At 58.9% G+C, this 69,072-nt stretch overlaps 2 protein-coding genes across 2 annotated transcripts; one reads left to right on the top strand and one right to left on the bottom strand.

Annotated features, from left to right (window-relative positions):
* The first annotated feature begins 25,835 nt into the window (after positions 1-25,835).
* Positions 25,836-27,162, top strand: LOC132348653 (tryptase-like). The gene is made up of 5 exons (XM_059896397.1): positions 25,836-25,880; positions 26,048-26,235; positions 26,346-26,611; positions 26,761-26,924; positions 26,998-27,162. The coding sequence occupies exons 1-5, from the start codon at positions 25,836-25,838 to the stop codon at positions 27,160-27,162; spliced, it is 828 nt and encodes a 275-aa protein (XP_059752380.1).
* A 1,967-nt stretch (positions 27,163-29,129) lies between these two features.
* CACNA1H (calcium voltage-gated channel subunit alpha1 H) lies at positions 29,130-55,662 on the bottom strand. Its single transcript, XM_059898858.1, has 31 exons — positions 55,528-55,662; positions 54,940-55,037; positions 52,594-52,753; positions 51,949-52,267; positions 51,730-51,822; positions 49,794-50,571; positions 48,143-48,585; positions 46,097-46,248; positions 45,147-45,332; positions 44,283-44,400; positions 43,831-43,986; positions 43,555-43,645; positions 43,189-43,397; positions 41,169-41,579; positions 40,559-40,659; positions 40,273-40,396; positions 40,126-40,194; positions 39,807-39,991; positions 39,403-39,529; positions 39,079-39,204; positions 38,725-38,814; positions 38,300-38,492; positions 36,310-36,461; positions 35,373-35,482; positions 35,099-35,232; positions 34,811-34,881; positions 33,243-33,321; positions 32,316-32,437; positions 31,792-32,224; positions 31,520-31,677; positions 29,130-30,914 (listed from the first exon to the last, which is right to left on the bottom strand). The coding sequence occupies exons 1-31, from the start codon at positions 55,620-55,622 to the stop codon at positions 29,919-29,921; spliced, it is 6,579 nt and encodes a 2,192-aa protein (XP_059754841.1). The 5' UTR covers positions 55,623-55,662; the 3' UTR covers positions 29,130-29,918.
* Positions 55,663-69,072: the final 13,410 nt, after the last annotated feature.

Here is a 69,072-nt window from a genome sequence, read left to right as displayed (position 1 = left end):
TTACTTTTAGAAAATCGCATTAAAGTCAATGAAAAAAATCCAGTTGGGATTTACACTGGAATCACACTGAATCTGCAGGTCACTTGGAGAAAGATTAGCATCTCCATGATATGTTGTCCTCTCCAAGACCAAGATCTATCTCTCCATCAATTTAGGTCTCTTCAGAAACGCATCCGAATAGTACATCCATGTTCATAGCAGCACTATTCACAATAGTTCAAAGATGGAAGCGACCCAAGTGTCCATTGACGGATGAATGGATAAGCAAAACGTGGTCCATACGTACAGTGGAACATTATTCAGGCTAAAAAGGAAGGAAATTGGGACACAGGCTACAACATGGGTGAACCTTGAGGACATTATGCTGAGTGAAATAAGCCAGTCATAAAAGGACAAACACTCTATGATCCTACTTCTATGAGATCCCTAGAGGAGTCAAATCCACAGAGACAAAAAGTAGAATAGTGGTCGCCAGCGTCTGGGGGAGGGGGATGGGGAGATAGTGTTTAATGGGAACAGAGTTCAGTTTTACAAAATGAATAGAGTTCTGGAGAGGATGGTGGGGATGGTTGTACAACAATACGAATGTATTTAATACCACTGAACTGTATGCTTAAAGTGTTTAAGATGATAAATGTTATGTGTATTTTACCACAATAAAAACTTGGAAAAATCTTAATAATGTATTACAGTTTCTCTTTTTAGAGTTCTTGCACCCCTTTTAACAGATTTACTCCTAGAGACTCTGAAAATGGTGTTTTCTCATTAGACTTTCTAGTTTTTTGCTGATGGTATATAAAAAGGCGACACTTTTTTTCCCTCTTTTCATTACACTTGTTAGGACTTCCAGTACCATGGTAAATAAAAGTGGGGGTAGTATTCCTTGGCTTATTTTTTTGTTTGTTTTATAGAAGAAACTTCTAATCATTATCCACTTAGGGTAATGTTTCCTCTAGGTTTTTATTTTTATAAATGTGCTTTACTAGGTAAAGGCAATTCCTTGTAATACTTGTGACTAAGAGATTTATTCTTCTACCTAATGAATTGAATGATATTTTTGGGTGTTTATTGAGATGATCATATGATTTCTCTGTTTCAGTCTGTCCACGTGGTGGATTACATTCATGGACTATTATTAATAAGCCAGACTTGAATTCCTGCACACACCCAGCCTGGTCATGTTATCTTGTGTTCCCAGGTGGGTACGACTTATTAATTTTTAGAACCCTGTTGATGTTTACATTTTCCTTTCTTATTATGATTTTAATCTGGTGTCGACATCAGTCTTATGGTGATATTTTAGAATAGGATGTGTAAGGCTCCCTCTTTCCCTCTCTTTGGGGAAGACTTTGTATAAAATTGGGCTGATCAATTGCTTGAAATTTTGGTAGAGCTCATTTTTAAAATATCCATGCCTGGAGCTTTTATTTTTCCCTTAAGATTTTTTGTATGGTCCCAGTTTCATGATTATTTTCACAAGTTGTTGTTTCCATGATCTCTCTGTAGGGTCTGGTTTATTGAGGTGTAAGGGACATCCAGTAAAATTTGTCAGCTTTAGGGTACAGATCTGTGAGCTCTGACAGATGCACCACTGCACTGAAGGTGTAGAACAATGACCTCACTCCAAAAAATCCCCGTGTACCCCTTTGCGGCCACCACGCTCCCAGCCCCAGCCTCTGGCCTCTGGGCTGCAACCATTGTGCAACCCTCTTCCCTGCATGGACACACTGCTGTTTGCTTACCTCTCATTTATTTTTACTTGAAGTTTCTTGCTTTCTTTTTTTTTTCACCTGAATTTACCGGTTTAGGACATTGGTATTGTTTCAGGTTTTTGGTGATTATGCATAAGGCCAACCTGAACCTTTTATATAGGTTTTCATGGGAATGTGCTTCCATTTCCCTTGTTCACAGAAAGCCTGTGTTTTGCTTCATCCTCACTAGCCCTTGGCTTTGTCAATGGCATTAAAATGCCATTTTAAGGGGTTTGCTTTTATTTTAATTTGCATTTTCCTAATGACTAAGGCCATTGAGCATTTTCATGTGCTTATTTGCCATCCTCATAGCTTCTCTTGCAAACTGTTTACATCTTTTGAGCAATTTCTCTAATTGAGTTTTTGTTTTCTCACGATGGTATTTGGGGAATTCTTTATATGTTCTGGTTACAAGTATTTTATGCTTTGCAATTATTTTCTCCCTGTGACTCCTCCTCCCATTTTCTTAGGAGTGATTTTTGAGGAACATAGGTTCTAAATTGTGGTGAAGTCAATTTATCCCAAATTTTCTTTTTATGAATCATGCTATCCTTTGGCTAGTATTTGCTTGTAATATCTTTTTCCATCCTTTTACTTTCCACATTTGCTTCTCTCTTGTAAACCGTGTACATCCGCATGTGTTTCTGATACCCACCTTCAACAGTGGTGTTTTAACTGTTGACTTCACTGTTGTTGCATTTATATAATCACCTATATGGTCAGACTGGTTTCTCCCACCTTAATTTACTCATTTATACTGTTCCAATATTTGTGTCTTTTCCTCCTTCTCCCCTTTCTTCTAGAACAGACGTCTGTACGTAACCTCAATAAGAGAAGACATTTATCAGCTGCTCACATCTCCTGGGCTCACATCCCCTCGAATCTGGCATCTTGATATCATCTAGACTGTTAATTCTGGGTTACTGTGGTTCTCTCTTCTCTTTCTCTCTGACATGATCTATTTTAGCAAGATAACAGTAGGCTTGATGATGAGGTTTGATTTCCTTTGCCAAATATCTCTCTTGGGACACTTGCCTTTTATGAGAGCTTTATTGAAACTGGTTCAAAGGTTTGGGATGTGGTGTTTCTGAGAATATGCTTATGTTGCCCTCATCCTCAAATGGCCCTTCGATTGCTTCTAAATGTTTTCTTCACCACTTGCTGTCAAATGATCTGGCACAACATCTGGTTTGTGTTCTTTTAAATGATCTATGACTTCTCAGAATGTTAGACATAGTCGGGACCCCCCACCTGCCTGACTCACCGGGCCCAGCCCTGCCCCTGGAGGATGCTGCCTGCTGTCTTTTTTTTCAGTTCTGCCCTGAGACGAAGATTCAGAGGAGGCACCACGTGGAAAGGAAGGGAACTGTGGCGGGGAGGAGACAACGGCTGGTGACACATGTGTGGAGAGTGTTCCCACTATGGGTAACCGAGGCTCTTCGGGAGCCAGGGGAACATATGGCTCCGAGTTATTCCTTCCGAGGGACCAGGTAGCCAGCCCATCAGTGGGTGGAACTGCCCGATATCCCGTCTTGCTGTGCAGGTTCTGGAAGGTGAGCCGGCTGCACCGACAGCAGGGCCAGGGTGTGAGAGTCTCTGCTGGGATGAGTCTTCACCTGTAGACTGCGTGGCTGACATGGGGCTCCGTCCTTGAGGATGGAGAAGAAGGTGGGTCACGTGCCCCTGGTCTCACCAGGCACATTTGATGAGAGCCGAGTTTTGAGCTGGTTCCTGTCGTCTGGACGGGATTTATGGGGGAGAACAGGGATCTGAGGTCCTTTTAGGCTGAGGGCAGGGTGAGGACAGGTAGTGATGGGGGTTCCAAGCCCAGGCCACGTGGTGCCACGTGCTGCCATGAACAGGCCACGAGTCTCAGCCCCAGAGACGGACCACAAACACCGAGGGGGTTTCGCAGAATAAGGGACAGAATGTGAGCATTAGAAAACTGGTCCCCCAGCCCCATCCCCAGGAAGTGCTCTTTAAAGCATCCAGAAGGGACCATTTTGCAGCCCAGATGGGTAAAGATTGAGAAGATGGTACCCAGAGGTGGGAGAACGAGGGATACAGACATTCTCAGGCCAATGACAGGTCCCACCACTCTGCAGGGCGGGTGCTGGAGGGCGTGAGGCTCCAGAGCCAGGCCGCCAGCCCTCGGGGGTGTGAGGTGGGAAATTGGCCCTGTCAGCACTTGATTCAAACGGAAACACCCTGTGCATGTTCGTGGTAGCAGAATCTGGACACAACCTGAGGTTTGAGATGAATGACTGAGTTGAGGGTGGCCCTGTTACCGTCCAGGCTACTGCAGGCAGACGCGGAAAGAGGCGATGCTGGTGTCACTGCAGACGCAGACGTGCGTGAACGGGGACAGGGTTGGGCACGCGGATGCCGAGGCATCACCCACTGAAAACACCAAGCGAGTGAAGCCGTGTGCCCTACAGTGAGAGCGCCGCCCGGCTCCTCTGCAGCATATTCAAGGCAGAGATGCCCTGTCAGATGGCCATCACCACAAAGTCTACAAACGACAAACACAGGAGAGGGTGTGGAGAAAAGGGAACCCTGCCACCCTGTTGGTGGGAATGTAAACTGGTGCAGCCACTGTGGAGAACAGTATGGAGTTTCCCTAAAAACCTTAAAATAGAGTTGCCATATGATCCAGCAATCCCACTCCTGGGCATGCATACAGAAAAAACTATAATTGGAAAAGATACATGCACCCCAATGTTCATAGAAGCACTATTTAAAATTGCCAAGACATGGAATTGTACCTAAATGTCCATCGACAGATGATGGATAAAGAAGATGTGGTATATATACAATAGAATACTACTCAGCCATAAAAAAGAATGAAATAACGTCATTTGCAGCAACATGATTATCATACTAAGATTATCATACTAAGTGAAGTAAGTGGGAGAAAGACAAATTTCATATGATATCACTTATATGTGAAATCTAAAATATGATACAAATGAACTTATTTACAAAACAGAAACAGACTCACAGACTTAGAAAACAAACTTATGGTGACCAAAGGGGAAAGGGGAGGAGAAGGGATAAGTTAGGAGTCTGGGATTAACAGATACACACTACTATACATAAAATAGACAAGCAACAAGGATCCACTGTAGAGCACAGGGAACTAGATTCAATATCTTTTAATAACCTATAATGGGAAAGAATATGAAAAAGAATATATACATATATGTAACTGAATCACTCTGCTGTACACCTGAAACGAACACAACATTGTAAATCAACTCTACTTCAATTAAAAAAATTTAAAAAACCCAAAACAACAAAGTAAAGAGCCATCACAGCAAGACAAGATTTCCTCAGCTCCTGGTGGACACTGTGGTATCCAGTGTATTGTTCCCTCCCTGTGGAATTCTTCACAGAAAGCACCCAATACTTGTGAGTGTGTGTGTTCTAAGGACAAATAAGATTAAAATAAAAGGCTTAATTCCCCTGTTGAAAATAAGGGGAGGACTTCCCTGGTGGCACAGTGGTTAGGAATCTGCCTACCAATGCAGGGGACATGGGTTCGAGTCCTGGTCCGGGAAGATCCCACATGCCGTGGAGCAACTAAGCCTGTGCGCCATAGCTACTGAGCCTGCACTCTAGAGCCCATGCTCCACAACAAGAGAAGCCACTGCAATGAGAAGCCCACGCACCACAATGAAGAGTAGCCCCTGCTCGCCGCAACTATAGAAAGCCCACGCGCAGCAACAAAGACCCAAGGCAGCCAAAAATAAATAAATTAATTAATTAAATTAAAAAGAAAATAAGGGGAGAGGGTTTCCCTGGTGGCGCAATGGTTAAGAATCTGCCTGCCAATGCAGGGGACACGAGTTCGATCCCTGGTCCGGGAAGATCTCACATGCCGCAGAGCGACTAAACCCGCGAGCCACAACTACTGAGCCCGAATGCCACAACTACTGAAGCCTGTGCACCTAGAGCCCATGCTCTGCAATAAGAGAAGACACCACAATGAGAAGCCTGCACACCACAGCCAAGAGTAGCCCCCGCTCGGCACAACTAGAGAAAGCCCGTACGCAGCAACAAAGATCCAACACAGCCAAAAATAAATAAATAAAATAAATAAATTTTTAAAAAAAGAAAATAAGGGGAGAGATCCCCCCTCCCTTTCCTCGGATCATTTACTTAGAAGATGGGTAAACACCCTCCTCTCTTTGAAATGCCTACTAACCCTTCTGAAGACTAGACAGGCCTCTTGTCACGTCTGTGACCCCGGAGAGTCTTTCTCAAGGACCTGGGAGTCTCTCTTTAAGATGTGAACATCCAGGGAGGTGGCGTCCGTCCCCCAGCTTCTGGAAACCCCGAGTTACAGCACTGTTGTAATGGCACGGGACCCTCTGGGGCCTTCCCAGCACAGGCCACTCCCCCTCCCCATGTCTTCCGCCTGCCTCTCGTCTGTAGGAAAACTTTAGCCAAAGAATAAATTTAATCAGAGAAATGAGAAAAATGCAAAAACAAAGGAAAACAGTCAAACAAGACAAAAAAATAATAGTTTAACTATTGAACAAAGTCAAGGACCTTTAGTGTCTTCGCAAGGGCCACAGATAATATTCTGAGCCATATTCTTTGAGCTGCTTTGTAGATACTGAAATTCCCACCAAATAAAAAAAAAGCTACCTGCAGGAATTCCCTGGTGGTCCAGTGGTTAGGACTCTGTGCTTCCACTGCAGGGGCCCAGGTTCGATCCCTGGTCGAGGAGCTGCAAGCTCCTAACAGGTCCTGCAAGCTGTGTGGCAAGGCTGGAAAAAAAAAAAAACTTTAACTACATGATAACCAGACTGTAGCCATGACATAGCTGCTCCATTTTACATAATTCCAAGAACCGACTCAAACAGGAAACATCCAGTGGGGTGGTCTCCCCCAGTTGCCGGGTCTCCTCCCCAAATGCCTCCATGATGGGTAGGACCCTGTTTGCATTTCCAGGCTTTGTCCAGCTGTACCTGTGACAGGTCCCACCAGGCACCTGCGGGCACTGGGCTCATGGCCTGTTCCGGTGCCTCCTGCCTTGTTCTGGGGGCCTGTGAAGGGCATCCGGCTGTGGGGCCAGCCTGCTGGGCACAAGGGGTGCAGAGCCAGGGCCTGAGGATGACCGAGATTGGGGAGCTCCCTAAAACCACAGTGCCCAAACCTGACCCTACTTGTTGAAAACGTGTGTGAGCAGAAAAGAACCAGGCAGGCGAGGGGCCCCCCTTGTCCCCTCATATGTGATTGAACTCAAATTTTATGCTAACCTAAAACAGCCTGTTTGTGCCCATCAAACATACGTTATACATCTGCTTTAATTATTAAAGAAAAATGCCCATTGACCAGAAGTAAAGAATGTCCATGATAAAAATAAAGATTAAATACCTCTCTTCGTGGGACACCAGTGCTGGTCCTCCTTCCATGGTAAGTCTCCCTTCCCAGGTGCCAAGGCCCTGCTGACTCGCTGCATACCTGCTGGTCTGTTGTTTTTTTTTTTTTGAAACTTGAAGGAATGTATCCCTGATTTGTTTGATGTTCTTTGTTCTGTCAAGACAAAACTGTGCTGAAAACCCTGCTTCTCCGGAGCAGTTCCTAAGAGCTACTGACAGCGGTCTCCTGGGTTATAGTTCTCAGTTTGACTCAAATAAAACTCTCCTCTATTCCTATTATAGATCATTTATTGATTATTTCTGTCGACATACAGAAACCTTGAGATTCAAAGTGCTAGACTAGCTCTGTTCAGTACTCATTTCCCGCCAGCATCTTCTGTTTTGCATCTGATTTTAAGATGAAAAAGACCAAGTTGCCTTCTGGACAGAGAGGTCTTGGTCATGAGCAAAGAGAACAAAATTCTTTACCAAGTTTAGACATGCCCGGTTGCTTGTAAGTCTTGTCAAATGTCACTGAATTGAGAGTAAGGGGAGTCTGTGAGAAGTAAATTCTAACTACAGAGGTTGTAATATTCCATCTCAAGGTTTTGTGAATCCCCAAAGAGTCACACACTGTGTGGCCTTTTGTGTCTGGCTTCCTTCACTGAGCATGACGCTTGCAATGAACATTTACCTTTTAAAGTTCCTTGCCGCTGAAACCCTTTTGGGTGGGCTGGTCTCCACTTCCTGAGTGGTCTGTGGTTCTGAGGGGCCCTCTTTGGAAGTGTTTGTCAGGCCTGAGTGTCATGTGACTGTCCCCTGTTCCCGAAGGGGGGCCCCTGCAGGAAAAGAGGCACCTGGTCCAGATGGGTGTGGTCACCTGGGGCATCAATGGCTCCATGATTGAGATGTCTCTGTCTTCAACAATGTCCAGAGCCCTGTGGCCTGGATCTGGCAGCAAGTCCATAGGCACTGGGGAGCCCCAGGCCTGGGCCGGGCTGCCGGTCAGCGCAGGATCCAGGTTTTCTGCCACATCATGTCCCCGATGCCAAGCTCCTCATCCCACACCTCCTCCCTCCCTTCCCCGTGCTCAGCCCTTCCCTCTCCTGCCCTGTGGGGCCCCATGCTTCCCTAATGGTGGGGAGAGGCAGGGTGCAGGTCCTGGGGGGTTGGGGTGCTGAGAGGCTGCGTTTGTCTCATTAAACAGTCTGGGTAAACAGTTTGGTCTTTGAGGTGGGTGTGGCTCCCATCTGGAATCCTGGAGTGCTGGGGACTTGGGCTCGGCCAGGGGGAGTATGGGTGGATGAGGTGGTTGGAGGCCCTTCCTCAACCCTGGGCCACCATCCCTTAACTTCTTCTGTGTGCAGTGCATGCCGTCACCAAGTGAGGGTGTTGGTGGTTGCACAGACAGCTCATAGTCATCTCCAGGATCTCATTCATACATATATTCATTCATTCCACCAATGTCAGTGGGTGCCATGTCCTGGCTACAGGGGAATAAATTTTGCCTTCCTTGATCTCAGGGGAGGGGAGGTGGACGTGCACCAAGGATTTGGAATGCAGTATGGAAGGCCGTGTTGTAGAGGGATGTACAAAGTCCCCAAAGGAACCCTGTGGGCGGGTGCCTGATGGGAGAGGTACCCTGAGTGAGAAGTTGAAAAAGTCCTTAGAATTTGCTGTATTACTAGACTTTTATGATAAACTTGTATTGTGCACCGAGAATGGAGAAAAAGGTATTTTCACTGTAAGGAAAGAATATTAATAACATTGGACTCTTTCTGTCGGCGAGGAGGGGCTTGTCTGAATCTTCAAGGTTGAAGCTCCGTCCGCAGTGCCCCTGGGGGATTCAGGTAGGCTGGGCTGGGTGAGGAGAGGCTCACACACTTGGAAAAATCCTCCCTACCCCCCATGACTGTGACCCATGCCCTCCTCTCAGCTTGTCCCACGGGAGGCACAGCTGAGGACGCTGGCAGTGACCCGGAGCAGGCTTCCTTGGGCCGCCATCCCCTCTCCTGCAGCCAAACTTCCTAAGCAGCCTCCCTGTCCCCACTGTGAAATGTAGACCAGCACTGACCACATGAAACCAAACAACATTCACTGCTCCATTTTCTTTCTGGTTCTTCCAACTAAAGACAGAACCCCTTGGTAGAGTTTTAGGAATTTAGAGGTAGCCGGGGGCCCTCCTGCATCCTGGGGTCCCCTCGGCCGCCGTCCAGGCAGGGAGTGTAGCAGCCTATCCTCCCTCCCGGGGCCTGCTGGCTACGCCCCGGGACTGGGCCTGTTAGGTAACAGACAGGCGGCGTGTACGCGCTGCTGGCAGCCTCTGGTCTCTTCTCCCCTGCCACCTGTAGCAGGTGGCGGAGAAGCCGGCTGCGACCAGCGATCACACAGCATCTCTGGGCACCACTATGGCCACAGGGAGATCATCCAGGGCGATGCACTCTGTGCTGGGAGTGAGGCTGGGACTCCTGCTGCACGAGTCCCATCCGGTCCCCGCCCAGCCTGCCTTCCTGCCTCAGGGTGACCCCGAGGTCTCTGGTCTGCAGGGTGAGAGGTTCCTGGCACTTGGTGGGGTGCTCAGCTGGGGCTCTGGCTATGCCCTGCGTGACATTCTGGAGGCCACGCTTGCATCGGACCTAGTGCCCTGGATCAGGCTGCAAATCCAGAGGTGTCCCTGACCCAGCCCTGCTGGGTCAGCCTGGAGGAGCTGGCATCTTCCTCCTCCCAGAGCCCACTGTTTTGGCCCCACTCTTTTTTTTAAATTTTATTTATTTAATTTAATTTATTTTATTTTTGGCTGCTTTGGGTCTTCGTTGCTGCACGCGGGCTTTCTCTAGTTGTGGTGAGCGGGGGCTACTCTTTGTTGTGGTGTGCGTGCTCCTCATTGTGGTGGCTTCTCGTATTGTGGATCACGGGCTCTAGGCATATGGGCTTCAGTAGTTGTGGCACGTGGGGTCAGTAGCTGTGGCACATGGGCTCAGTAGTTGTGGCTCACGGGCTCTAGAGCGCAGGCTCAGTAGTTGTGGCGCACGGGCTTAGTCACTCCGTGGCATGTGGGATCTTCCCAGACCAGGGATCGAACCGGTGTCCCCTGCATTGGCAGGCGGATTCTTAACCACTACGTTACCAGGGAAGTCCTTGCCCCCACTCTTGACCTTCTCTTCTGGCCTTTCAGTGTCCAGGGCTCCCCTGACCCCTGGAGGATGCAGTGGGGAAGATGCTGGGGGCGGGCAGGGGAGAGGGGCCCCAGGCCTCCACCTGATTAAAGGCCACGAGGAGTGACCAGAGTACAGCCAGAGTCTTTGTGGGGTGGGACTGACTTGGCTTTCCGGGGGAAGGGTGTCCCCAAGCCCTGATGTGCAGAGGGCTGAGCTGGGACCAATGTCCTTCCAGCCTTAGAAGGGAACAGTAAGGATCTCTCTGTCAGCTCCACTTTGGGGCCACAGCCCCCAGCTCTGTCCTCCTGCCCCGGAGTTCACCACGTGATACTGTGGGTGGTTCCAAAGGGAATTTATCCAAGTCAGAGGATTAAATCCACCCACCCAGACACCCACCCATCCACCTATCTACCCATCCATCCATCCATCCGTCCACTCACTTCTCTTGTGATGCAAGGTCTGTTCTCTGGATTAACCAGTTGTCATGTGACTGTAACCCTGATGTGATGTGAATGTCTCTTCTCCTCTGGGCAGATGTTTGCTCCCCTGGATACCATTCAGGTAAGAGACACTGACTCTCCCAGGGTGCTTCTCTGGGTGGGAATGAGTTCTAGATGTTTGGGCAGCTGTCTGTGGGGCTGGAGGTGAGCAAAGAATCAGGGAGTTGTCTCAGTAGAGGTGACGCTTGGACCCTGGGAGTGGGAGTGGGGGTGGGGTGGGAATAGGATCCAAGGAGTGGGAAGAAGAGGCCAAAGGTGGGTGTGTTTTCTTGGGATGTCCCAGAGCAGGCCCCACGGCTGCCCTGGAGGAGCCGCCAGTACTAGCAGACGTGGTCCTCAGCCTTCACCTCTTCTCACCCCCTTGGCAGGGGTGGGGGCAGCCGGCCCGAGGCACAGGTCACTCCCCTTCCCAGCCTTGCCCACTGTCCAAAGTAATGCTGGCCTGGGCCTCGTGAGGGCTCTGTTTTTGGCCTATGTTTCTGTAATTGTCCAGGAATCCAGCAGACCTAGAAAGATTTTTACATAAGTGAATGAATGAGTGAATTAATGAATGAGTGAGTTTCTAGGTAGGAGTGGGAATGGCCGAGTCCTCCCTCATGGGTGAGCAGGCCCTGTAGAAACACACCGGCAAAAACAAAAGTCCCTGGCACATGTCCGCTGCATTTAAAGGGCAGCTTGGCAAGGCCCAGCCAGACGGCCCAGCAAGGCCCGTGCTCCTGGCACAGCCTAAGCCTGGACGGAGTGATGCCCGCCCGGCTGCTCTGGGAAGGAGCAGCACCTCACAGCGTAGGCAGCAGGTGATCCTCCTCCCGCTCAGCCTGGGGCTGAGGCCTCTGCTCTAAGCACCTCTGACCACTCCTCCACCAGCGAGGCTGAAGGGCCACAAGGACAGGTGCAGGCAGGGGAGTGACTGGCTGAGGGGCCCAGAGATAAGGGAGGCTGCAGTGTCGTGGGCACTTGCCAGAGTCAACAGGGACACAGCTCCTGGGCCAGGCACTCCCGGAACTCCCGTCCCTCCTCCGGTTTGCTCAGCACCTGGACCGGGCAGACACTTAAGGTCACCTAAGGCCTGGGATTCTCCCCTGAATTCCCACCTGGTTCCCTGAAGCCTGATCCCCAGGTAAGGTCCCTCCCTCAGGCAGCTGTGTCCCTGAGCCTAGAGCCGGGGTCGGGGTGGCCAGCGATGGACCAGGCCCTCTTTCCCGGGGAGGGCAGGACGAGGGGACACAACCGGGCTGGGAGCCTCTCCAGCCGTAGCCCAGGCCTCAGGAAGTGCTACTCCGGAGGGGTTTGGATGTGAGGGGCAGGGGTGAGCACAGGGCCATCACCCTGGGGCTCCCGGCCACAGACTGGAGGCCAGAGTTTCCAGAGGAGGAAGCCCAGAGGGCCCAGGCAGTGACTCATGCTCAGGGGACCCTGTGGTCACTCCTGGCAGAGGGGACAGGGCTCAGGCCTGATGGGAGGTAAGCCCAGACCAGGAGAGATTTACCCCCCTGCTGGGTGGGGCCGGTGGGGTCCACCAGACAGTGCTCTCAGCCTGCGCAGGGCCCACGGGGTAGGGGTGTGGGAGGCGATGCCGGGCTGGGCAGGGAAGGAGTGAAGGGTGCCCTGGGCTCGTCCGGGATCAGCTGATCACCCTGGCTGCAGGCTGCTGGCACGTGGAGAACCAGACCCCCGAGCCCCAAACCCTGTGTCAGATGGCACCAGGGCACAAGGAGAACCTGCAGTCCCCGCTGGGCCCTCGGCAGACATCCCTCCAGGTGAGGGGGTCCCTGGAGGGCAGGAGGGCAGGCCTTCTCTTGTGGTCCTTTCTGGGACTGGGGTGCTGTGGTCCCCACGGGCAGGTCCCCGGGCCAAAGCCGTCTCTGAGCCAGGTTCTCCAGCAACCCTGGTCTTTCCAGCGGGGGGATGTGAGCAAAGGTGCCCCAGCCCTGGAAGCAGCACTTCCCAGCCGTGGCCATGGCCATGGGGAAAGCTCTGGAGGCCGCTCTTGCCGCACCCCCACCCCCCGCCCCGCCGTGCTGGAGGTCAGCATCCTCCACCTTCCTCCACCTGCAGATGTGGCTGCCTCTGGCGCTCCTCGTGTTTCCCTTCCTGGGAGAAAGGGGTGAGTCCCGAGGCAGGGCGTCCGGCTGCCCTAGAACCCAGGCCCCGGCCCCCTGGACAGTCTGTGGTCCCTCTGTGTTGGGTATTCTCTGGCCGGGAGGCAGGGGCCAGTCACTTGTGTCCCCCTCGCTCTGAGGTCCATCCTGGGCCCTCAAATTGTCCTGGCGTTTTCTGCCCAGCTCTGTCCCCCAAGAGACAGGGGTAGGATTGCATCCAAACCAACCAGGTCTTGAAGCACTGTGACCTGCTCCCTGCGCGCTGTGGGTCTGTGTGAGAATCCTCACAGTCCTGTGCCTTTTATAACTTTCAAAGTCCTTCCCCAAGGCAGCTCATCTGTGCACAGCTCAGGAGCAAACTGAGACCCAGAACGGGGACCAAGACTTTCTAACCCCCCACGTGCTCGAGCTTTCCCGGGCCTTCTCTCACCTAAACCTAAGAACAACAGCCAGGGGATCCTGCCTCTCGTCCCAGCAGGGGGACTGAGGCCTCCCCAGTCTCCAACCTGAGAGCCATCCACCACCCACGGGGACCATTTGCATCTAAATTAATTAACATTAAATTAAAAATTTAGTCACACAAGCACATTTCAGGTACCGAGCACGTCCATCACCATGGAAAGTTCCACGGGGCAGCTGTTTGGGGTTCACAATCTAGACAGAATATAGAAGTGAAGGTGGGAGGGGAGCCAACCCTTGGGCCCCACCCCTGGGCCCTGTTCTCACAGGGGGTCCACCTGGGGGGCTTGCTGGGCTAACCCGTGACCCTCGGGCCATTTCCACCCATCTTTCCACCAGTGATCGGCTTTGTCCCGGAGGTCCACATCATTGGGGGCATGGTGGCGTCCCCCTGGCAGTGGCCCTGGCAGGTCAGCCTGAGAGAGTAGGGACAGCATGTCTGCGGAGGCAGCCTCGTCAGCCACCGGTGGGTGCTGACCGCCGCCCACTGCTTCTCCAGGTGAGTCCTGCTTCCCACTCGCTGGGAGGCCCCAGGCAGCTAGAGGGGAAGACAGTGCCGGCCCCCGACCACCCCCAGGACTCACTGCCCTTCGCAGCCCCCCGCAGGTGACTCAGATGCCCACAGGCTGGGGTCACTCCAGCATCCGGCTCTCCTTCAGCAATTTGCCTCAGACACTGGCATTTTCTTCAAACTGTGAAAGAAAACATACTTTAATTATTTGACAATACTTGGAAGTAGGCACTTTTTTCCTATTTTTAAAATTGTGGTTCAATACATATAACATAAAATTTACCACCTCAGCCATTTCTAAGTGTCCGGTTCAGTGGTAATAAATACATTCATGTTATTGGACAACCATCCCCACCATCCTCTCCAGCACTCTTTTCATCTTGTAAAACTGCAACTCTGTCCCATTAAATACTAACTGCCCATCCCCCTCCCCCAGCCCCTGGTGACCACCCTTCCACTTTCTTTTTTTAATTAATTAATTAGTTTATTTTTGAAGGCTTTTTTCTTGAATCCTCTCCCTGAGAGCCTGGTTCAGCTCCTGGAGGAAACTCTCATCAAAGTGTAAGCACGCCCAGGACTGGTGCCCCAGGAGGTTTTAACGCCCAAGCTCCCAGGCTCAGTGTCCAGCAGCCACTTTGCACGTGTTCTCAGGCTCTGCAGCTTCTGCTCAGTGGGAGCGTCTCTGTAATCATCTGCCTGTCCAGTTTGGGGACAGAGGTTTGCCCTGTGACCTGGATTCTCCCATGGGACTTCACTTGGCCTTCAGTTTGTTCTTCACTTTCTTGTTGTGAGGATGGAAATCATGACTTCCAAGCTCTTTATGTGTCAGAGCAGAAACCGAAAGTCTATAGATGCATATTTTTCTGAGATAACACTAATATACAACAGAATTCACAGACTGTGAGACTCCAGTTCAATGAAGTGTGACGATTGTAACACCTGTGTGACCACCACCCAAAACAAGACATATCACCTGGAAGGTTTCCTCACATCTCCTTCTAGTCAAGACCCTCCTCCACCCTCAGAGGCAGCCGCCGTCATGATTTTTGTCACTGTAGGTTAGTTTTGCTGGTTCTAACGCTGCACATGGAAGGGTCACACGTGCCGTGTGGATGTCCTCTGCTCAGTGGAATGATGCTGAGTTCCACCCAGGTGGTTGTGTGCATATGGAACTGACTCCCTTCTGTGGGTGAGAAGAACTCCATGGTACTGAAGATACTCTCCTGTTTTGTATAGAAGCTTCATTGTGTCAACACCCATGTTTCACATAAACCCATCGTGAATTAAGTTTTGTGTCTGATGTAAATGGGGCCCCAGTTTCACTTCTCCCCACACGCTTATCTTATCAGCCCAGCACAATTGATCGAAAAGGCCACCCATTCCCCATTCAATATCAGTGACATAGTGGTCGTGAATCAAGTGGTCCTGCAGTTCTGGGATCTATATCTACTCTGTTCTGTTCCTTTTATCTTTGTGTGCATCCTTCCCTAATGCATGGTCTTGGTTACTACAGCTCTAGAGTATGTCTTGATGTTGGAGAGGATGAGTGAGCCATCTTTGTCTTTTTCCTCTGAATTTTCTTGGCTATCCCAGGTCCTTTCCATTTTCATATTAACTTTAGAATCAGACTGTCAGTCTCTGCAAGATGTAAGGCTGCTGGCATATTGATTTGGATTGCATGAGGCTATAAATCAAAATGGATAGAATTGATATCTTAACAATCCAGAAACATGACACATCTCTCTTTAGGGCTCTTAAAATGTCTCTCAGCGATGTTTTGTACTTTTTGTTGTAGAGGCTTTGCACACCTTTCTTTAAATGTATCGTTAGTGGGTTTCTTTTTTTTTAATTCTATAGGAAATAGTTTTGCATTTTTTATTTTCCAATTACTGGTGGATGATATTTAGAAATACAGTATTTTCTGCATATTGATTTTGTGCCTCACAGCCTCGCTGAATTCACTTATTCTGGTGTTTGCAGAAGATTTTTGTTTTTCTATGTATGTGATCGTGTCACCCACAAGCAAAGTGGGTTTATTTCTGCTGCGAGCTCAGCTCCGTCCGGAGTCCTGCAGTTCCCCGCGTGTCCACCAGAGGGAGCGCCTGGCTTGAAAAGCAGAGGCACTGTAGCACCTGCCGGGCGGGGCTGGACAGATGCTGGGACGGGAGGTACTCGCCGTCCGGCCACCCCTTACCTGCCCACCGGGTCGCGGTCGCAGAGTGGAGGCCTGACTGCAGCTGCAGCCCTGGCCTGGGACCTCCGAGGAGCAGGCAGCCCTGCGCGTGGGCGTGGGGGGTGGACAGCTGGACCTGGAGCTCTGGTGTCTGCAGACTCTCCTACGTGTGACTTTGGCCTCAGTTCCCACGCGGAGAGGATGCTGAGCTGCGCCGGACCCAGGGCTGCTGCAGTGGTTCTTCCTCCAGGCCCAGCCTGTGGTCTTCGCCCTCCCTGCTGGGGAGGGTCATGGGTCAAGAGTCAGAGGGCGGGGGCTTCCCTGGTGGCGCAGTGGTTGAGAATCTGCCTGCCAATGCAGGGGACACGGGTTCGAGCCCTGGTCTGGGAAGATCCCACATGCCACGGAGCAACTAGGCCCGTGAGCCACAATTACTGAGCCTGCGCGTCTGGAGCCTGTGCTCCGCAACAAGAGAGGCCGCGATGGTGAGAGGCCCGCGCACTGCGATGAAGAGTGGTCCCCACTTGCCGCAACTAGAGAAAGCCCTCGCACAGAAACGAAGACTCAACACAATCATAAATAAATAAATAAATAAATAAATAAATGAAAGAACGTGAATTTCTTTAAAAAAAAAAAAAAAAAAAGCAAACTGGGCTATTCATTTCAGTAACAGTCAAGTGGTCTTAGTTTGCATTCAATTTCCAATCAGTTTCTCAATCTATTTCATCTGAAGTCTTCACATTACCCACTATAAAAAATACCTATAAAAAAAAAAAAAAGAGTCAGAGGGCGAGAGGGCAGGAGAGCCTGGGATGTGGGTCAGTTAGGGTGGCCAAAGCCCTCACTCAGCTCACCACGCCACCTGCAGTCAGGTACTGGCTGACCAGAGGTGCTTCAGGTTGTCCTGGGGGCAGGGTGGGGTTAGGACCAGGATGCCAAGGAGTCAGGGAGTCCCCATCCTCTGCCTCATACGCCTGGGCTCGCCTGGCAGGCCTCCCCAGGCCGTGGGGACACAGCATGTCTGGCCAATTGGGGCTGCCCCCTGGGCCTGGTAGTCCTGGCTGGTGGTCTCTGCAGGACAGCGGGGGAGGCTCTTGGGGAGGGGACAGGCTGTAGGGAAAGGGGGGCAGCAGCCCTGTGCTGTGGAGTCACCCGGATACGAGTCCACACAGGGGACCCCAGGCACTGACTCACAGTGTGGATCGCACGCTGAGCTCTTGGTGACTTACAATAAAGCTGCAGTAACCATGAGAGTGTGGTATTAATGGAGGGTAATGTACAGATGGATAGAACAGTAGCCCAGAAAAAGACCCACACGTACATGGTCACTTGTTTTCAAGAGAGAGTAAGGGTGGCCTTCTTAACAAATGTTTCTGGAACAACTGTGTCATCTGTGTGGGAAAAGACAAGAGTCTTGATGCTCGACTTGTAATTCATTCAAAATGGATCTTACACTTAAATGTAGACGTTAAAACTGTAAAACACCCAGAAGAAACCATAGCAGAAAATCCTCATGACCTGGAGGAAGGCAGAGGGGACTCAAAAACGACTAAAAGAAACAAAAAATTGGTAAATGGGACTTTGCCAAAATTTAAAACTTAAACTTAGAGTGACACTGTTAAGAAAAGAAAGTACAATCCCCTAACTGGAGAAAAATATCTGTAATGCATGTATCTGATAAAGGACTTGTATCCAGATTTAGAAAGAAAGGAGGGAGAGGAGAGAACTCCTACAACCCCCTGAGACAACGCCCAACGTGATTTAAATGGGCAACAGCTTGTGTAGACACTTCCTTAAAGATGAACCACGACCAAGAAACACCTGCTCACTCATCGAGAAAGTGCAGATGGAAGGAGACGCTGCCACACACCCTCTGAAATGCTGGAACGTCACGGGCTCTGCCCACAGTCTGCCCCACCTTCCTCTGAGCCGTGCAGTCCAAAGCCTGGGCCGGGCAGGTCCAGGTGGGAGTGCGCTCGCCCGAGAGGGGGTCACGCTGCAGAGAAGAGGCGAGGGTGCTGCTGAGCGAAAGGGCTTGTGCTCGGGAGAGGGTAACAGATGGGAGATGGTGACACGTGGGCACTACCCAAACAAATTGAGGGATTAGGGACTGGAACCGGGTTTCACCCGCCAGAGAGGGGATTGCAGTAAACCCCGCAGTGTGGAACTGGGACTGGGAAGAGCTGGTGGTTTCAATATAGATATTGAACTGTAGATGTGAGGTGTGGGAGCCCGTGTGTGCTCACGTGTCAGCCCGTGTGTGCATTCCCTAGCTATATCCCGGGAAACCCCAAGAGCCTCAGCGTCACCCATCACAAGGTTCGGTTTCTAAACACTATTTGCCCCCGAGGGGCTGGGCTCCCTGGAGAAGTGACGGGAGGGGCCTGGAGTCCTCTTGTACAGGGAAACATTCAAAGAAAGCTGAGACCTCCACAAAAAGACTTGAACAGCGCCGTTCACAGCAGCTCCCTGTTCATGCCCCCAACAGGAAACAGCCAGAAGTCCCCCCGCAGGTGCGAGATGAACATCCTGAGGTGCAGTCCTGTGACCCAAGTGCAAACAAGGCAGGACAACCCACTGTTCACGAGTGTTTGGAACCACCTCCCTGGGCACCAGGTGCCGCCTGGGTCACCCTGGGACTGAGTGGGACCGTGAGACTAAGGGCTAAGGGGCCGCACACGGCATGCACTCTGTTGATGAAGTCAGTTCCCATGGGGTGTAGGGAGTAGTCTCCACACTGCCGTCCAGGCTGGACGTGAGCAGCTGAGGGACGGGATGGGGACCCGAGGGAGCCGACTTCTCACCTGGGTGGGAGGTTCCAAGTCAGCAGGGGTGGAGCCTGGAGTGACCCCTGCACTGATGCATCCGAGGTGGAGACGTGAGTCTGAAGCCGAGTGTAGCTTCACGTAGATGCAGGTGGATGCGTATAAAGATACCACGGCTACAAGGATACACACCAGTCAGTACACACACAGCCTGGCTCTGTCAGCCGTGGGGGCCGGAGGGCAATGACACCCCAAGAGTAACGAGCACACTCTGTGCCTGGATCTGGGTCTCTAAGTCCTCCTGCAGTAAAGGGAACTGGTCTCCTCGGAGAAATGATGCTGGGACCGATTCTGGGACTGAGGCAGGAAATACACCAAATGAGCCTGGAGACTCTGTCCCAGCCCAGAGGGGACCAGGGAGACGAGACAATTAAATGTCACGTGGGGCCCGGTTGGGGGCCTGGGACAGACAGAGGACACTAGGGGAAAAGTAAGTAAATGTGAATAAACTATGGACTTTAGTTAATATAATGCATCATATTGGTTCATAATTATAACAAGTGACTCATACCAAAGGAAGATGTTAACAAGAGAGGAAGGGACTTCCCTGGTGGTCGAGAGGTTAAGACTCCGCGTTCCCAGGGGGCCTGGGTTCGATCCTTTGTCAGGCAACTAGATCCCACATGCATGCCACAACTAAGAGTTCGCATGCCACAACTAAGGAGCCCTTGAGCTTCAACTAAAGAGCCTGCCTGCTGCAACTAAGAACCAGCACAACCAAATAAAACAAAACGAAACAAGAGAGGAGCTTGGATGAGGAGTATATGGGTGCATCTACACTGACTTTGAAATTTTTCTACACATCTAAACTTATTCTAAAAAATTACATTAAAAAAAAAAGAAATACAGAATACAGTTTGAGGCCCAGACTGAGCCCAGTGGAGACAGCTCAGGCCCTGTGACTGCAGTCTCTGTGCCAGCTCGCCCCCCTGCCCGGTGTCCCTGTCCCCCCACCTGTCTCCAGGTCCCGTGGTCTCCGTCACAGATCAGTCAGGCACAGCACCAGCTGCCTAGCTGCCCTTCCTAACCGTCCTCTGTCCGGCCAGGGCCTGATGACAGAGCTGATTAGGACCTCTGGGAGGGGCTGGGACTTTCCTGCCCCTCCCTCCTTCCTGCCCCAGCTCCCAGCCTGGCTCCTAAGCACACGCTTGTGGGTCCCTCTGAGACACTCTAGGTCAGCCTCCCCCTCTCAGGTGGGGGGAAACTGAATCACGGGGGCGGGTGGGGAGCTGCCTGATGATCCACAGGGCTGGGGAGCGGGGCACGGACTTGTCTCCTTCCCACCAGCACCAGGCCCGGAGCCGCGGCTCAAAAGTGCATGCTCCACGTTTGACCCGGTGACAAATACACATAAGGATGACAGTGACAACACTTCTGTGTACGGGGCCTGCGCTGAGCCCGTGAGGACTGCACACCTGGGAGGGTGGCCCTGGGGGAGGGGACCTGTCCCTATCAGCCAAGCATAGGGTGGGGGAGGGAGGAATCGGAGCCCAGGCTGCCCCTCCTAGGGCCCAGGAGGCCTGGGGTCACCCTGTATGGAGGGCGGGGGCAGGTCTGGAAAAACCCAGGTCCTCTGACTCTGGGACCCCCAGTGCCATCCCTGGGTCCCACTTCAGGGCCCTCACCTGTCCCGGCTCAATTCACTCCAGCACTGGGGACCCCGCTCCCCACCTGCACCCCATTACATATGTGGGGGGCAAAAGGATGGCCCCTCCAAGATGTCCTCATCCTAATGCCCAGAACCTGTGATCCTGCCAGTTTACAGGGCTTCGCAGATGTGCTTCTGGTGACGAGATGGGAGGTTACCCTGGGTTACCCGATGGGCCCAATGTCATCATGTGAATCCTTAAAAATCACAGACTCTTCCCCAGCTGTGGTCAGAGGAGCCGGGAAGAAGGCCGCAGGGTCAGAGAGCTGCACCATGTGGCTCTGAAGATGGCAGAGGAGCCAGGAGCCCAGGAACACAGTGCCTCCAGAGGCTGCAAAAGTGAGGAAACAGGGGCTTCCCTGGTGGCGCAGTGGTTGAGAATCTGCCTGCCAATGCAGGGGACACGGGTTCGAGCCCTGGTCTGGGAGGATCCCACATGCCGCGGAGCAACTGGGCCCGTGAGCCGCAATTACTGAGCCTGCGCGTCTGGAGCCTGTGCTCCGCAACAAGAAGCCGCGATAGTGAGAGGCCCGCGCACCGCGATGAAGAGTGGCCCCCGCTTGCCGCAACTAGAGAAAGCCCTCGCACAGAAACGAAGACCCAACACAGTCAAAACTTAATTAATTAATTAATTAATTTAAAAAAAAAAAGAAAAAAAAAAAAGTGAGGAAACACATTCTCCCCTGGAGCCGCCAGGAAGAAAACAGCCTGCCGACACTTGACTTTAGCCCAGGAGACCCATGTCAGACACGTGACCTCCAGAACCATAGGGTAATAAACGTGTCGGTACATGACAAAGTTTGGTAACTCCTTCCAGAGGCCATGGGAAAGGAACACACCACACTCCCCACAGGGCTTCCTACCTGCAGGGGCTCAGGCCTGCTGCCTGGAAGAAACACCACAGGCACCCATGATCCGCTGTGTAATCTGGGTGGGGGCGGGTGGCAGCACAAACTGAAAATGCAGGGCCCCTTGTTAAAAAATTACTACAGATCCCAAAACGGTGACAGCACAGCAGTGAGTGGGCACGAGGCCTTCTGAGTGTGGGGCTCCAGGTGGTGGCACAGCCCACGGGCCACTGAGGCCATCCTGGCACTGTTGTGTGGTCCCCTGGACGTGGTCTCTGTGACATGGTGCTATTTCTGTCCCCATTTGAAGGCACGCAGGCGGAGGCACAGGGAGGGGCATCCTGGCCCAGGCGATGCCCTCCTGGCCTGGGGGGTCTCCTGCAGCCCATAAGCCCGGGGGCCCGGAGTGCAGGACCCTGAGCACCCAGGTGCCATCCCCTAGGGAGGATGCTGGTTCAGCCTGGCCTCTCCCTGGGGTAGAAGCCCCCCCAAGCCCTGCCGCCCCTTTCCAAGGCCCAGGGCGCCCCTGACGTAGAGAACCCACAAAGCGGGGGCGTTGCTTGCCTCAGATCTTGCTCCAGTTAGGAGCTTCCTCCGGGAGGCCACCATCTGCCCATACTCGGGGGGAGCAGCTGGACGCCGGGACGCCGGGAGGGGGGCTGCGGCTGGGGCTGTGCCACGACCCTCCCCTTCTCCCTCCCCCAGGCTGCATCCTGCTGTGACTCGGTCTCTACTAAGTGACCCTGGGATCCGCCAGGGCAACAGCAGTAGCCTCTTCCAGCCATAGAACAGCTGCAAGGGCTCACTCAGGATGGGGAACCCCGGGGGCCCTCAGCACCCACCTTGCCTAATGGACCCTGGCCCTCCCCGCTCTTTGTCCTGACATTCCGGGAGCCCATCTGCAGAGACCTTTGTCTCCAGCCCTCAGCACCACAGGCTCTTTCTCCTGCCCCCCCCACTGCCAGGGACTGATCCCCCTCCATCTGGCTGGGCGGGGTCCTAGTGGTCAGATCCATTGAGGGCCATCTGCACAGAGGCAGATCCTGAGACAGCAGAGCCCTGGGGCCCAAGTTTGGCTGGGGTCTGTGAGGGCACAGGTTCAAGCAGGAGGGCAGGAGGGGGCTGGAGAGGGCCAGGCACCCCTCCCCCTGCCCTGTGGTCACCCTCGAAGGCCTGCCAGCAGCGGGAGCATCAGTGTGCTCACCTGGTCACTCCGAGGCCCTCACGTTCTCCCACCAAACTGTGCGGCCATGGCCGTCAGTGGGCGCGTTCCGACCTAGACGAGTGGACGCTGCAGGAGACACAGCCCGTGTGGAGGGGGGGCAGGGGGTGGATTTAGAGCCTAGGCCTGGGCTCCTGGTGTGGCAGGAGCTCGCCTTCAAGACTAGACAGGGGGGACTTCCCTGGTGGCGCAGTGGTTAAGAATCTGCCTGCCAATGCAGGGAACACGGGTTCGAGCCCTGGTCCGGGAAGATTCCACATGCCGCAGAACAACTAAGCCCGTGCGCCACAAATACTGAGCCTGCGCTCTAGAGGCTGTGAGCCACAACTACTGAGCCCGTGAGCCACAACTGCTGAGCCCATGTGCCACAACTACTGAAGCCCGCACACCTAGAGCCTGTGCTCCGCAACAAGAGAAGCCACTGCAATGAGAAGCCTGCACACCGCAACGAAGAGTAGCCCCCGCTCGTCGCAACTAGAGAAAGCCCACGCGCAGCAATGAAGACCCAACGCAGCCAACAATAAATAAATTTATTAAAAAAAAAAGACTAGACGGGGGCTGAGCACGCAGAGAATGAATTCATGTGCTGGCTTCTGCCTGGGGACCTCAGATACTCAAAAGAGCATCACTCTCACCATTAAAAGAAAACAAAAAGTCAGACAAACTGCAAGCTCACAGCTTTTCTTGAAGCCTCAGGAACTGGGGCTGCAGGGCAGGCAACCAACCTGAAATCCAAGGCAAGAGAGAGACAGCACGGGGCTCGCTCTCTGGGAAGTGACAGAGAAGAACCCACGAGCCCAAGAGCTGGCTCTTTGAAAAGAAGCAAAGTGGATTAAACGTCATCCAGACTATACTAGAGAAACAGAGAGAAGACACAAACCTCAACGCCCAGAAGCCAAGAGGGGCGTCATTGCAGACCTGCGACATGTCCAACCGATAATAAACATTGTCAGTAATCCGTACCCAGAAATTTGAATTGAACTAAGTCCTTGAGAGATACAAACTACCACAAAAACACTTAAGAAGAAATAGATACACTCAGTAGTCCTATGTCTATTTTTTTAAATTGAATTTCTAGCCCCACCCCCAATTTCCCAAACAAAACTTCAAACCCAGATGATTTCACTGGTAAATCTACCACACATTTAAGGCAGAAATAACATCAAACCTACATAATTTATTCCAGAAAATAGAAGAGGAAGAAACACTTCCCAAATGATTTGATAAGGTCAGGACTACTCTGTCTACCAAAATTAGACAAAGATGTTAGAGAAAGGAAACTACAGACCAATATCCCTTATCAACATAGATGCAAGAATTAAACAAAATATTAGCAAATTGAATGCAGAGATATACAAGGAAGATAATACGTCATGACCAAGAGGAGTTTTGATAAGAAAACCAAACAGAGACATTATAAGAAAAGAAAACCACAGACCAGCATCTGTCCTATAAAGAGACACCAAAGGCTTCCCTGGTGGCGCAGTGGTTGAGAATCTGCCTGCCAATGCAGGGGACACGGGTTCGAGCCCTGGTCTGGGAAGATCCCACATGCCGCGGAGCAACTAGGCCCGTGAGCCACAACTACTGAGCCTGCGCATCTGGAGCCTGTGCTCCACAACAAGAGAGGCCGCGATAGTGAGAGGCCCCGCGCACCACGATGAAGAGTGGCCCCCACTTGCCACAACTAGAGAAAGCCCTCGCACAGAAACAAAGACCCAACACAGCCATAAATAAATAAATAAATAAATAAATAAATAAATAAATAAATAAATAAAATTTAAAAAAAAAAAAAAAAAGAGACACCAAAATACTTAATACAATTTTAGCAAATTGAGTTCTTAAGAATATAAAAAAAATGGCAGATCATGGCCAAGTACAATTCATTGCAGGAATATAAGGTTAGTTTAACATGTGAAAATCAATCAAGGTAACTCACCATATTAACAAACTAAAACAGCAAAAGTATTATCACTTCCTTAGATGCAGAGAAAGAATTTTACAAAATTCAACACCCATTTGTGGCGAACAGAAATGCTCAGCAAACTAATCTCAACAGTGCGCTCTAGTTAAAATGCGCGGAACTGGAGAAAGCCTGAAATAGACGTACACAAGGCCAGGTGATTTGTGAGAAAGATGACAAGGTAATTCAGTGGGTAAAGGATGGTTTTTTCAAAAATGTGTTAAAACAGCTAGATACCTCGATGGGAAAATCAGAGCCTGGGTCTGACCTAATATCATACACAACTCAGAGACTCAGAGATGTCCACAGCCAGACAGAGCATTGCTCACACCCGAGACAAACTGCAAATCAACACATTTTCTTGATCCCATTAGAGACCCGAGGTCACAGGGCAAACAGCTGACCCAAAATCTGGAGGGGGCAGGGCTGAACACTTGGTCACTTGGGACGGATTCTGCTATAGCCAGGGACAGGCGGGCCCCAGAGCCAGGTTGGTGTCTGGGCAGGGTGGGGACAGAGCAAGGCTCCCTTAGGGCACAGGAGGAACCACTTGGGTGGCGGTGTCGGGGGAAGCAGGGGTCCAGGAGGCTGTCAGGTGGGGAGGTGGGCTGGAGGCCCCGGGTGACGAGCAGGCCCAGGGGAGAGTAAGGAAGTGGGGTCGATGGATGGACAGGGACAGTGGTGCTGGGTCTGGTGGGGGAGTGTCCAGGGAAGGCTGGTGCTGGCCTCTCCTGTCATCTTCCCTTCACTTCCCTCTGCCTGTCCCTCTGCTGATGGCGCTCAGATCACCAGATAACAAGGTTCCACTGATGGCAGAGTTAACTGCTCAGATAACACCCAGAGATGAACGTTGTCCGACTTCACAGAGGAATCGGGTCTGCCATCTGGGGCGGGGGCTGCAGGGCCCCTTCCTGGCCAGAGGGACTCAGGTACTGGGTCTGAGTCATCCACTTCCTCCCCTCTGGATTGGATGACCAGCACCCTTCCCCTGACCCTGTCCTGCTCTGTGAGGATAAAGGGGCAGGGAGAGCGGGCTGGGCAAAAGCAGCTCGACCGGCCAAGGTGAGAACCCCCAGCAGGACCCCAACATCTGGGTGTCACCGTGGAACAGGGTGGCCAAGACTCAGATCCGGAGCACTGAGGCCCCAGAACCCTGGCCTGGACTGACCCCCCGATCACCGGGGGCCCCGACTCCACCTGCACCCCATACCCTGCAGAACCCGCACCCCCAGACCCCCCACCCCGCAGAACCCACACCCCACAGACCCCCAGCCAAGCTCCTGCTGCCCTTCCATGCTCCTTCCAGATGCTCCATCTGCTGGTGCTGGCGCTGCCCCTCCTGGTGAGCCTGGTCCATGCGGCCACTGGTGAGTCCTGACCCTGGGCCCGTGCTGTTTCTGTCCCCTCACCCCACCCCCCACAAGCCCAGGGATGGGTGGGTGGGTTCAGAGAAGCCCAGGGTGGTGCTGGCACAGGGAAGGGCTGAGCCCTGCGGCCGGGCCGTGTCGTGTCCTGAAGGCACTTCCTGCCCCAGTCCCAGACCAGGCCCTGCAGCGAGCAGGCATCGTAGGGGGACGGGAGGCCTCTGGGAGCAAGTGGCCCTGGCAGGTGAGCCTGAGATTCAGCACCCAGTACTGGAAACACATCTGCAGGGGCTCCCTGATCCACCCCTGGTGGGTGCTGACTGCGGCCCACTGCGTCGGACCGTGAGTCTCCACAGGGCCTGGCGGGTAAGGGTGGGCCTGGGGCTCCACTCACGCTCCTGGGTGTCCCGGAGGTGGCTCAGCCCCTGAGTAGGTGCCCCCTCTCTCCCCAGGAAAGTCCAAGACCCCACAGTCCTCAGGGTGCAGCTGCGGGAGCAGCACCTCTATTACCAGGACGAGCTGTTGCCCATCAGCAGGGTCATCCCCCACCCCAACTACTACATAGCTAAGAACGGGGCGGACATCGCCCTGCTGGAGCTTGGGGACCCCGTGAACATCTCCAGCCGCGTCCATCCGGTCACCCTGCCCCCTGCCTCGGAGACCTTTCGCCCGGGGACTCGGTGCTGGGTGACAGGCTGGGGCAACTTGAACAGTGGAGGTGAGTGTCAGGGATCGCTGGAGGGGGACTTGGGCACATCATGGCTCCACCACCTGGGGTTTCCTCTGGGGAACAGGGTCCCAACCGGCCAGCACAGGGCGGTGACCCCACACTCTCCTGATGCAGCATCCTTCCTCTCTCACCCCCAGAACCCCTGCCACCGCCATTTCCCCTGAGGCAGGTGAAGGTCCCCATTGTAGAAAACAGCATCTGTGACATGAAATACCACACTGGCCTGTACACAGGGGACAACATCCCGATCGTCCGGGACGACATGCTGTGTGCCGGGAATAGCAAGAGGGACTCCTGCCAGGTGGGTCTCACATCCCCCTGCAGCCCCTAGACGCTCAGGCCTCACAGCCACCGCTGACCCCTCCCCTCCCCAGGGCGACTCCGGAGGGCCCCTGGTCTGCAAGGTGAATGGCACCTGGCTGCAGGCAGGTGTAGTCAGCTGGGGCGACGGCTGTGCTCAGTCCAACTGGCCAGGCATCTATACCCGCATCACCCACTACTTGGACTGGATCCACCAGTACGTCCCCGAGGAGCCCTGAGCCTGGTCCCCAGGGTTGCCACCTGGGTCAGCAGAGAAGCCAGCCCCCTCCTGTCCCCACACCGCTGCTTCCTGGTGAGGCGGCGTCCTTCCCCACCTTCCCTGGCCCCCTGCCCTGAGCACCCCCTGCTGACGCCCCTGCCCCAAGCCCAGGGAGCGGGCAGTGGGCACTAATGCTCATTAAAGATCATGGAAAGCAGACGTGGTCGTCGCTGTGTTTCTGGCTGTGGGTGTCGCTGAGGGAGAGGGAAGGGTCCAGGGCCCAGCCAGGCGCAGCCACCCTCTCTGTGGGCCCCCGGCTCCTGAGCAAATGCCTTGTTGTGGGGATGGCCCTCACCCTGCCCCTTGTACCCGGGGCTGACTTCTCTGCACACTGGCTTGTATCTCTTTTTGGTGAGTGGCATCATGCTTTCGGGACAGATAAAGAAACACGGGCCATTTAGATGATTCTCGGAGCACCAGGTACCCAGCAATGGGTTCAAGAGCCGGAGCATCGTCCCCCTCAGCCAGGTCCCTCCATTTCGCTTTTGCAGCCTGTCCCCTCCCCCAGCGCCACCCCACCCATCCCAAGACCAACAACCAGGACTACCCAGCCCAGGGGATGGCCCCCGGGGAGGGCTGCCAGGCAAGCCCAGGCATGCGAGACTGAGGATGGAGACTCCCCGACTCCCTGGCGTCCTGGTCGTCACCCACTCTGCCTCCGGGATGACCTGGAGGGCCTCTATTTGGCCAGGGGCCAGGACTTGACTGCAGGTGGTGTGGTGAACTGGATGAGGGCTGTGCTCCACGTCCTTGTTTCTGCACAGAAACTCGTCAACTGTCCCATCCTCCTGCCCTCTAACCCTTGACCTATGACCCCTCTCTAGCAGGGAGATTGCAGGCCAGAGGCTGGGTCTGGGGGAAGAACCACTGCAGCAGCCCTGGGTCCGGGCCAGGTCAGCATATTCTCCCTGTGGGAACTGAGGCCAAGGTCACACGCAGGAGAGTCTGCAGACCCCATCACTCCAGGTCCAGCTGTGCCCTGCCCCCAAGCCCACACCAGGGCCGCCCACTCTGGGAAGCCCTGCAGTCCACAGAGTCTCCACCAGAGGGAGCCCTGGCACCTCCTGGGAGGGGCTGGGCAGGTGGGGAGTGGGGTGGGGGCTGGGCAGGTGGGCAGTGGGGGAGGGGCTGGCTGCAGCCCTGGGCCCTATGCTGGGAACTCGCTGCCCACCCGGGTCAGAGCAAACAGGCCCCAGCCTCAGCCAGGTAGAGCCCTGGATGGCACCTCCCACCACCTAGACCAGCCCAGAGGCAGCTAAGTGGGTCAGGAGGCCCGCCGTCCCAGTGTTGCTGGGCTCCTGCTTTGCTGCGTGGAGAGAAGGGCTTGGACCCTATCCTGAAGCCAGCTCTGCATTGGACACAGCCTGCCATTGTGTTCACAGCCACGGTGGAGGATCACAAGTCCTATCCTGACCCAGCCCCCTTCTGTACCTGCTCTCACGGGGAAGGGGTGAGGAGGGGTCTGTGCACCGGGGCTGCGGGCGAGAGGCCAGCAAGGCGTGGGGCAGGTCTAGGGTCAGAGCCTTCAGGTAGGGAGACAGCAGAGAGGGGGGTGGCCCCTGCAACCCCAGGTGACTGCCCAGCTGGGAAGCGCTCCCACGGGGTCCGCCCCCTGCTCCCACAGCACCCGTTCCTGCTGTGAGCCCTGGCAGAAACTTGTTCCTAGTTGGATCAGACCCTGTTTCTCCAGTGTGTGAATGATATCACATGGTTCTGGCTGCTAAGATGAGCTCTACTTTTCCAGGGAAGGAGGGCTTTCTATCTGCGATCTGCCCAAGGGGTGGGGGGGGAGCCTGCAGGAGGCCTTTGTGGAGCCCCATGCCGCTGCTGGTGGTGGAGGCATCACCCAGGTTGGCCCTCACCAAGGCCACGGGCTTGCCACCTACCCACATGAGGGACCGATTCTGACTGTGGAAATCCAACGCATTTCTTAAATAAGTTAATATTTATTCTGCTCTGCTTTGCCCCCCTCCCCTCCCCTTGGCTTGAGAAGCCGAGTTTTCTGCATCGGATTATTGCAAATGTTTAACCTGAATTTATAAAAGAAACAAAATGAAACAAGGGGGCATCAGCTGAAACTCGGCCCAAGCCCCACGGGCAGTGAGGGTCTTATTGCATGGTCCCCACTCCCTGGTGACCAGCTGTTTCCCAGAGACCGGAGTCAAGGGCATTCTCCAGAATCCTGAGGGGGACAGAACGGTGGGCAGTGGGTATGGAGGGGGGATGAGACAGCAATGAGTGGTGGAGACAAATGGATGAGAACTCAGACTGTGAGCAACATGAAGCGTGACCACGGTGGCCTTGGGGATGAAGCTGGAGGGCACAAACGGCCCTAAGCATGTATAAAAATAAGCGGATGTGAGAATGGGGCTCTGCTAGGTGGCCTCTGCTTTTCTCCTTTTGGTGTTTTCTGGTCCTTGTCCCTTGGACATAGCTCTTGTTACAGGACTGCTGACCAGGCCGCTGGCACGGCCTGGGACCATGGCAGCAAACTCGGAAATCCCAAACTTGAATTGAGGCTTCGGGCTGTGGGCTCCCCCTGCTCCACTTTGCCCAGAATAGCATCTGCCTCCTTCTCCCTGGGCTGACATCCTTCTGGCACCTTTGCCCTCAGTGGGGCCGGACCCAGGGTCCACGTGTAGCCCTGCCTGGGCCACCACCCTGCCGGGTGCACCCCAACCCCAGTGCCAAAGCCTGTGGGCACTGCACCCCGAGCTACACGGGCTTGTCCACACTGTCACCCAGGACTGGGGTGGACCCTTTCTTCGGTGGGCTCTCAGGGACTGTGAGGTGCAGCCCCCGCCCCTCCTCTGGGGGTTCTCCCGAGGCCACTGGAAGCTCCGTCTGCTGGGGTTCGGGAGGTGCCGTGATGCCTGAGGAGGAAGGTCTGGGCTCTGGGGCGACACCATGGCCACCATCCAAGAACAGGTCCCCCCTGGGGCCCCCCACGTCCAGCGGCTCAAAGGCAAAGTTCGGGATGGTCAGGTGTTCCGTGCGGCAGGGGACTTGGACCCGCCGTTCCCCCTTGGCAGCAGTGTCCAACCCTGCACTGTCTGTGGGCTCCAGGGGGTCCCTGTGGGGCACAGCCTCGCAGGACGGGGTTCTCCGCCGCAGGGTGGTGCTACCGCCCTCCGCCGCAGGGGCCCGGGCCGCACCCTCGTCCTCCGCGGGCGGCTCTATGGAGATGCAGGGGGGGCTCATCTTCTTCTTCCTGCGTGCTCCCAGGGCCAGCTCGGCCTCCAGGGCCCGGGTCTTCGCCTCCCCGGCCTCTGGGCGGCTGTCCCCACAGCCCTGCTCCACAGAGGGCCGCCTCTGCTCATCCGCCCGGCCCGGCTGGTCCAGGAAGCCCTGGGAATTGACACTGTAGAGCCTGTGCAGGTCTGGCTCACCGCCCACCACCCCGCGGGCAGCAGGTGAGGCCGAGGGGCTGTGGGCAGAGCTGGTGATGTGGCTGACCTCCTCATCAGCCGGGTCTGGGGCCTCAGCCTCCTCTGCGCCCAGGGCCGGTGGCCGGCTGGAGATGTAGTTCTGTCCAAAAGTGTGCTTGCGGATGCGGATGCTGGTGGGCCGCGGAGAACGGGGCGGGGACCTCAAGGAGGGCCCCAGGGGCGCCTGCCTCACAGGGGTCTTCCCACCAGGCTCTCCCCAGCCCGGGCTGCTGTCCCTGGGACCATCGACCTGCCCTTCTAGGGACTCTGTGCAGACTACCTCCTGCAAAGACATGGAGTCATATGAGACCAGCCAGAGACCAGGCAACAGGGACCCCTCCCCCCACCCCAGGCCAGGATGACCTCGTGACCCCCAAGGCTATGGGCCGGGGTGAGATAGGGCTGCGAGACACTGGTGTGGAAGCACTGTCCCCCAGCCCTAGTGTAGGAGGACCCCACCAACGCTGGTCATGCTGGGGAGGGGCTGTGAGGAGCAGAGGGCTGGAGCCCAAGCTTCCATGGGCAGAATCTGCCATGGGCCCCTGGAGACCTGATGGGGCACAGAGCCAGGCTGCAACCACTGCCTGACTCCGGCACCACCAGCCCAGCTGACACCTCAAGGAGGGAGGAAGGGAAAGGGGCCGAAGTCTCAGGTGAGAGTGGTCTGTGGGTACATCCAGGCCCACAGGAAAGGTTGCTGGGGGGGCCTGGGGGAGGGCGAGGCTGCCGCCTGAGGGGACACGGGTCCCCATGGCCAGGTGCCATCATCACAGGTTCCAGGGACACAGCACCTACTTCCCCAATGTCCCTGTCGCTCATCCTTCAAATGGGGAGGGAACCCCCACGGATCCCCCAGGCCTCAGCTGAGGACCGGAAGTCTCCTCCTACCTGTGTGCAGAGCAGCCGGCTGAGACTAGGGGAGCAGGCTGCACCCAGAGGGGTCAGGGCACGTTGGGTGTCGCCGCCCCTGGCCGGGGAGGACATGGCCGACGGGACCTGGAGGGATGGGCAGGACTCCACGGGCGGCAAGTGGGCGGTGACCGGGCCTGGGGCAAGAAGGTGCCTGAAATGTGCATCCGCTGCTGGCCCCACCCCTGCCCCTGCCGGCCCTGGCCGGCCCCGCCCGCCCAGGTCCTGGCTGTCTCCGCGTGGGGCTGTACCCGAGGTGCCCGAGGCGCCCGCGTAGGTCTCCATCTCCACCTCCTGCAGAGGGTGGGGATGAGCGGCCGCAGCGGGCGCCACGGGCCGGAACATGTAGCTGTCGTTGGGCAGCGAGAGCATCCTGGACACAGACACCTTGCGCACGACCAGCAGGTTGGGGGCGTCCGGCGAGGCACCCGGGCTTGGCGAGGCCGTGGGCCTGGGGCGGGCGGGGGGCCCCTGCGCCATCTCCAGCTCGACCTCCGCGTCCAGCTCGGCATCCTCGCGGGCCTCCTTGTTGCTCTCCTCCAGGTGCTTCATGAGCACGGCCACCACCACATTGACCAGCACGAACTGGGCCACCAGCACGAAGGTGACGAAGTAGATGGGCGAGATGGCCGGCAGGTAGCTGAGGCAGTGCTTGTCCTCACGGGCGCACTCCCGCAGCGTGTCCTGCAGGCGGAGGGCGGCGGGCAGGCTCCCACCTCTGTCTGCGGGGCCTTTCGTGGGCTCCCACCGCCCCGCCCACTGCGTGGGCCGGTACCTTCATGATCCCGTTCCAGTTGTCCCCCGTGGACACGCGGAACAGTGTGAGGAAGGCCATGCCAAAGTTGGAGAAGGTGGCGTGTCTGCTCAGGCCCTCGCAGGGGTTGTCCTCACTGCACTCTGCTGGGAGGGATCTGGTCAGCCCGCCTGTCGGGGCCAGTCCGCACACAGGCCCTGCCCTCTCCCAGGGAGAAAGTCACGCTCCTCTGGGATGCAGGGTGGTGGCACAGCTCAGGGGCCCTGGCAGGTGGGTGCCTTCAACACAGGCCCAGCTCTGCATCAGCACGCCCCCCTTCTGTTCTGAGGAGTAACAGGGCTGCCCTGGGCACGAGGCGGCCCAGATCCAGGTTGTGGGGCACTAGCTGCTGGGTCTGAGGAGTCCCCTCTGGGCAGACCCTGAACGGTGACAGCCGCCTCACTCACCTCACAGGCAGGCCCACTGGTGGCTCCTGGAACCCACTGAGCCTTCAGTGACACCCAAAGGGGAGGGGGCTCCCACAGGGTCTGGGCTGCCACGAAAGGTTCCCACGGGTCCCTGCCCGGACTAGCCAGAGCCTCACGCCTGGGGATCTGAGGAAATCCTTGGTGACAATTAAGGACTTGCTGCAACATGTCCCCTGGGGACCAGGTAGGGTTCAGGTCACACCTGCATGTGGGCACGTGCACCCACACTCATGTGCAGCTCTGTCCTCCTGGCCTGGGTATGAACACATGTGCGTATCTGTGTGCACGTCATGGGTCTGCCACAGCACTTCTCCATGTGCCAAGTACATGGTCACCTCACGGTGAAGGGCTGACGGGAGCAGGGACCAGGGCCTCAGCCTGGCCAGCACCCGGAGCCGTCCGCGGACTGTGTGCTCATGCGTGATGCTGCGCCTTCGGGACCCCGTGTCTAGAGTGTGGGCCACGGCGCGGCTGCACTCACCGAGCCTCCCAAACAGCTCCACTCCCAGGGCAGCATAGATAAAAAACAGGAGCATGAAAAGCAGGCCGAGGTTCCCTACCTACATAGGAGAGAAGCAGAATGAGGTCAGTGGGGCCTCAGTCCCACCCCACCCCCTTTACCCAAGACCCGCCCAGCAGGGGATCAAGTTCCTGGGGACTGCCTCGAGCCCTGTTCTTAATCCATCCCTCTTGGCCTTGGAGCGCCTGTGGCCCCCAGGGCTCCCTGTCCTGCCTGGTGCCCAAGGCCCCTCTGCTGGCCTCTGCCCCTGCTTGGCTCCTCATGCCCACCCTGCACCCAGGGTGCTGCCTCCAGCTCCTCTGCTCCTCAGAACCTGGGAGGCGTCCCGAGGGCTCTGGTGGACTCTGTGCAGGGCCTGCCTTCAGCCTCAGGGTCCGCACCGCAAGGTGAAGGCTGAAGCTCTGCAGACAGTGAGGTCTGGCCTGACCCCTGCCCGAGGCTCTTCTGTGAACTTGCTGCCCACCCTCCCAGCGCCTGCTCACGCTCACTCTGGGCTATGGGGGGTGGGGGGGCTGCGCAGGGGCACCCTCACACGCCTCCCTGACCCTGATGTGGCTGCTCCCCCTCTTCTCCAGCATCTGCTCCAGCCCCCAGAGGCATGGCACTGGGGCGTGGCCAGGCCCGGGTTTCCCATCCTCCACCCCCACCCCTTCCCGTCACTCCCACAGACACTGGGCAGGCTCCAAGGAGCGCTGAGGAATCCTGCTGAGGGGCCAGTGGGGGCCGGCTGAAGGCGGAGGGCGTGGAGGGCTGGGGGGGTTAGTGGGCAGCTGGGGAGGCAGCTGGGTGGATAGAAACATGCTGGGCTGGTGGACAGACAGCTGGCCAGGAGGGCTGGATGCTGGACAGCTGGACACCTGGTAGATGAGTGGACAGACAGCTGTCTGAATGGATAGACAGATGTGTGGGTGGCTGGGTAGCTGGAAAGCTAGTTGAGAGGGCTAGATCCACGGCCAGATGGACATTTGGATGGATGGCTGGTCAGGCGGACTGGCAGAGGGACTGAATACTGCACAGATGGGGCGATAAGACTTTCAGCTCAAGAGACCACAAAGGATCAGTGTGGTGGCTGTCGGGCACAGGACGCGAGGACGCGGGGCCTGAACTGGCTCCAGAGGAGAGAGGCCTTTGGCCAACACCTGAGCCCTGGGTGTGGTCCTCCAAACTCGCCAAGCACACCTTTGCCACAGGCTCTGCCCTCTGCCCAAATCCCACTGCGTCCAGAATTACACTGGGGGATATAGGCACTGGTCATTGGTCTTCCCCAGAGAGACTAGACTGAGGCCCGGAAGGCAGGCAGCATGCCCCTCTCACAGCACAGTCCAGCAGCTCAGTTACTCCCTGTACCCGGCAGGGAGGGGGGTTGGTAACTGCAGTTGCCGCGAGATGGGACGACCACGTGAACGAGTGCTGATTGACAGTGAGTGAGGCCCCCCCCTTGCAGCTTTGTCCTCTTGGGGGCGTCTGTGATGCCCACCCTGGGAGCAGGGAAGCTAGACCCAGGCCCAGCCCCCGAGCTGCCGACCTACCTGGGGCAGCGCCTGAACCACTGTGTCCAGCAGGGCCCGCATACCCGTGGCCATCTTGAGCAGCTTCAGCACTAGGGCCGGGAGCCAAGCGTTAGCGGGGAGGGGGTGGGGCCGGTCTGACCCTCTCCTGGCTGGCCAGACCCGGACCACCCGTCCCCCCACTTCCCGTCACCAGCATAGTCCACCAGGGTGGGGTGAGGAACGACATGGGGTGGGTGGACACCTGAGCCCTGTCTACCGGCCCTCCTGACAGCCCGGAGACCCTGGTGGGACAGGTGGGTGGCCTACCGCGGGCGATGCGGAGCACACGCATGATGCGGATGATGGTGGGGTTGATGGGCAGCGCCGCGTTCATCTCTATCTCCTCCAGTGTGATGCCCATGATGGACAGCAGGACGATGGCCAGGTCCAGCTGGTTCCACCTGGGCCGGGCGGGCAGGTATGACTCAGTGCTGGCCACTGCCTCTTCCCCAGCCACCCCAGCCCTTCAGAGCACCAGGAGTCCCCTCCCTGTCCCCTGGGAATGTCCTGGTGTCACCACAGGGCATCCTGCTCCACACACCTGTCCTTGAAAAACCTCCGGAACCCAAACGCCACCAGCTTCAGCACGGCCTCAAAGACGAAGACGATGGTGAACACATAATTGCAGTACTTGAGGGCCTCGTCTAGAGACTGGGGACGGAGTGTCAGGCTCCTGAGTGTCAGACTCCCTGCCTGGCTGCCCCTTCCCCCCCGTCCTCCTGGCCCCTTGCAGCACTGGACGCCGCCCCCCCCCCACCCCCCACCCCCCACCGCACCCATGCCCTGCCCACCCTGCTCCATCTCTCTCCGCTGCTGACCTGGGTACCTCCTCAGATACGGGACAGGTCTCAGCTATTACTGGACGCAGGTCTGTGCTGGGCTGGGGAGGGCTGCCTGAATTTACCCTCGCAGCCTTCTGGGGACAACTCTCAGGTGGGGGAACCTGCCCCTCGGAGCCCAGACTGCTGGCCCTGCCTGGACCAGAGCCACCCGCAGCCCAGGGCAGGGGCCAGCCCACCGGATGGGCTCAGCTTCAGCCAAAGAGTCAGAGGCTCTCTGCTGTTCTAGGAGGAGGGGGCGTCCCTGTCTTTAATGAAGTGGTGGCGATGCGATCGGAGGACATCTCCCTCTCTCAGTCTGGCCTTTCCTGGACTGTGAAATCCACAGTCTGGGAAGCTGGACTCGGGGACACTCCCTTAGCCAGCATTTTGGATGGAACTTCTCATGGGGTTGGGGAGGCCCTTGGGGCAGGTATGCCCCGGGAGTTGCCACTGGTTTTAAAGGAAGGAGGACCCTTTGTTCCAGCCACACATCCATGTACCCCATAAACCCCGGTGAGGACTCAGGCACTGCTGCAGACCTGGGGCCCCCAGTTCTTAGGGTAGCCCCACCTCGCTGAGCAATGGACCCCACCCGCGGCCCTCCCCGCTGCAGGCCTGGAGGCAGGGTGGGTGGGGTGTCCAGGCAGCAAACCCCACCTTGGGCTGGTTGTAGTGCTCCATGGACATGGTGATGACGTTGACGCCGATGATGAAGGTGATGAAGAGGTCCAGATAGTGACTGGTGCACAGAGAGTGGATGGAGCGACGCGTGGGTGAGTAGTCCGCATAGTAGGGCCGGCGCTGGGCCTCTGTGGGGAGAGGGCCGTGGTGAGGGGGTGGGTGGGGTGGGGTGGGAGGGCTGCCTCCCAGGGGCTGGAGGGTAGAGGTGCTGGGGGAGGGCCCAGGCTCAGACGTGGGCCTCAGGGGCAGGTCACCCACCGACCTACTCCACCAAGAGGGTCCCAGCCCCAGGGCAGACCCCAGGAGTGGGCCTGGAAGCTGAGACCCCACCTGGGCCCTGCCTTGGGGCCCTGCCGAAACCCCGCCCTGCCGGGAGCTCCCAAGCCAGGGCCTGTGTGATCTCTCTCCTGAGCTGGCATCAGGGTTCAGAGACACCTCAGTGATGAAGGGTGGGCAGATGGGAGCTTTCTTGGGGGGCAGGGCAGGGTGGCCTACCACACCCCCATCTTCCAGGCTGGGCATGTGCTGCCTTCTGGCCCCCAGGCCCGGAGTCCCTCCACTCCCTGTGCTCCAGGAGGCCAGTGGGCATCTGCCTGCTGTCTGGAGTCTGCCTGCTCTCCGGTCCATCTGAGGTTGATGGGCATGACCTGGGTGGTGGGGGGAGGTTGTGTATCTCCCAGCAGGTCTGTCTGCACTAAATGCTCCACCTGCTGTAACTCTTTAGGGCAGATCAGTGCCCACTGAGCTCCCACTGGGTGAGGGCATAGCTGCCACCACTGCATAGGGGACCCACCTCGGCCACAGAACCCCGTGGGCAGGGACCAGGGAGAGCGGGGGCCGACGGGAACCGACCCCTCCCTGGGGCCCGCATGCTCCTTGGTCTGGCATGCGGTCACTAGAAATCTTGGCTCAGCTCTTGCAGCCAAAGGGGCCAGTGACCAGTTGGGCCAGGCCAGCACTGAGGGCATGGAGTAGCCACCAGCCGGCAGGCGTCCCAGAGTGCAGCAGAGAAGCAGTCAGGCATGTAGGTCGGGCGGAGGAACACACACGAGCTTGAAGGCAGCAGCGTGGACACCAGGCAGGCGAGCCAGCAACCCTTCCTCCCACTGGCGCCCAAGCCAGCAACCCTTCCTCCCACTGGCGCCCGGCGCCCACCCCAGCCGTCCCGTGCCCACCCTGCGGTGGACCCCAGTGGGCTTGGCACCCGCCTGCGATGTCCACCCTTCCCTGTGGCAGTGGCAGAGGGATGGAGGTCAGGCCAGTCCGCAGCCCTGTGCAGTGGCCGGCAGAAGTGGGGGTTAAGGCATGCAGGGCGGGGGCAGGTACCTGGGTTGGGGAAAGTGCCTGGAAAGACAAGGAGATGGTCTGAGCTGGCCGCGGTGGGCGGGGCCAGGAGACACCACGCGGTGGGCGGACAGCTCAGCAGCCCCTCCTGGAAGAGGCCCTCTTTGCTCCCCAGCTGGGTGGGGTTTTCTAAGACCCTCTCTCTGTCTTGGATGGCTCTGCTTGCTCCCCCCACCGTGGCGTGAAAACTCATGGGGTGAACCTGCCCCTGAGGTGGTGGGGGGTGGGGACTGGGGTCTCATCCATCCCCTGTGCCTTTTGGGAAGGGACCCCACCTCCTGCTGCAGCCATCCTTCTCTGAGGGCAAGAAGGGCAAGCGTGCAGAGCCACTCGGTGAGGCCGGAGTTGCGGGTGGGGCAAGGGGACTGGGGCCAGGTAGGGGGCTCCGGGGCCAGGCTGCTGAGCTGCTGCCTGGGTGCTGCCTGCACAGCCCTGCGCCGAGCACAAGGGAGACCCGGGCTTAGGCCAGCAGCAGCCAGGTCTCAGAGCCGCCCCTTGGCTGGTACCCCGGTCCCCCGGTCCCCAGCCACCCTCCCACAGGCGAAAGGGGGTGCTCAGGCAGGTGGAAAGGCTGGGGTGACGCGCAGGTACCGACCCGCCACCGCCACCGGGAGCGCCTTACTCCTGCGTTTCCTCTCCAGGCGCCGCTGCCTCTTCTCCTCCCGCCGCCGCGCCTCCTCTGCCTCCTGGTGCTGCCGGCACTTGTGGAAGTTCTCCACCACGACGCCCACGAACATGTTGAGCACAAAGAAGCTGACGATGAGCAGGAAGGAGATGAAGTAGAGCAGCATCCAGGGGTTGTGGTTGGGCACGGGCTGCGGCACAGGAGTGGCACGTGGGTGCCTGCCCACGAGGGTGCCTGCCCACGAGGGTGCCCCTCCCGGGCACGGCCCCTGCCTGCAGGGTAGCTCTGGCCCCCGACGTGGAACTCTCCAGAAGTTCTCAGAGGCCAAAGGCGGCCTCTCGGGGAACATTCCCTGAGATGACCAGAGGACACGGGAAGAAAGGTCTGCTTGGAGGAGCAGGGCTGCCCACCGCCCACCGCACCTGCTGGTCTATGCCCACGGCGTCCAGCCCGTCGTACATGATGTTCACCCAGCCGTCCTTGGACGAGAGCACGAACAGGGACATCAGCGCCTGCGAGGCCAGAGCAAGGTGGTTACTTCTGGACGTGGCCTCCTGCCGGGGAGACACCCCAAAGGACCACACCCCCTACCACAGCCCCACGCACAGCAGACCCACCCACGACTCGCAAACCCGCCATGCTGCTCCCACCTTACAGATAAGGACGAGGTTAGGTGAGGTCACCCCCGCCAGGCTTGCCCCCCATCCCGACCCCCACCCCACACCCCAGCCTTGCCCACCATCCCGACCCCCACCCCACCCCCCAGCCTTGCCCACCTGGCCCAGGTTGTCGAAGTTGTACTTGCGTCGCACCCAGCGGTAGTGCGCAGCCCAGCACTCGGCCTTAGTGGAGATGTTCCTGGTGTCGGCGCCCTCGCAGTAGTAAAACTTCCCCTTGAAGAGCTGACCAGGGCGGGGCAGTCACCCAGAGGGCCAGGCCTTGCACCCCCACGCTCCAGACCCACCCCCACGGGGCCTCCCAGAGCAGCCGGATAGAGAGCAACGTCTCTCTCCCTGCCTCCTTGGGCCTTGGCCCTCCCAGGGCTGCTATGCTGCTGCTGACCACAGACCACCGTCCCACAGACAAGCAGGGCTATGCACCTGCACCCCTAGGATGCCGAAGATGATGAAGAAGGCACAGCAGATGAGGACAATGTTTCCGATGGGCCTGAGTGACGATATCAGAGTCTCCACCACCAGCTTGAGGCCTGGGGCACGGCTGATGACCCTGGACGAGGAGCAGAAAAAACGCGCTGTTGAGCCCACCCAAGGGAGCTGCCACCAGACAGAAGGCCCAGCGCTGCAAAGACCCCACCCCCTGCTGGCCCCAGGCCCTCTCCCTCCCCAGCTCTGCCCCACCCTCTGGCTCCACCCCACCCTCTGGCCCTGCCCTATCCAGCCACAGCCCCGCCCATTCGTACCCTTCCCTTCCCCAAACTCCACCCCATCCTTCCATAGCCCTGCCCCGATCCCCGATTCAGGCCCTGCCCCACGGCCCAGTCTACCTCAGGGGCCGTAGTGTCCGCAGCAGGCGCAGCACACGCAGGATGCCCAGGATCTTGGCACCGCCGGCCGACGCCATGGCCACGATGATGTCAACCAGGGACACCAGGACCAGCAGCCCATCCAGTATGTTCCAGCTGCTCTGCAGGTAGGCATGTTCACCAGAGACCAGGCCCAGGGCCGCCACCTGGTGGGTGCAGAGGAGGGGCTGGTGGACATTATGTGCTGCACATGGGGCCAGGGCGGGGCCAGGGTGGGGCCACTGGGCAGGGCTGCGAGGCCAGACGGACAGACGCCTGTGCTCCCCTGGACACCCTGTACCTTCACCATCATCTCGGCCACGAAGATCGCCGTGAAGATGTAGTTGGAGATGCTGAGGAAGACGCGTTCCTGCAGGGGAGAGGACGATGGGAGGGGCCGGCCACAACGGCGGGACCCCACCCCTCCCAGGCAAGGAGGGCGCCTCACGGTGCTGCCAGGGTCAATGTCGGGCCTCTCCAGGGCGATTGTGATGCAGTTGAGGAAGATGAAGACCAGGACGACGTGATCGAACATCTTGTGAGCGATGATCTTCTGGCAGGAGATGCGGAACCTGGGGGCCGGGGGTGGGGGTTCAGGGACAGCCCCGGCCAAGCCCTTGCTTCCCGTCCCCAAGGTCCCAGAGGAGGAGCACAGCGCTCACCACGTGGTAGGGACGCAGGGGCCCAGAGGGAGGGGTCAGCTTTCCCAAGTTTCTCCCAGGTGTGCCCCATACCTGTTCTGTGGGGAGAAGAGGTACAGGGCCCAGGGCTCGCGGCTCCGACAGCACTCGGGCTTGTAGGGTTCCAGCACTTTCTGCAGCCGGGAGCAGCAGCTCTGGGGAGGGGGGGGGTCCTCAGGGCCCCTCCCAGCCTGGCCAGCCCCCAGCCTCTCCTGCCTTCAGGCTCAGCCCTGTCCACCCACCCGGGCACTGGGTGAGGGATCTACGCTGAGAGTCCAGGGGGGTGCCGGTTAAGTGGCCATCCTCAGATCCCTGCGCAGGTGGGCCTCCCAGCAGAACTGTCCAAGGCAGCAGAAGTGCCTAGCTGAGAAGGTGGTTCTGCTCTCTTCCCCTCTCCTCCCATGGGGCTCTTATTGGCTGACCGACTCCAGCTCAGAACAAGCCCTCAGCTGGAGGTGAGGCTGACCCTGGGGCGAATCCCACTCCAGAGCTCCCTGTGGATCAGCTGAGGCCACACCAGCCAGATCAGCTCCTGCCCAGCTTGTCCTGCTTCCCTCCCCCATCCCAAGGGCCTCCCATGAACGCTGCTCCCGAGTCCCCACCTGGGGAACCAGCCCACGACAGGGGGAGGCAAGGGGCTGACGTGAGGCCCACCCCCACTCACATCCTCCACATCATCGTCAAACTCGGCCGTGTCCTCCTTGTGGCTGTCGATGCGCAGGAAGAACTCGCTGGGCAGGGCCAGCCCGTTGCAGTCGTGGAGCTTGGTGGGCAGCAGGGCGGCCGGCCGCGGGGGCCGCAGGTCGAGCGTGCTGCGGTGGTCCAGGGACTCGGCGCGCCGCAGCGGTGTGGCACGTGTGCCTGGCGAGGCTCCCGCACCAGGCCTGCTGTCCTCGGCCTCCTCGTCCGTGCTGCCGCTGCCCTTGCCCTCGCCGGACAGCAGCGACTCACGCTCCCCACACTGGCTCCGGCGCTTGAGGCTAGGTGCGCGGCCCAGGCTGTTCCAGCTGGAGCGCCGGCTACTCCAGGCACTGTTGGGGCCCCAGTGGGTGCAGGGCGAGCTGCGGAGGCTGGACTGCGGGGAGGGGGCAGGAGTGAGCAGGTCGGACGCCCCCCCCCCAATTTACCCCCAAACATCCTGGCCTCAGGGGCACCTGGCACAGGGACCTTTCGCATCCAGTGGCATCACCATTGACACCCGTGGGTGACATCTGTACGTAGATCATCTCCTTTAACGAGCGGACAGCCCTGCTAAGGAGAGACACTAGCGGCACTGAACCTTCAGTGGGGCACCTGTGGCGCACAGTGGGTTGACAGCTAGCTGGAGAGACAGCCAGCAAGCGTCAAGAGCACTGAGTGGGCCTCCCGGGCCTGCTCGAGGACCAGAGGGTGGGCGAAGGTTATCAGCGGGCCTGGGACCAGCCACGGACCAGGCATCCTCAGATACCATCGAGCAGCTGAACTGGATCTCTGGGGAGGGGACCCGCATCAGTTTCTAGTTGGCAGACTCTGGACTTGCAAAGAGAAGCCAGGCGCTGCTTATCCAGGAGATAAACTGGACTGTGGTCCGGGGACTTCACCTTTGCTGTGCCTACCCTCTTTGCCCTTCATCGTTTTCACCTCAGGGGTCCAGCAAGAGATGAGCTGGAATCCTTGCTCAACAGCTCCTGTCCTCCTCCCAGGGACTCCTAGCAGCTTGGCTGTGATGCATCTTGTTGCTAGATCACTCGGCCCACCCAAGGCTCAGCCCTGCACCTTTTCTGTTACCAACACACAATCGTCCTGCCTTGATGGTTTGCCTGGACTTTCCTCCAGGTTCATATCCCCGTGCTTTCTCTCCACGGTTAGCTTGTCCTGCTCTGCCCACCTCTCCCGGGCCCTTCTGAGAAGCCCAGAAGCCGGCTCTGGCTGTGTCTGCTGGGGGCGGTGTTTTCTGGGTTTGTCTGGAAAGACCCTGTGGGCTCCAGCTCCGCAGGCTGCTGTTGGTCGTGATGCACGGAACCCTCCGCCCGGCTTCTGTCACCTGCTTCACATACTCAGGTTTTTTTGTATTTTTATTTCTTTTTTTATCTTTGGCTGCGTTGGGTCTTCATTGCTGCGTGCAGTCTTTCTCTAGTTGCGGTGAGCGGGGACTACTCTTCCTTGTGGTGCGCGGGCTTCTCATTGCAGTGGCTTCTCTAGTTGCAGAGTACAGGCTCAGTAGTTGTGGCTCGCAGGCTCTAGAGCGCAGGCTCAGTAGTTGGGGCACACGGGCTTAGTTGCTCCGCGGCATGTGGGATCTTCCCGGACCAAGGCTTGAACCCGTGTCCCCTACATCGGCAGGAGGATTCTTAACCACTGCGCCACCAGGGAAGTCCCACATACTCAGTTTCTTACACCTTTTTGCCATCCTTCTCTGTTTTCCCCTTCTTGTACGCTGTGTGCTTTGCCAGCTTTTATCTATGATTGCAAATTGGAAGATAAACTTCCGGCCTGACAGTCTACTCGCCTGTTCATACTCCTCCCACAAAAACGGCAGCTTCTGGCTCCATTTATAGAAAACAAAGCACTCAGGGCCAAGGGATTCCTGGGGTATGACTTGGGGGGGGAGTGCGCAACCCTCACTCATCTCTGGGGAAGGCCTAAGGAACTGGGTGGGTGGAGCCTGAAGGTGCCCTGAAGCCAGGGCGGGGGACCATCCCTACCAGAGACTTCTGGTCCCCCAGCTGGGGGTCCACGGAGCTGCTGCTGCCACGTCGTGAGTCCAGGAGGCCAGGGGCCGCGTCCAGGTGTGGGGAGCTCTTGGGGGTGGGCATGGGTGTGGCTGCTGTGCGCATGATGAGGGGAGGGGGCAAGCTGCCCTGGCCCTCCAGGTGCCCGTTGGGGGTCACCGCCAGCGAGTACATCTTCATCTCTGGGAGGGGGGAGGAGGCCGCTTGAGCCTGCAGGGCTCCCAGGAAGGATAATCTGCCCACCCAGGACCCGCCCACAGGAGTCCCAGCTGTGCCCAGACAGGCAGGCAGCGACCCCTCCATCCTGTCCCTGCCCCGCCCCCTCACCCGCATGTGCACCTGTGGCCCTGAGGTCTCTGAACTTGTCCAAGTCCTCCTCCAAGTGGGTGGAGGTCTTGTCTTCATCTGTGTCGGACCTGGTGGCATCGCCCTGTGCCCGAGGAGCACACAGTACACGTGAGGCTCCCCTCAGGTGGAACCCCCCTACAGGAAGGCCAGGCCAGCACGGGGGTGGGTGTGGACAGAAGGGCCCAGTGGATGGAGGACGGAGTTCTCTCCATGTTGGTCTGCCCAATGTGCCTGGCTCCCACTGCCTCCCCTGGAAGCCCCCCTCACCTCCGCCTGGAAGCCCTCCACAAGGATGGCCACCAGCAGGTTGAAGAGCACGTAGTTGCCAAAGGTCATGAGGGCCACGAAGTAGAGGGCCGCCCAGGAGGAGGTGGAGGCCATGCCGTTGTAGAGGACAACGTTCCAGTCCTCCTGGGTGAGGATCTGGGGGAAAGGGGTGGCAGGGCAGAGTGGGCCCAACATGGGGGCCGAGGGGGTGCCAGGACGGTGGGCCTGGCTGTAGAAATGCTGACAGGCCCTTAGGACCAGAAGGAGCTCTGGACAAGTGAGACCAGGTCCACCGCCCCAGGGGCCAGGATCAATGTCCCTGCTGCTGTTCACAGCTCGTCACTCACTGTGGCCTTGGACAGGCCTCAGCCAGCTCTGGGGCTGTTCTGAGCAGGGCTGTGGCTCTCCAGGGACTACCACGTACATGAAGGGATGGCCCCGCCTGGCTTTACCTGGAACACGGTGACGATGGCCCACAGCAGGGAGTCAAAGTTCTTCCTGTCAGGGACCGTGTCTCCAGTGTCTGTTTTCAGGCTGAATTTGCAGCCAAAGAGGTGCATTCCGAGGATGCTAAGGGCGGCAGACAGGGGTGCGGTGAGTGCAGGGGAGGGGGCACAGGTGGGGGGGTATGGGGGCTGCTGCCTGGTCACCTCCACACCCAGCAGCTGTTCCTCTACACCTCCCCCCGGACCCCCAGCTTTCTGATTTGCAGGGCCCTCCCAAGTGCCCACGGACGAGCTGTTTCCATTGTATAGGTGGGAAGACCAAGGCCAGGAATAGGAGGGACAACCAGAGGCCACTCTGGCTTCAGGCAGCAGCCAGGACCTGAGGTGCCTGTCTCACCCAGCCTACCTGGGGCTGCCCTCTGCCCTAGCCTCCTCCCCAAGGCCTGAGGCCCCGGGCCAAGCTGGCCCACGGCAAGGGCTCAGCAAACAGCAGCTGAAGCAAGAAACTCCAGCCTGGCTGCCCCGCCCCTTCTCTGCCTCCCTCATTCTTGGCTTTTTTGGGGGGGGTACAATCCCCGATCCACCCATCTGGGGGCCAGTCCCATCACCCCACTCAACTATGAGCCGTGGGAGCAGAGCCCAGTATGCCGGTGCCTGGCTCAGAAGGTGCCCAGTCAGTCCTGTCTAAGGGAACCAATGACTGAGTTTCTGCTGCTGCTTTGAGGCTCCTGGCACCCCGGGCCCCAAAGCCAGAGAACAGGGCCAGCGTGGTGGGAGGGGCCTCCCCTCTGGGGCAGGTATGTGCTCAGTGCCCCAGGCCTTTCCCTCGCAGCCACAGGGGGCAGGATGACCCCCACTGCGCGTGCCCACCTGAAGATGAAGATGAAGAGCATGAGCAGCATGCAGAAGGTGGCCACGTTGTCCATGGTCTTCATGAGCACCACCAGCTGGCGCCGCAGTGCGGGCATGAAGCGCACCAGCTTGAGCACCCGCAGCAGCCGGAAGGTCCGCAGCACCGACAGCCCACCGTCTGCCTGCCCGATGATCTCCCACACGCTGTGGGCAGGCCGAGGCTCAGGAGGGCCTTCTCTGGCCACGCATCCCTGTGCCCACCCTGACCTTGGGATACCCTCTTTCCAGAAGCAGGAACACCAGCCCGGGAGCCACCGTGGCCTCCGCTCAACCCCATTCTGGGAGCAGGTTCAGCTGCATCAAGGCATCGACAGGGCTGAGGGATGGTGGTGACATCTCTGAAGGCTCCTAATCAGCTGCTGTCCTGCTGGCTGCCCGACCCCCAGAAGCTGCCCAATCAGAAGCTTCTCAGTTGAGGGCCTTTCCTGGTCCTACGCCTTTCAAGCTGTGCCTGGCTTGTCTATTCTTGTTAGGGTGGGGGATCCATTGACTCCTGAGGGTCCTGCTTCCTCCTGGGGAAGGGAATTCCCCCAGATTCTCCAATTCATTTCTGTGCTGATTTTGCTGTAGCAGACACCCCTCAGGCAAGCTGGCCTTCCTCAAAGGTTCTGAACCTTAAGTGGAGTCCGGCTGAGAGGCCGAAGGGCCACTGAGTGCCCACTCTGTTCCTGCAGGGAACAGCTCTACTAGATTCTACAAACTTTCACCTGAGATGTAGCTGACCTACCTGTGTGTACCCGACAGTGCTTGTGGGGAAGGGCGGGGATCCTGCCCCAAGACATCCCATCCCATGAAATACTGCTGGCAGGGCCTCTCCTGCTGGCTGGGGCTCTGCTATGTGTGGGGGGCTGTCGCCTGACACTGGAGCCTCCCCGGCCCCTGTGGGCTCCCAGGAGGTGGGGACCCACCTGATGACCACGATGATGCCATCGAAGATGTTGTAGGGATTCCGGATGTAGCCCAGCGGACCGCAGGCCAGCAGCTTCAGCAGCATCTCCAGGGCAAACATGCTCGTGAACACGATGTTGCTGATCTCCAGGGCGTTGGTCAGCTCGTCAGGCTGAGGGCAGCGGAGACATCATCAGGGCCCACCCACAGCTCCCAGGGCCCCTCAGCAGGGATGGGGGACCGCTCCACTGAACTAGGAGCAGGTAAGTCTGCATCAAGGGGCCAAGGGGCTGTGGCAGCATCTCAGAAGGAGCCTAACTGGCTGCTGTCTGGAGGAGAAAACAAGGACTCCAGCCATGTCCCCTCCAGCTGGACCCCAACCTGCCTGGCCCTCCTACCCTGACTGTCCCTGGCCCTCCCCAGGCCCTGCCTGACCTTCCCACCAGCATGTCTGAGAAACAGGGCTCCAGAGACTTCCCCAGACCCCACAAGCACAGGCCATGGGAAAAGGGGCTGGAGCAACTGCCTCAGGGTTCCAGGGTGGGCATGTGGGTGCACGGGGTGCAGAGCACACAGTTGGTGCCTCCCAAGAGCTGCCCTGATCCCTGGTGGCCTTGCACACCCTTCCTTGTCAGCAGAAGGCCCCAGAGGTCCCTCTCTTACTGGGGATGTGCTGGCCCGCCTGTGTGTGTGCACACCTGCACCAGTGTAAATGCTGGTATGTGTGTGTGCCAGTGTGTAGCCTGTTTGTGTGCACATGTGAGTTTGCATGTACCTGCATGTGCCATGCATGTGCACAGGGCCTCCCACGTGTGCACGTCTGTACACGTCCACATCTGCACAGGTAAACCTTGCATATATGCGTGTGTGCACGTGCGTGTGTGTATACACGTGTGTGTGCAGAGGCTCTTCCTTGCTGGGGATTCCCTCCAGCCTGCTGCTGTCCCTGCCTAGGTCTCACCCTCACAAAGAGAACCTCCCTGCCGGGGCTGCTGGAGGCTAACACTGCTGGCATTTTCCCTGAATTGCTCCAGGATGAAAGAACATAGCTTAAGTGACTTGAAAAGCCCAGAGGATGGAAAACGAGGAAGGCAACTTGGTCATTAAAAGTGAACTGGCCTCGGGGCTTCCCTCGTGGTGCTGTGGTTAAGAATCCGCCTGCCAATGCAGGGGACACGGGTTCAAGCCCTGGTCCGGGAAGATCCCACATGCCGCGGAGCAACCAAGCCCGAGCACCACAACTACTGGGCCTGAGCTCTAGAGCCCGCGAGCCACAACTACTGGAGCCCGTGTCCCTAGAGCCTGTGCTCCACAACAAGAGAAGCCACTGCAATGAGAAGACCGTGCACCACAACGAAGAGTAGCCCCTGCTTGCCGCAACCAGAGAAAAAAGCCCACATGCAGCAATGAAGACCCAATGCAGCCAAAAAAAAAAAAGTGAACTGGCTTCGGTCCCCAGAGTGGACGCCCTCTCCCTGTCGGACCCAGTCGCTGCTCCTTCCTGGTGAGGCCCCAGTCCCGGGCAGGGGCTACTGGGGGGCCAGGCACCACCCCTACAATTCCTCCTCTGGGGGCCATTCCATACCACTGCCCTCTCCTGGCCACCCAGGGGTATTCCAGTGGGCACAGCCAGAAGGTCTGGCTCATGTAAGGGGGGGCCTCTCTCTGTGAGAACTGGGCTGTGGGAGTCCCATCCTGAGAAGAGCACTGGGTGGCCTGGTGAGCGCCCTCGGCCCCCTGCTGCCTCTGGGATTGTGACTTCAAACCCCCACCCCAGACAGGAAGACCTCCAGGCAGAAGCCACGGTTTCTCCGTTCACCACTCAGCAGAGGCCCAGCCAAGGAGAAGCATGAGCGTTTGCTGAGTGGCTGATAAAAACTGTCACAACAGCTGACATTCAGCTCTAACGCCATCCCTGTTCCCCAACCCCCAGAAACCCCTCTGTGGGGCCCTGTAAGAGACTGAAGTCTCAAGGAGACACACGAGGAACGTGTTCCCCGGGGGTCGCTCCGAGAGCTGTCCATTCAGGCCCACTTCACCTCTGGAGGGTGCACCGGGCTGCCTACCTGCTCATGGTACTCGATGCCCATGCTCAGCGTGTTGGTGAGGATGGCTACCATGATGCCGCGGTTGAAGTACTTGCTGTCCACGATGCGGCGCAGCTTGCCGCTAAAGGAGGCCCAGACACGGCCCAGCCCTCCCTGCTCGCCTGCCACGGCCCGCCGCTGTGCCCTCCGTCGCGTTCCTCCTGAGCCTGGCGTGTCCGCCGCTGGGGGTGGCTGCATGGGGTCACGGCGGTCCCCGTGCCGCACATCCCGTGTGAATTCGTAGACCCCGTTGCTGTCCGAGTCTCCGCTGTCTGAGTCACTGAACTCCAGCTCAGGGTCCTCCAGGGCGCTGGTGCAGTACGGGCAGCTACTCAGCTCACAGGTCAGCGTGCCCGCCTGGGGGCTGGGCAGGGGGCAGGGCACGCTCAGGCCTGACAGACGGCTGGGGGTCTGGCCCAGTCCTGCAGGGAGAAGGATGTGGGCAGCCTCAGGACGCTCAGCCGCAACACCAGGCGCCCGGGACCCACGTGCACAAGCAGACTGCCACGGGGTGAACGGTGTCTGTGCAGACATGCACATCGTACAAAGGCACACGCCTGGGCACTCACACCTGGGCATATGTGCACATCTGGGAACATTCATACACACCTAGGCACACACCTGAGCACATGCACAGACACACATGCCCACGCCTGGGCACTCACACCTGAGCACATGCATGCCCTGCACAAGTACTCTCTGTTCACTCAAGGATAAAAAGAGGCAGAGAGGCTCATCCGCCAGGGGGCCACGCCATCCACAGAAATATGACGTGAGCCACTTTCCAGCAGTCACGTTAAACGGATGACGTGACTGTGAACATTCCAGGTCACGATGCGCAGGAGCCATCGTTGCTCGGTGCTGCCTGCCCGGCTGAGTCTCTGGGGCCCAGGTGACTGCACCGGCGGCGGCTTAGACTCCCCACAGCCAGGAACCCTGCGGGGCCAACCTGCCCCAGTGGGCAGTGCAGGACTATAGGCATGTGCATTTTGACACACCCCGGTCACCGTGTGAGGACACTCACACCTCTACCCACTCCAGGCACCCCAAGGGCTACTGCCCGCGCACGCCACCTGGGAGGGCCTCAGTCTGCATGGGACCCCAGTGTCTGGGGTGACAGTGTCCTGCCCGTCCCAGGTGGGTGAGGCCGGCACCTCAGGTGGGAGGACCGAGTATACTGGGGGGCACCCCGGCCCCTCTCTCCTCGGCCTTTGGGAGCTCTGTGACCTCGGCTTTCCCTTCCCTCTGCCCCAGCCTCAGTCTCCCCACCTAGAAAGGGGGCCGGCCACTCCTGAGAAATGACCAGGCCATGGACAGGTGGTCCCTCTCAGGGCCAGGCATGGGCAATGGGGCACAGCCCCAGGTTTTTTTTTTTTGCTAGCTTCAGAATTCTCATTTCCACGTGGCAAACACTCGTACCCCACTGAGCCGTCAGCTGCTCAGGGCTACAGGATGGACGGAGGTGCGGGGGACACTTCTCCCATCTGAGGTGCCCAGAACCCCCCCTTCTTCCCTTCATCCAGGGCTCCAAGGGAGGAAGGCTGGGCTCACGAGGGTTCGCACACAGGCGGGGATGTCCCAGGAGCCCGTCCCCCACTCCCCACTGCTCCCCACAGGGTGAGGTCCTTACCGTGCTCCCCGACCAGATGCTGGATCTTCTCGCAGGGGTCGGGGCTGCTCAGGCTCAGGGGGCTGTGCCCCCCGGCTCCCAGGGGTCCACCAGGACGCTTCCCCTTGGGCCCGGGGCCACCTTTGCCACTGCCTGCGGCCGAGGGCAGGATGGTGGGGTAGTTCATGGCGCCCAGCCCAGTGGCCAGCTTGAGGCCAGCAGCGGCAGTGGCCACAGCATGTGCCACCCGGGCCCTCTCCTGTGGCCCCTCCACGTGGCAGTCTGCATGGTACACGCTGTGCACTGACTCAGCATCGGGGGGCCCACGCCCGGGCGAGGGAGGTGCTCCGGCCCGCACCAGCCTGGTGTCACCGCCGCCTGGCTCGGGGCCTGGCCGGCGTGGGCTGCCATGGCTGAAGTGGTAGTGGTGGTGGTGGTGGTGGTGGTGGTGGTACACGAGGTGATGGATGGAGGTGGCGCGCCCTCCCGCCCGCCGTGGCCGCCACCCAGCACCCTGGCCGTGCGGCACGCCGCTGGGGTCCACCTTCTTGCACCAGCGGCTCTGCCAGCGGGCATAGAGGCGGAGGCCACGGCGCTTCAGCTTGCGGCACACATGGCCCACATACCGGAGGAGCTCCTCATAGCAGCTGCCAGGCTCTGAGAAGCTGGCCAGCGTGCTGTCGTTGGACAGGTAGCGGGCCCGCTGCTCCCGCATCAGCTGGTTCTCCCGCTGCTTCGTCTCCGAGAACTGTGTGGCGATCACCACTAGGCACAGGTTGATCATGAAGAAGGAACCCACCTGTGGCGGGCGGGAGGCAGTGAGCTCACCGGACGAGTGTCCCAGGGAGGCAGGGAAGCGGGGACACTGGGACTCACCGCCCTGGGCATTAGGATTGGGCAGGGCAGAAGACCAGGACAGCAGCTGTGGTTTCTACACAACAATCAAGCCCCTGATGAGAAAAATACTGAGCCCCACTGTGCACTGCCCGTTCTAGGGGCCCAGGATATGGCCCCAGGGTAGCCGGCGGCGGCAGGGCACCCTGTGATGGGCAGGGTCCTTGCTGATCCGATGTTGAGCCCCAGCATTTGGGATGGGTGGTGCAGGGTAGGTGCTCCTTGCCTATTTGTAGACAGTTGCAGGACATGTGGGGAGAAACGTCTTCCCGTCATCTGTGTGGTTTGTCCCCTCGTCCTTCAGCTCTGTCCCCAGCCACACCCTCCCACCCGGGTCAGGCCTTCCTCAGCCCCCACGGCTTCACTGTCCTCTGTGGCAGGGTCACCGGGTGACACTCTGCTCTGTTTGTGTTTATGGTCTGAGATAAGGTGGGACGGGTGCCTGGTTTAATTCACTGCTGGTCTTTGCAAACCCTGCCCCAGGCACCAGGGGCCATTGAGAGAACCAAGTGAGGGCCACCCCTGGGGGCCACAATCCCTGTGGAGGGCTGTGCCTGGGGGAAACACCTATACTGTGGAGAACTGTGCTGAGGACCCATGTACACTGTGGGGGGGACTGTGACCCCAACAGGTGACCCTGACTCTCCTGCAGCCTCCTGATAGGACCTGGCCATGGGAGGGCCTGAGGGGCTGTCTGAGGTCTCTTTCTCCTCCCCACACACACAGGCTTCTCTGTCCTCCCAACCCTGCCCACCTCCTCCTGGGGCTGGACAGAGTCTCCCCCTGACTCCACCAAGGGCCCCCACCCACCTGCCCTGGACATGACGGCCCTGGGTCTCTGCTGCCCCCACCCTGCCCTATAGCTCAGTCAAGTGCAGGGACCCAAGAGGGCCAGCAAAGATGGCGCTGCGCCAGGGGCACAAGCAGAATCTCACTGGACCCCGGGGACAGGATGATGGCCGCTAACAGAGGAGGAGCTTGGGATCTGAGACAGGGCTGTCGCAAAGCGGGGGCGCCCCCCACACCCCTCGCCCCGTGCGTCCCACTCCGCCCCTGCACTTACTATGATGAGCAGGATGAAGTAGATGAAGTTATAGAAGGAGTGGGCATCCATGACGTAGTACATGATGTCCACCCAGCCCTCCAGCGTGATCACCTGGGGGGACAGGCGGCTGGTCACACGGACGGCCCTGAGAGGGCGGCGGGCCCTCCTCGCCTGCCTGGCACCAGCCCCCAGGCCCCGCATGATGGGCGCCCAGTGCAGGGGAGACCCAGAGCCCACCTGGAAGATGGCGATCCAGGCATAGCCGATGTTGTCGAAGCTGATGGCCCCGTTGTGTGGGTTGGAGTCGCCCGAGCGGCACACATTGTAGTACTGGTTCCAGTTGATGCAGGTGTGGTGGCCTGTGCCACCTGCGCCCTCAGCCTGCGGCTGCCCGTAGGCCTCCCAGCCCAGCGTGCACTCCACACGCAGCTCGCGGCGGCTGGGGATGTGCGAGCACTTCTGCATGCCGTTGTCCCGGCGAGAGGAGCAGATGAAGGGGTTTTCCTCACCCTCCTCCGGCTGGTAGTATGGCCGCAGGAAGCTGAGGTTGCTGTTCCTGAAGGCACAGAGATGGAGAGACAGAGAGAAGCAGACAGACAGACACAGTCAGGCATAGATAGAAACAGACATTAAAACCAAAAGTGACAGAGACAGACCCAGGCCCACCAGTGCTAGTGCTGCTCCAGGAAGGGTGTGTCCCTGGAAACAGGGCCTGGAGGGGAGGAGCCTGTTGGGGGAAGAGCCTGTTAGGGGAGGAGCCTCTGGGTGGGGAGGGGAGGGGCCTGGAGGGGGAGGAGCCTGCTAGAGGAGGAGCCTCTGGGGGCAGGCCCTGGGAAGAGCAGGTTAGGGGCATGTCCTGCAGGGTGGGCAGGGCCCCTGCACCTGGCGAAGGTGCTGTCCAGGAAGCAGCGGTTGCGCAGCAGGCCAGCCCAAAGCTGGACACCCACGATGCCGAAGATGAAGAAGACAAAGAAGCAGAGCAGGAGGACGTTCCCGAGCATGGGCAGCGTGTCCAGCAGCAGCGTGACCAGGATCCTCATGCCTGCAGGTGGCAGGGCAGCCGGTCAGTGCAGCGGAGCCCTCCTGGGAATCCCTGAGGCCCCAGGCCCTCCTGGGAGCCCTGAGCCCTCTGCCATTCACAGATGGACATCAGCACCTCTGTGGGGGACATGAGCTGGGCCCCCCCAAGTCCAGCATGCCCCAAAGGACAAACATCTGCGGTAAGACCCCACAGAGGGGAGCACGGCCATGGCCTGGAGGGGCTCAGGGCGGGAGGTCCCTGATCCTTGTGAATGCCGTATGGGACCACACTGCATCCAGGCAGGCCCCCAGGGTGACCAGACCAGGAGTCCCGCGGCCCCAGGCTCCTGCATGGGAGCAGCAGCCTGGGGGTCTTGCAGCAGATACTGGGTTCGGGAACCAGCGTTTCTTTCCATCCTCTGTGAGAATCACATTGAGCAGAGCCCTGCACTGGAGGGGAAGCAGGGGCTATGTGCACCCCAGGGCAGGAAGCGGCTTTTGAAGCTCTTGTTCCTGGGTGCGATGGGCTGCGTGTATGCTGATTATTTGAGGGAGTGGGTCAGCCAAGCCCCATGCGCCCCTTGGTCCCGGGCCTGCCCCCATCCCAGACCTCAGCGAGGATAAGACTTGTTTCCGGAAACAAGCAAGAGCTGACCTAAGGGTGCAGGCAGAGCCCTGGGCCAGGGGGCTGAGCCAGGGGGCCTCGTGGAGAGCAACCTGGAGCTGCTGGATGGCAGAGGTGGGACCCCTGGGGTCACAGGGGGAAATCACAGCTGGGAGAAGCACTGAAGTTTCAGAAATGGACAAGAGGAAGATTCATCAGGGACAAAGTGAGCACCACCCTGGCCAGACAGCAACTGGCTCAAAAAGCCACATATGATCCAGGGTCAGAGTGGACCCCAGGCAGCCAGAGTGAGACACAGCCTTGAACATGACCACTGGGGGCTCACTGCGAGGGGCACATGGTCCTGCCTGGGGAGGCACCCTGTTTAGGACCAGGACATGTCCCCAGAGCGAGGCCAAGCTGCTGGCAGCAATTCTGGCCACTGCAGGCATTTGGTCTGAAAAGTGAAGATCTGTGTTGTGAAAGGGGCTGTATTATCACTTCACACACTGAAAGAGGGTCCAGGTGAGCGGACTGAGTGCCTGATGGTGCTGGGCACAGAGCCAAGAACCACGTATGACACCTCACCTCAACCCACAGCCATCCTTGAGGAGTACCACATTCACAGTCGGGTAAACCAAGGCTCAGAGAGGTACAGTACTTGCCCAGGATCACATAGCATCTGAGCCCTGTCTGATCCCTGAGGGTATAGCCAGGTGGCACGTAGAAGGAAGGCCCAGGGATCTCACAGCATAAACCTCACCCATCTGCCCTTTGGTGGAGCTGACAGCCCCAGGGGGAGGGAGTGACCCACCCTGGGGGTGTGTGACTTCTTGGAGGGGCCGCAGGACACACCCTGACCACCTGGACTTCGGTGCTGAGGCCACCAGGACCCAGGTCAGGCAGCCAGAAAGGCTGTGCGCACCTACACGGCACACACAGACCCACATGCACATGTGTGTATACAAACTTTACAGTCACATGGGCACCACCCACACACAACCCCAGGAAAATTAACGGCTGAAGTCGGTCACATCCCTGAAGACTTTGAAGGCACAGAAACTCCCAAACAGCCCCATGTGGGCAGATGACCTGGGTCCGGACAGACCACATTCCAAACGAGCAGCCACATGACCCCCTGGAAGCTTTTCCACCCTTCCCTGAGCACCAGACCCTTTGGCAGAACTCAGACCTGAGAATCAGGGTGGGCCAGACAAGAGAGCAACCAAGTTCTGCACAGCTCCCGGGCATGACCCCAAATGTTGTGCAGATGAGGAGTCTGAGGTTCAGAATGGCCCCTGTCACTCAGCAGCACCGTGGGGAGTCGGGACCCCACACAGCCTGCCTGCCCATCACACCCCAACTCGGTCCAGTGTTGCTCTGTCCTCCCCAGAAAAGGAGTGGCACATCCTCAGGTTCCTATGGCGAGTGGCAGGAGGCCAGCCTCTCCTACCCTGGCACTGGGGTCTGGGCTGGGGCCAGAGCATCCAGACGCCATACAGGCAGTGTGGCCTTCTGGTCTTGTGCCCCAGTGGGTCCTCAAAAGCTCTCATCAGGGCTAGCAGGACACACCTGTCCCAGGCCCGGGTGTGGGGGTTACTTACTGGGCACACGGTTGATGGCACGAAGGGGCCGCAGCACGCGCACGGTCCGGATGGCCGAGAGGCTCACGTTGTGTCCGTCCAGAGAGTACTCCATCATGCTAGGAGCGGGGCAGAGAGAACGGGGGCTCAGGCGGCCGACAGGTGCTCTGGGGACAGAGCCAGGCCAGCGGGCACACGGCTCTCTCCAGGGCACCCTGCCAGCTGAGGCCAGGAGGCCAGGGCAGGTGAGCACATGCCAGAGGCCTGATCCCCACACCATGCACCCAGCCTGGCTGGGCTCCAGGGCAGGGGAAGCATAACCTTAGGTTACCACTGGGGGCTCCTCACCACTCACAGGCCACTCCATGCACCCTGTGTCTGTCCTGCTGTCCCTGGTGCTGGCACAGGGAGCCCTGGACAAGTGTCCTGCCCCCGGTACCCCAGACCCAGCTACCCCCCAGACCCAGCACCGCCTGAGTACACCTCCCCATCCTTCTTCCTTGGGGGCCCAGGGGCTGCCGTGGGGTCTGAGGGGGGCAGGGCTCCCAGCCAGGCCTGGCCAGGTACGGGGGCCACTCTGGGCTGGTCTGCGGTGGGGCGGGGCCATACCCCGCCATAACGATGAAGAAGTCCAGCCTGTTCCACGTGTCGCCCAGGTAGCACTTCTGCCCGAACAGCCCGAGGGCGATCATCTTGATGACCATCTCCACCGCGAAGAAGGCGAAGATGAAATCGTCAAACGCCTGCAGGAGAGGGGCCTGAGAGCTGGGCCTGCGCCCCTCACACCCAGTCCAGGTCACCTGTGGCTAGTCCCGCCCCGCCGGCCCCGCCCCACCGGCCCCGCCCCACAGGCCCCGCCCACCTCCAGGATGCTGCAGCGCTCCGAGCGGCACTCGACGTCCTCGCAGGGCCGGAACATGCCCAGGGTCACGCAGTTGAGCATAATGACCAGCATGCTGACGTGCTCGAACCACGTGGGGCAGGTGCTGAGTTAAGGGTCCATGTGGCAGGTGGGGGAGCCCCAGAACCCGCCCCCAGCACCCCCTACAGCTGCCACAGGGTCAGTCCCTCAAAATCCGCTCCCCCGTGGCCAGGCCATCAGCTGGGCAGTGAGGGACAGACCCCCCCAACACCGGCCTCTGGACACTGCTGCCAACCCCTCGTGTACAGCAGGACCCTGGATGGAGGCGAGAGGCCAGCCACTGCCCCTCTGCCAGGCTCCCACAACTCTGATGCCCTAAACTGAGGTCAGCCTCTTGAATTAGCAGTCTCACCAGCACTGTCCAGCTGGGACCCCAAGTACCGTAGACACCTCACGAGGGCAGCCCTGAAGACCCCTCCCCGTGGCCCTGCATGAAACCTTCCGTGACCCCAGCAGATGGAGAATGCCCTGACCACAGCGATGGGCGATGAGGGATGTGGACTTGAGCCCAGCTCAGTGCCTGGGCCTGAAGGACCCGCAGCTCTACTGTGTGCCCAAATGAAGGGGGCCGGAACATGGACGGACAGGTGAGTGAGGACACTCCCCCCCACCCCAAGTTAGTCCTGGGAGTGGAAGCCGCCTGCCCGTGAAGGGTCCTGTCCAGGAGAGTCTTCCCTTTGGCAGGAAGGCATCCAGCCAGGACCTTAGGGCACCGGGCCAGCAGCCAGTGCTGTATCCCGTTGTGCTGTGTGAACCTGGCCACCCTGTGGGGTCGGTGGCCCTCAGGATGAAAAGCCACCCAGGATCCCAGAACGCTCAGCCATTCTGGGAGTGGCCACCAGGTGGCACCGTGGCTCCACAGAGGCCATGGCATTACTCTGGCTGTGACCCCCTCAGTGGCTGTCTCCAGGCAGGGGTGCACCCCCATGTTCACGTCGGTTGGCCCATCAGATCGGGGAGCCCTGTGGTGGGCCAGCCGTGTCATGTATGAGGAAGGGGCCCACACCCCAGGCAGGTGACCCAGGGGCTGCCCGATGGGGGATAGGCTGCGTGTGGGGGGTTCCCCGGCTGGGGGACTGGGGCTTCACCCAAACCCCTGGGTGCAGGTAAGTGCCCGTCAGATGGGAGGGCCCCAGGGGCATTCCTTGTACCCCACACACCACCCCCACGTCAAGAACCCCCTCCCACCGGGACCCACCCCCACCCCCCAGGGCGGGCTTTCTGTGGGGCTGCCTGCCTGTCCTGCCCTGGGCTGGAGAGAGCGAGGGCGCGAGCAGGAGGCCCCCAGAGGCCTTCCCCGGGCTGGTGTGGGGTGGATGGGGGACTTTCCTTTAAAGAGAGAAGTCGGCACTTGGAAAACACCGCGTGTCAGTAGACAGCCTGAGAAACCTGGTGTTGAGACCCTGCACCTACCCACTTGGGGCCCACCCTGTCCTGCAGTCCCCACCCTGCCCTGCAGCCCCCGGCCCACCCAGCGCTGAGGGGACTGAGGCAGGATCACAGGGACAGGGCATCCACCCTCAGATTCCTCGGCTGCAGCACATACTGGCTGTGTGACCTTGAGCCTTGATGCCCCTCCGTTTCCCCTGTGTTCCTCCAGCTGGGTAGGGGGATGCGAATCTCATGGATCAACGAGGCGACCAAAGCAGCAGGGCCCAGTCCCAGGGCCATGAGTGCCCACTCCATGCTCCACCACATGTGGGCACTGGGCCAGGGGTCCATGCGGCCCCACCTGTGAGGGGCTCTGATGCCAAGGGCACCTGACAAACTGGCAGAGGCTGTGCTGTGACTGAAGCCAGGGAAGGACAAGGCCTGGGGAGGTTCAGGGCCTGCATGCTTACTCAGGTGTACAGGCCCCGGGATCAGGGCAGGAGGAAGGCCAGGCCATGTGTGTCCTTCCTTCGCGGAGCCCGGCAGCCTGCCCCGCCCAGACCCCTCTCCCCCTGCCTCCCTGCAGGGGCAGGGCCAACAGTTGCCGCTATGAAGCCCCTGGCCCTTGGCACACTGCACAGTGTGGCACTGGGCCACCAATATAATTACCCGTTCCCACCGAGAGCACCATAATTACACTTAATGGCTTCAGCAGTAACAAGTGCCTTTGCTGTGATTTGGCTGCAGAAAAACAGAAATCAGCGTCCTGCTAAGACAGTGCTGAGGGCCCAACCCCCCAGGCCTGTGACAGGCGGGCCAGGGACGCGCTCAATGGAAGCTGGCCGAGAGGGGCTGGCAGGGTGGCTCGGCGCACAGTCAGGGCCTGTGGGTGCTGCAAGGTCCCCGTGGGTGGGGTGGGGGGAGGAGAGAGCTGCAGCTGAAAGCTGCACCAAACACCCATAGTGCACCTATTGTGTACCAGCCCACGGGGCAGCCACAGTCCAGCACCCCCTGCACAGACTGGGAGCTCCGGTGGCTCGCCCGAGGGGACCGGGCGTGGGTCCCAGGCTGTGTCATGGGACGCTGAGGCCCCACACGGAAGCCAGTCCTAGGGCACCGCAGCTCTCCCGGTGTCCTGACCCGCCGGCTGCAGCCCCTGGGAGCTGCGTACGGCTCCTCTGTCCTTCACTGCTGCAAACAGCACCTCTGGAGTAGGGGCTGCAAGGGTGTCATTGTGTGTCTCCCAGGAGTGGGGGTGGGTTCTCAACACTAAAGCTGTGGATGACATTCCTGAAGGACAAGCACCCCCAGTCCCACCAGCGAGGACGCTGCCACACAGCAGGGAGCAGGCAGCTCTGGGTCTGGGCGTGCGATGGTCAGATGCTCCCCAGACCTGGCTGGACCCTTGGTCTTGCAGGCACGTGGCCCCCCCCCCCACCCCTGCAGGGAGGCAGCACAGAGCAGCCTGGGCCCTCAGTTTGCCCATCCAGGCAGTGGGGGTGTGGGGACTGTCTGTTCCTGGGTCCTGGGACCCTCCTTCCTTGCCCCACTTCTCCGAGTTCTCCCCTGACCCCGAGCGCTTCCGCCGGGCCAGCTCCCACCTCCCACTTGGCGAACATCCTGCTCCAGGAGCAGCAGGGTTTCCAGCCCAGCCCAGCCCAGCCCAGCCCAGCCCAGCCTGCCTCTGAGCCCTCAGCTCTTCCCTTCTTCCACCAGCATCATGCCCCTCATCTCAGACTGATGTCACGAGCCTGCTGCCTGATTTCTCCCAGGTCCGTGATCATGCTCACTCTGAGATCACCCTAGACCCCGGAGCTGGCGTTGAGCAGAGCTAAGGACCTTGGTCCTCAACGGTGCAGTGCATGTCTGGAGCCCTGGGCTGGTCTGGGCCAGGACCCATGAGACGTTACTTGATCAGGGGCTAGGGGGGCCCAGTCTCCGGCAAGAGCCACAAACTAGGCCCCCAGCAACTTGCAAAGATAGCCCAGCTTGAGGTCCTGGGCTGGGGTCCTACCTCGATACTTTCCCAAACCACTGACAAGCAAAAACCACCCACCAACCTTGGCTTTCTCCTGACCCCGCTGGCCCCATGGCCCCACCTGCATCCCCTGCCCTGGAGGCAAGCCCTAGGGGCTCAGGACAACCTCCACGGCCACAGTGACCCCATGCGGCAGGATGAGCACAGGCTCGTGTGTGAGGTGGGGACACACTGTCCATGTGGCTGGGGTGACCAACCTGGTCAGCACGGCCCAGAAAGTCCTCTATCCATCCTCATGAGCACGCCCCCTTTGGGATAATTATTCTATGATACACCCCAGCCCCCCTCCCCCACCACCACAAACACCCTGGGAGGGACGAGCTCCTGGGGTCCTGCTCATCTTTCTGTGCAAAGTGCACACAGGAGAAGCACTTACAGCCACCCTGCCCAGGGAGGGGCTCCCCACGCACAGGGTCCCACTGGCCCTGCCCAGAGAGGGGATCCGCCAGCGGTGGGGGGAGGGCTCCATCAGCCCCACACGTCACAGCCGTTCCCTGGTCACGCCTTAGTGGGCAGCTGAGGACAGACGGTGCCAACTGGACTCTCATCACAAGGCCACTGACTTCCGGAGGCTTAATTACACAGATGGATTTTCTGGGTTTTAATTCAAAATCCTTTAGGTTTTGAACCAAATTCTACAAATTAGAGTCAATTTCCACTGCGGGTCCAAAGAAGCCAGGCTGACGTGTGGCTGGGAAGAGGCGGCCGCACCAGCCCGGCAGGGGGGCTGTGGTGCTGCCCGAGGCCTGGCCACACACAGAGGGGCTGGGGGCATGGGTCTCTCCACAGGACCCCATAACCAGGAAGGCTCTGCCCAGGTCCAGAGGCTGAAAGAAGGGCAGAGAGCCCCCTGACCCATGTTCCTAGACCATTCTAGGCTTTGACCCATCAGGACCCAGGGATGTCCCCCGGCCTAACAGGCCCCTGGTGTCCAGCCTGGGCAGGGTGGGGCGTGGAGTGACTCTCCCTGGGGCAGCCTGTCCCACATTCAGGCTGGGGACTTGTGAGAAACTGGTCCCCAGAGAGGCGTGGAAATGAGCCCAGAGCCAGGGCTGGAGACCCGATCAGCGGTGGGAGCAGAGGTGTGGTCCGTCCAGGGACCCCTCAAATGCCGTACCCCCCCTCTGGGTCCCACACTCCACCCACAAAGCCCTCCCAGCATTCGGCCGACCTGTCCCAGCATCAGCCTCCTTCCCGTCTCCTCCCTCCCTTCTTGTTTCTGCGGCCTCGGTGGGGCTCAGCAAGGACTGGCCCACCTTCCCACCCCAGCAGCAATGCCCGTGGGCCAGCCTCCCCCAGTCAGTGCAGAGCAGGTGCTGGCTCCATGGTCTCCCAGACCATGACAGCAACGCACCCCAAACAAATCCAATGCCAGGCCCCGAGGGCCAGGAGGCCAAGAGGGATGGTGGCCGCTGTCCGTGGTGCTGAAGTGACCACGTCCCAGCAAGCTCAGGGCTGCCCGGCAGCCCGGGGGCCTGCTCACCCAGAGCCTAAGTTTTGCTGCACACCACTCCAGAGTTTCTAGTTCCACTTTCTTTCTTATTCCCAGACTCCCAGATGGTTAAAAGCACACCAAGGGCGCTGGCCCACTTGGAAGACAGCTCGGAAGTGGGGCCACCCCAGAGGGCAGCAGGGCAGACATGGTCATCTCTGCACTATGATGCCACGAGGTGGGGAGCTGGCGTGCGGGGAGTGTGCGTGGAGGCCAGAAGGGGCTCGAGGCCAATCAGCACACGTCAGGGGCTGCCAGCACCCCACTGGCAGCCACACCACTGTCTCTCACCAATGACGGTGGCCTCCAGGGTCCTGGAACAGGGTGGGGGTCCCCGAGGCCTGTGTGGTTTAAGGTGGTGTGGCCCAAAGGGTGGTCCTGGACCCCCCAAACCAAATTCTCATTATTACGCAGCTGCCCACAGCCCACCCAGACCTGTTGGCTCAGGGTCTCTGGGGCCCACAGATGGGCCATCTCTCACTCCATGAGTCCGGGGATGAGAACCCGACCCCCAATTCTACCACCAGCCACCCCTTCACCCTTTCTTAGCCTGTTTCCCCACCTGTAAAACGGGGGTGACAACAGTTACTTCTCAGATGCTGAGATTCACCCAGACCCCCTTCTATAAAGTATCCCCCATCCCATCCCTCATCCTGATGAATGCCACCTCGGCCCCTCCCCCTGCTGGCCCCAGACACGTGGAGGGAGGGGACGTTATGTTTTCCCCATGCTATGGATGCTGAGGATGCAAGCAGGATCTGTGGGACGAAGGTCAGGATGCTGTCACCAGGAGACAGACAGCGGAGCTGGGTGTCCCTCACCAGGAGACACGGCTCCAGGCCCCAGAGCCACAAACCAAAGTGGAATACGATGGCTCGAGGGCCGCGGGGCAGGGGTCTCCAGATGTGGCTGAAGTCAGGCCCCCCACAGTCACAGTGGCCTCCATGCAGGGCTGTGTAGGGACGAGGCCCTGACCCCACAGGCCATGCTCCCCCCATGGCCATTGTGAGATCACGCACAGAGGCAAAGCTCTCAGGAGGATGAGAAGGCCTGAGCTGGCTGCTCCCCATAGCAATCTGCTGGGCCAGCTCAGCTCCCTTAGGCCCACCCAACCCGCGACAGTCCATGTGAGCGTCCACGTGCCCAGGCCAGTGATGCAGCGGAGGGATCCTGGCAGCAGGAAAATGGGAGCCCAGGGTAGGGTGGCCCAGAGCCCCCGACTCCGGACGTCTGGGTCAGCACCTGTGCCCTCCTCACCATGGCCACGGCCACCACCCAGGCAGGCCACGGGGGCTTGAGCTGGGACCACCGTGGCAACCCCCTCCCTCTCCCTGCTGTCTGCCCTATTCCCACAGCAGCCGCCCAAGCCCCATCCTCCCCCCACTGCCAGGGCCCAGGACACACATACGAAAGAGGTGGCTCTAGGTGATTTCGACCCCTAGCAGACAGGCAGGACCAAGCTGGACACGCCACATGGGAGGCCCTCGGGGCTGCTGTGTGGGGGTGGGGAGCCGGAGATGGCTGGGCTTTCAAACCCACCCCGACATCCAGCGTCGTGACCTCCTGTGTGGTGAGGATGAGCTGCCCCAACGGACAGGGAGATGTGAGGACCAGCTTGAAGGGTGGACACCAGGCTGGTCCTGGGGCTCCCGACCGGACCTACAACAGACCTGCCTGTAGACACACAGCCCGGGGGGGGGGGGACCCTGGTGGGCAAAACCCTCCCTGCCCTGGGGGAGGGGGCCCTGGGGCCACCCCTTCCCTGCTGCTCTGCGCCCGGGCCTGCGGCACCCTCAGCCGGCATGCCCACGTGGCCCCAGGCTTCATCTCTGGAAGCACTCAACCTTGCTCTTCCAATCTGCTGGAGGAAAAAAGCACATGTTTATTCATGGGGGAGGAAGCACTGTCTTCCTGCGTCTTGCGGAAGAACCACCTGGACCACTGAGGAGGGGGCATGAGTGCGCCCCACGCCCTAAGGCCTTGGCTGAGGCAGAACGACAGCCCTGGGACCCCGATACCTCATGGGGCCAAGCCAGCTGCAACGGGCTCAGTGGGAGGCATGGGAGACCCCAGGATCGGTCCCCTCCCGGCACAGCACGGCCCCCAGAACTGACCCCTCTGTCCACACGTTCACCGAGAACCGGGCAATTCCCGGACCCACCGAGGCTGTGGGCCCAGATACCCTGAGGTCCACAGCCCAGGTGCAGGGGGCCCACCACACATCAGGCAGCAGCGTCTGCGATCCCAAGACCAACACGTCGCATGTCTCAATGTGAGGGAGGCGGCAGTGCTGTCCTATCGGCACAAACACGTCCTGCGACGGAGCAGGAAAAGCCCGCGGTGGGGAACAGGGGACCCCAGTTATGGAGAACGCGCAACACAGGAGGCTGCTTTGCAACGTGCATGCCAAGCTCTGCAAAGGTCCAGAAGACTAACTCCAGGGAGAACGTGGCCCGCTGCGGGTGAGGCAAGATGGGGCCGGGGCAGGGGAGAGGAAGGGGGACACTGTAGTCATGCATTGTTGGTGCAATGACAAAGGTGAGGTGTCAGGAAGTCCAGGCGCTGTGGTCCGTGTGGGCTGTTGGCAGACCACAGCTTCCTGGCTTTGGGGCTGCCCACCCACCCAGAGCAGACACACTTAGCCCCATGCTCACCAGGGCAGCGGGAGTCCACGGGCCTCCTGCTCTGCCCCTCAGGCACTGACCCACATCTCCCAAGGCTGCCACAGAAGGAGACTCACAACAGCCTCCCCTTGCCAGTATCTGAACAGGGAGCTGCGTTTTGTTTTTTTTTTTTAATCCGATACACACACCACTAACGAGAGGGGATCCCCTAATCAGCCTCACACTGGCAGGAACCCCACTGAAGGACCGGTGGCACACACCCCAGACCCACGACCGTGGCCCTGTGATGGCCTCCACCCAGGCTGTTCTGAGCACCCCCCAGAGGAGCAGGCAGGATGGTGACGGCTGAGCTGGCCAGCAGGACCCTCTGTGGACCACCAGTCACATGGACCTCAGAAGGCTCCTGGCAGGACCTATGGCCACCGTCCAAGTGCAGCTCCCACTCTGGACACCCGGGAGGCTGGGAGATGAGGAGTCACCGTCTGGAAGTTCCTCAGACGGCTAAAACCCTAAGTCCCCACACAGTCCAAGTTCACACCCAAAAGACCTGAAAACCAGTGATTAACACACATACACACGCATTCACAGCAGTCAAAAGGTGGGGACAACCCCAAGGTCCAAGAGGCAAATGGACAGAGTGTGGTCCATCTGTGCACTGGAGCGTTACTCAGCCATGAAGAGGAGTGAAGTACCAACACCTGTGGCAACACAGATGAGCCTTAAAAATGTGGTGAGCGAGAGACCAGACACAAAGGCCATGTTTTTGTATGATTCCATTTGTATGAAACACCCAGAACTAGCAAATACTGAGGCAGTGAATCAGTAGGTGCCAGGGGCTGGCAAAAGGTGGGCGGGGGTCCCTTTGAGGTGAGAAAATATTCCAGAATTAGGGAGACGTGGTGATTGGCCACATTGTGAATGTACTAAATGCCTTAACTGTTCACTTTATAATGGTTAATTTTATGATATGTGAACTTCATCTTGGGTGATGCTGTTTGAAACGTGCCTCCCATGGGCAGGCCCAAGGGCAGTGCAGCCTGTGGGAGTGGGAGGGGTGGGGCAGGGCGGGGCATCCAGTGATGGACGCATCCAGAGCTCAGGGTTGCCCAGGGTCAGCAGCTCAAGGGTGTGGATGAGACGGGGCTGGGGCTGCAGTTGACGCCCAACAGGCAGGGGCTGAGCCTGACCAAGCGAGAGCAGGGCTCCTTGACCATGGGGGGCCCTCTGCCGCCTTCAAAGGCAGGGCAGCAGCTGCACACGTGGTGCTGAGGCCATGCCGTTTGGCATCCACCCTGGCTGTCAGCATGGGTATCCCCAGGGCTGGGTCTGGCCCCTCATGCACCCCCAGGTCCCAGCAGGGCCCAGGGCTCCAGGCCTGCACTCCAGGGCCTCAGCAGATCCCCACCTCTGGGGGTCTCCACCCCTCCCTCTGCAAGTGATGCCCAAACCTCCAGGGACTCAGGCTGGACCCTCAGGCAGGGATCTGCTCCCTGGTCTCAGGGCCCTGGCAGGTACCCTTCCCGTGTGGCAGCCTGGGGGCTTCCTTGGAGCCTGGGGCTGACCCCCCTCAGCATTGAGAGGGCAGAGGGTGTGGATGGAGGCCTGTGTATACCTGCCTTCCCCCGCCCCGGGGTGGGCTTTGGCCCATTTCCCCACTGCCAGCCTCCACGTGCAGCCAGAGGGTCTAGGCAGAGACAGACCCCTGAAACCTGAACACTTCTGCCCTGGCCTGGGGGTCTGGTCTCACTTGTAGCACCAGTGCAGCACCCCAGGGCACATGCACTTTCCCCAGAGGCTGGAGATGGTTCTTCCACAAGCACTCTTGACTAATTAATTAGTTAGCAAAGTAATTCATTAATTAAGCCTCCTACTGCAGTGATGGGGCCCTGCCAGGGGCAGGATGTTCTCCTGCAGATTTGGGGGTCTCCAGACAGTGGGACAGAACAAGCATCTGGGTCACCCGGCACACGTGTGTACACATGTGTACACATGTGCACATGTTCACGCACGCTGGACTGCAGACAGGGGAGACAGGCCAGCATGGCCAAGAACGGCAGGTTGAAACAAGGGGATCTGGGTGGCAAAGGGGCCTCAACACAGCTGTGCTGCGTCCACCAGGAGCCCCCCCACGTGGACACAGACATCTCTGCAGCTACACCCCTCAGCTGCAGCCTGGCAGGTGAGCCAGGCCAGCTGCCTTCATTCCCTGGGGGGTGCCCAGGCCACTACCTGCAGGGACATAGGAGCAGGGCCCCTGCCCCTGAGGGTGTGCTTATCCTCCTAACGTGGAGGGGTCCTGACTCCAGGGCCTGGGGGGGAGCAGGTGTCTGCCCCCAAGGGCTCAGGACAAAGCCGGCTGCCAGGGACTCAAGCCCACTGTGCCATCTAGGACCTGTCTCAAGGGTGAGGTGACAAACCCAACAGGGTGTGGGAGCGACTGGTGCCCGAGGGACTTCCAGAGCAGGGCCTGAGCATGGCCATCCCAAGGCCAGGAAAGAGCAAGGTGGGTCTCCCAAGGGGCCTCTGAGGTGGAGAAGGAGGGGGCCGCTCAGGACCATGGTAGAAGGAAGTTTCCCTTTCCCCTGATGCCGTTGCCATGACGACAAGCTGCTAACAGGTGAGGGGGACCTGAGCCAGCTTAGGGCTGGCAGGGGCTCCCCCAGCCCAGGGACCCCCCCTCAGTTCAGCTCCCAGTCTCCCCCACCTGCCCACAGGAAGCCACCACAGGGTTTTAATTGGGGGAGGGGGTGGGGTCCAGAGGATCCTGTTAGTGTCTGAGAAGGGGGGAGGGCAGAAAGGGGACCCAAGGGACCAGTGAGGAGCAGGGTGTGTGCCCTCATGGCAGTTGCAGGCAGGGTAGTTTGAAGTTAGAAATAAAAGGGGCCCACCGGCCCCCTCCCTGCCCACAGCAGCTCTGCACATGGAAGGGCCCCAGTCTTCCATGGGCAGCTCCAAGTTGCCCCCTCATCCACACCTGTGGGGACAGATGACCGCCAGTCCCCACAGGCCACTCATGCCCCTCAGAACCACAGGTCTGCCTGCCTGTCCTAGAACTCCCTGGAAGCAGCTCACCCAGCGTCGCAACAGCAGGATCTGTCCAGGCCACTGTGGGGCACAGTACCGCACTCTCCTCCTGCTCCATCCCGGGGGGCCAGGGGCCTGCCGTGGTCACGCGAGGCAGGGGTCTGGGTCAGGAGCAGACCGTGAGGACCAAAGTGGGCGAGGGTCCCACCTGTGGGCTTTCCTGGCCCCTGTGTCCAGGCAGCATCCGCTGGCCTCCCCCGACTGTCCCTCTGTTCTGACCCCTGCTGCAAGGATCCGGCCTCCCCCCACCCTGGTCCCCCCACCATGGTCTGGGCCTGCGTGACTCACTAGTTCTGCTCAGCCGGGTGGGGAGTGAGGAGAGCCAGCCAAACATGGAGCTGTTTGTTCTCAGCTGAAGCTCGAGGTCACGCGGGGGGGACTCGGGGCTGGGCTGTCCCTGGGAGAGCAACCACCCCTGGGAAGCTGGGGGGCTGCAAGCCCACTCCCCACGGGAGCCCGCCACCCACCCCCGTGATGGGAGCTCACCGCCCCACGAGTGGCTGGCCAAGGCTGCTGGAACGTTCTTTCTCCTCCTGGACCCAAGTGTGTGTCCTGAGAGTTTCTCCCTGTGCCAGCAGCCCTAGAGGCTTCCGTAGCTGTGCCCAGAGGCTCCTCTGGAAGCCAGCTCTGACCCAGGTCTGCACGCAACCCCTCCCCCAGCCCCCTGGGCACTCGGGCCTGCAGGACGTGACCCAAGTCTCCAGCACCGGGACACTGGGTCTAAATTGCCACGTCATCCTGAGCAGCTTGGGCGCAGAGCCCCCACCCCCACCCCCATCACCTGTGAGATTTCTGAGCTAATCTGGGCAAAGCACTGTTCTCACCCTGCTGGTGCGCACCCATGTGCCACGGGAGGGGGAAGGAGGGCGACGTGACGGTGGGCAGCCCCTTGACTCCAGTCAGGTAGGGCCAGGGGGTGGGTGCAGCCCACAAAAGCCAGGCCCCAGCAAGAGTGAGCCTGTGCCCCTGGCACGCATGTGCTGGGTGTGTGCATGTCTGTGCTCTGCCTGTTCCTGCGAGCCATACACGGTCCAGGCGTGCATCCGAGCAGGACTGTGCATGTACACGCTCACACATCTGTACACCAAACACATAATCACGCACACACACCATCACACACATATACACATGCTCTTGCGCGCGCACACACACACACACGTGCGCATCTTCCAGGTGGTAGTCCCGAAGGCCTAGCGGTCATATTTCTCAGGGAGGAAGATCCCCACCCCCAGGACTACAGGACACCTCGGAGCCCGAGCACATGCCCACAGCTCCCTAATTGCCCCCGATTCTAAAGACCATGCTAATTAGGAAGAGTGCTAACGTCTCTATTCAGCTCTTAATAAAGAGCTGGATTCAGGATTTTTTCAAGGCATAATTAAGTGGAAAAGTGCCCTGTCTCCACCTCCAATCACCATGCCGGCAAGAAGCCCCCGTGTAGGCCATGGAACCTTGTGAAGACCCTGTCAGCCACTTGGTGGCAGCATGCACAAGTGCCCTGGGGGCCCAGAGCCCCCACCCCCCCAGGAATGTTCCTGCCTGAAAGTGAAGCCAACCCCCAGCCCCGATTCTCTCCCTCATTTCCAGCTTTCCTGACGGAGCTCCAGGTCATGGCTCTGACGTAGTTCCTGCTGGGAGCAGCTGAAGGCTCGGGAACTATCCCCCCCAGGCTGCCTTTGTCCTGGGATCGAAGGCTGGAAGGACCAGCCTTACCAGGTGAGGCCTCCTTCCAGCCACACCTCTGCCCATCTTGGTCCCTCTGTGGGGACCTCTGCACAGCCCATGGACCTTGGAAGGGAAAGGCGTGGGCGGGGGGCACAGGGCCAGGAGGGGCCCCTCGGGAAGATGACCGCCCGGCTGTAGGGACAGGCTTGTGGGGCCTGCTCTGGGCAGGAATTCTCCAGGCCAGAAATAACTGCCTCAGCACCACTGCACAGCTGCCCGCGGCCTGAATTAGCGACCCCGGGGGACTGCTCGCTCCTTCCATGGGAACGTGGTCTGGAGTGCCCTGCCCCCGCAGCCGGCAGGCCGTCCCCAGAGAGGGGGCCCAGGGTCTGCAGAAAGCTGGCTACAGGAGGCTCCTTCCCACGGGGGAACTGAGGTGAGTGCACCTGGGGCCCCCCCTGCTGGGCCCCCACAGCCCTCCTCATCCTGGCCTCCCCCTGCTCTGCCCCCCAAGCGCGGGACCCCCGGCAGCTGAGTCCCTCATGCTTCTGCACACTTGGACGGTGACGCCACAGTCTGACTCTTTGTGTTAAGACCCAGCTCACACCCAGGAAGCCTGGTGACCGTGGTGGGAACACACTCAAGTGTGGACATATATCTCTGCACACGCGGTACCTGGTCACCCCAACAGCAGGCACCCGGGCAGCTCTGCAGCAGGCACCAACCCCGTGCCCACACCCCACGCTGGCGGCTCTCTGCAAACCCGGCTTCCCCATGAGTGTTGCCCGGCAACCGGGCACTTATTAAGGAGGAGGAAGGCCAGGCCTGGCCTGCCAGGGGCCTGCCTGCTCTCCCACAGCACCTGGTACATGCCGGGTTCACCCAGGCTCCCTGCGCCGAGGGCTGGGTCAGCCAGGGCCTGTTCTGGGGTGGGGGTGGGGTATGGAACAGGAGAACG

This window comes from Balaenoptera ricei, chromosome 15 (assembly GCF_028023285.1).
Source record: "Balaenoptera ricei isolate mBalRic1 chromosome 15, mBalRic1.hap2, whole genome shotgun sequence".
Lineage (NCBI taxonomy): Eukaryota > Metazoa > Chordata > Mammalia > Artiodactyla > Balaenopteridae > Balaenoptera > Balaenoptera ricei.
The sequence above is the reverse complement of the archived record's forward strand: the minus strand, read 5'-3'. Positions and strand labels throughout refer to the sequence as shown.

Excerpts from the sequence above, each read along its gene's own strand:
- LOC132348653 (XM_059896397.1), top strand. The coding sequence starts at position 25,836 with ATGCTCCATCTGCTGGTGCTGGCGCTGCCCCTCCTGGTGAGCCTG. Across the intron at positions 26,236-26,345 it reads GCGGCCCACTGCGTCGGACC|GAAAGTCCAAGACCCCACAG; the intron begins GTGAGTCTCCAC and ends CTCTCTCCCCAG. Across the intron at positions 26,612-26,760 it reads GGGCAACTTGAACAGTGGAG|AACCCCTGCCACCGCCATTT; the intron begins GTGAGTGTCAGG and ends TCTCACCCCCAG.
- CACNA1H (XM_059898858.1), bottom strand. The coding sequence starts at position 55,622 with ATGGTCATCAAGATGATCGCCCTCGGGCTGTTCGGGCAGAAGTGCTAC. Across the intron at positions 43,646-43,830 it reads TGGAGGGCTTCCAGGCGGAG|GGCGATGCCACCAGGTCCGA; the intron begins GTGAGGGGGGCT and ends CCTCGGGCACAG. Across the intron at positions 34,882-35,098 it reads TGTGCTCCGCATCGCCCGCG|TGCTGAAGCTGCTCAAGATG; the intron begins GTAGGCCACCCA and ends TCCCGGCCCTAG.